Raw genomic sequence first — 72,089 nt, forward strand, 5'->3', positions numbered from 1 at the left:
ACTGCCTAGAAGCATGGATCTTTAAAAACAGTCAACACCACCACGTGGAACAGGTTAGAGACAGTCCGTCCCCAGTAAATGTGCCGCAGTCCTCAAAGAAAGTATTTTTAAAGTTATTTCGTGTATTCAGTTACATTATTCTGTTTTTAATTATGAAATTTTCATTATTTATTCTTAAGAAACTGATGTAATTTAAAAAAAAAAACTAATGTACTCCATCCCTTATAAGAATTTACTCTCTGAGAAGCACATTAAATTCTTATACACTTATATCAAAAAGAAAATCTATTGAGGAAATAAGTTGACTTCACATTGTACTGTTTTACCTAGTAACTGTGGTTAGGAATTTTTCCCAAGCAAAGGATAATTAATTGCATTTGATAAAACGGTTTCTGCCCAATACCTACTGAAAGCGAAAATGCCATTACTAAAGTTAAAGGAGCAATTTCACGACATTTACATAAATTATGTATCAAAGGTAAATAATAATGTCTTAGTAAGTTTTGCTGTGCATACAGTTCTTACAAGTGAAAAATGGGAATTTGAGGTGAGCACTCCAGGCCCGTCATCCACACAACAATAAAGTGCTTTCAGTAGCCTGTAGTAGTTCTTACAGTGTTTCATAATGTTTCCCCAAGAGTGTCAAATTACAGCAGAATCAGCCAAATATTCATCTATTCAAAAAGTCTGACTCTTGCTGCGTCTTGGTGGATTTGAACTCCTGTGGGAACTTGTCTGACTAGTGTGTTCCTGAGAATCTGAAGAGAGACTGTTGGTAAACAGGGCCTGTGCTAGAACAGGGAGGTGGGCTTAGAACCAACAAACTTAGAAATGTCTGGTTTAAGGAAGGTGGGGTGAGCTCTGGCTGTGAGCAGGCTGGTGTGGGCTTGGGGTGGGGGTGGGGGTCTTATCTCTCAGTTCTAAGGGAGTTCTCCTTCCATGCTCAGGAGTGTTCCTGTTTGGGTGAAAAATTATATGTGGTCCAGTAGTAGATAAAGAGCAAGAATTATTGTGCAACCGGTTCACTGGAGACACAGAAATTGCCTTTCCCAGAAAGATTTTAAAATAATTCTATTTCTGGAACAGAGTTAGATCACATTGAAGATGATGTTTTCTCCTCTCATGATAGCAATTTATACTGGGCGTGCTGTGGAGGTGCTCGGCATTTTTGAATACTAATCTTGATTGTGAAAATGAAAGTTGTATTTAAATTTACATTTGACATCTTGACCCATAGATCACTTTGTAAATGACTACATTATATTTGGAAACAAAGTAATCACTAAAGCCAAAGATGGCAGATAGTTTTAATGTTTTCCAATGCTAGAAGACAGTATTATTCACCTGCTGTAATTAGTGTAACTTGGGAAATTGTTTTTAGAAATTTATAATTTATTCTATTTTCTTCACATTTTCATTTGTTTTATTTACCACCACCCTGTTCTCTAGAATATAAGTATTTATAACTATAAAATGATTTGTAATACATATAATGCATTAATTAAAAAGTAACATGGTGCACTTTTGAATAAGACTCTGAAGACCTGTGGGAAGGTATGGAGTTTTTTGGAACGCAGTTGAGGCCTCAGATCTGCAGTCTTCTCCTGCCACCTAGTGTCAAGTGTTCTCAAATTATAAATGTGACTTGTTGAGTAAAAGTCCTACTCCCTTTACACTTTCAACAACCCTTTTGCTCTCTCGATATCTCTCTGTGTCTCTGTCTCTGTGCATGTGTATGTCCACACATGTGTGTACATGCATACATACACATGTGCACATGTACACACACATACACACCAATGCTCAATGTAGAAGGACCTCTAAACAGCTGATTAGGGATAAAAATCAGATTTTCAACAACTCCCAACACAATGGTAAGTGTCTCTTGCCTTCTGACAAGCAAGCTTTCTTTTAAGTATGCAAAGTATTCATTGAAAATAATCTGTCCAAATTTGCGATAATCGCTGATAATATTGCTACCACTTAAAACGTACCTGACCTTTCACAAAGGCTGTATTTCGTGCATATTCTATATCTCGGAGATCCAGCTCTTCAAAAGTTTAATCGCCAGAAAGAAGTTTCTAAATAGTCATCTACTGAGCAGAAACCAATTGATCATAGACCAGGTTAAACATTCAGACAGCAACTAGAATGCAAAATTAGCCAATTGAGACATTCTCTCCTCTTAAGATTTTGCCTAAAACATTGTTATTCTTTGGAATCTTTGAAATGTTTATACATATATCCAACGTAAACTGATCATATCCACCCCACTACACTCCTCTCACTTCATGTCTCCCCTCCCCCTTTCTTTTAATAACTCACTGAGTCTAATTAATGCTGCTCATATGCACATTTATATAAGGGACATCTTTGTGGCATGAGAATCCTTCAGTATCCTCACTCCTAAAGAAAAGTCGCTCTCACCTAACAAGCATCTACAGTCGACAGTGTCTCAACCAGGGGTGGGTGTTAGGGTCTTTTTCTTCCACCATGCTGGAATGTTGACTGGCTTGATCTGGTGCAGGCCTTGTAACACGGTTGCTGTGGTCTCATGTGACAACCACATCATGAGGACAGCATGTCTTCAGGCTTCTCTAGTCCTCTAACTTATTCCATGCTTCCACTCCTCTTCCTTGACATTCCCTGAACTTTGGCCAGTAGTGGGGTGGCGTGTTTGATATATATGTGGAGATGAATTCCTGTATCGTTGATATGGACCACCAGGTTAAGACCCCAATGCTTCAGACCCCCGGGAAGGGCAAAGCCTTTCCCAGGTCACATCCAGGGGATCAGCTTCCCCTAGTGGGTGTGCTGTCATTGTCAGTGTCAATGAAAAGTCTGAGGGAATGTTGAAAAACTATTTCACTGCCTAGTCGTCATCTTCCTGGGGTGTCTCCCCCCACCCACATGGTCAATAGCTGATCATCTTCCAAAGAACATTATAGTGCTTCTCTTGGACTGGGAATCAAAGTGGCTCAAAAATGTGGGAAAATGGAACATCTTTCCCACACACACTGGAGGTCAGAGCCCCCGGGTTTAATAAACATTCGTCCGGGACCATGGCACTTTCTTGGATTTTTTTATTTATGATAAACATATAAAAGGGATTTTGACACAGCATACTATTCAGAACTAATTTCAGTATCTTGCCTTTTTTAGATTCACTATAAAACGAAGGCTGTTAGTGTATGTTAGGAAGCAATGGGGACCGTTTAGTCCCTATTATTCACTTTAACAGAATGATTATAAAATGTGATCACTAAACTTTATATAACTCAGGATTTTGGTACATATCAGATTAGCTGATCTATATTTTGCTGTGAGATTACTCATGAAAATGTTGAATTTCATCAAAATTTATTCATTTATTGAAACTAATGCTTAAACTTTACTTTTTTTCACTATATTAAGTAATGATCAAATATGAACTATTGTTTGGTGAACATCTGCTACACACACACACACACACACACACATACACACACATACACACACACACACTTCTCATTCACCTTTTTTATCCATTTCTTCTCTCTGCCCTGGTATTCTTTTATAAAATAAACTATTAGGAACCACTCTATCCCAGTCCTTCTTTTTCAGTGCTCTGAGTAACGCCATCTAAGAAACTGGTTGGAATCATCCAAGGGCTGCACCTGAGAATCGGGCAGAGAGAGGGATTTTATACTGCAGAGAGAATGCAGGATACACAGGTATGCCTCTGTGTTCAAATCAAGGAGCCTAAGAAAGAATCGGATCTCCAAAGAGCATGAAAATAAATATAAACAACAACTTCATAAAGGTAAGATAAAATAAAAACCACTGGTATAAAAATCGACACCCTCGAAGTAACTGTCTAACTCTGCAACATTTTCTTCTTTCTTCTGATATGGAGATGGACCCAGTAGTACCTGAACAGTTTGAGCTGGAAGAATTTATACAATGTATAGCTTCATAATTTTTATTTAATGTGTTTAGTTTTTTATATAACTGATGCAATTGCTGATGGAAATATAGAAAGTTTAAATTGTTTTAATTTATGTGGACATGTGTATCTCTGTGTGTGTGTGTGTGTGTGTGTGTGTGTGTGTGTGCGCGCGCACGCGCGCGCGCCAAGTGGGTGCAGGTGCCTGTGGAACCCAGAAGAGGGCATCAGAGCACTGGCACTGGAATCACAGATGGCTGTTACCTACCCAGCATAAGTGCTGGGCAATGAATTCATGTCCTATGGAAAAGAAGCGCATACTCTTAACTACCCAATCATCTCTTCTGCCTTTTCGTGGTTTCTTAAGGAATTGTGTTCTATTCTCTTTGACAAATAAGAAAATCATAATGTATGATTGCACGTTCCTAACTGAAAGAGATTATCAACAAGTTCTAAATAAGGAAGCAAACGCAGAGTGACGCAGGGGACAATAAGTAGAACAGTCAAGTTTATTGCTCAGGATACAAGATTTTATTGTTAAAAATAAAATCATTAGAGAAGATTTAGACTGTCAAGGGTATGTAATGTTTGTGATCATAACCGATGAAAATATATCTTCCAGTAGATGGTCACCAATGGAAACAAGAAACTGGTTTGTAGAAGAGTAGAAATCATAGTGAAAACACCTTATAGGAATATTTAGTGAAACTAATGTAAAAATGTCATGTGCTTATATCTTAGCACTAGTGAATGTTTTCGTACATGACTTTCACGAAAGACTTCCTTCTTCTTTGGGTCTTTGCTCTTTTTGAGCTTTTTTTGGAGGAATCTGCAATAAGAACAATAAATGGTAAGATAATAGGAAGATGAAAACACATGGAGTTTAATACCTAAAATGCCCTAAAGCCTTTCATTTGTCTCCACATTTTGTAAAATAATCTATTGAGGTATATATACACATATATTTATTTAATTTATTCACTTGACATCTCAACCACAGTCTCTCCTTCCTCCTTTCTTCCCAGTCCCACCCTAAGAAAGTCATTTTGCATATGTGAGAGTCACTAAAACTGGGTAAGTATGCTACAATTCAGGTAAAAATACATGATCATCTTCATAAAAGGATAGATATGTAGTAAATATGTGGTTATTTGAGTAATATTTTATTTCATTTCTATGTTCCTTTTATTCTATAATATTATCATATTCAGGGGAAACAGAATCAAGAAGTTAAGGTTTTGTGTATTAAAAGAGAACTTTCAACCAGACATGGTGGCTCATGCTTTTATCCCAGCGCTCAAGAGGCAGAGACAGGCAGATCTCTAAGTTTGAGGCCAGTCTGGTCTTCAGAATGAGTTCCAAGACAGCCAGAGCTACAGAGAGAAACCCTGTCTCAAAAAACAGAGTGGCGGGGTGGGGGGGGGGAGGAAAAGAGAGGAAGAGAGAGAGAGAGAGAGAGAGAGAGAGAGAGAGAGATGAGAGACGGACGGATTACAAGAATCTTTTTACATTTCTTAAAAATAAATTCTGAGATCTTAAGCATTTAAGAAAGAAAGCTTGGGGCAGAGAGATGGCTCAGCTTTTAAGAGTGTGCACTGCCCTGGCAGAGGACTGACTTCAGTTCCCAGCATCCACTTTAGCAACCTCACAGACACCTGTAACTCCAGTTCCAGGGTATCTGATGCCTTACTTAGACTCAGCAAACACCTGCACACACAGGACACCCATATACAGATGCACACACGTACGCATAAATAAGAAATAAAATAAAAATATTTTTAAAAAATTAAAATTTGAATCTGTCGTAAATGAATAATTGTTCTGTAATCATGCAGAACAATTATAGCTAGCATGCCTACCAGTATTATCTAAGTTCAGTTGGTGGGAGAATAGTCATAAAGTCATTATATTACTTCTTATAAGTAAGGAAATATTTGTTATTTCATAGGTTAAAGTATTTCATAATTTCAGCAGTTATTCCAAATGTCAGTGATGTAATAGGAAGCAGGCCTTTCATACCTTTTTTACATGCTCTATTACAATCTTGTTTGGTAGTAAAATTATTATTATTTCCCCCACATCCAGTGTAGTTAAATTGACGGCATTTCCCAATGGCTGGATTGTAGTAGAATCTTTTCTCACTGGCTTTACATAATCCACTGTCTGCTGGTTCAAGACACCATGAAGGGCCATCATAGTCTAATAAATAAATAAATAAAAAGATACGTAAATAAATAAACACACTGTAAAAGTCAAGAAAACATGGTGAGTTCTATGCCTAGTAGTTACGAGCCTTCTTATTATGTATTCCTTGCAGATTAGCTTTATGGCATGTCTTCTGAATAAAGCAGAATCCTACGGAGATTAAAACTCTGCAAAGTCTGAGGGTTTCAACTTCCAGGATATGGTTAAACAAATTAAAATGTCCATGATACCATGATATTCCCCCAATGAACAAAACATAGCGCTTTAGAGAAAAGGAGAGCCTGTGGTTAGTATTTACGTGATCAAACTAGTTACACAATTAAAACAAGTCCTACTGAACAACTTCTCTTCTGAAACTTCAACTCTGTATTTGTAAGTACATGTACATGAGTTCGTATGGAATGAATGTCTCATATTTCCATAGTAAATAGGACACTGGTTTGGAGTAGATAGCTTGGTCTGTCAGTGGGACCAGCAAACACTCAAACGCCAAGACCATGCTACGAGGGTAGTTAATAATGACAATAACAGCGGTGATTCTGAGTCTGAGGCGAAAATCGGTGGAGCGTAGTAGCATTTTTTAGGTTTCTTTAGTGATTTCTCTCAGGAAGGACAGGCCAGCACTTCTCGGCCGCACAGCTGTGCTTGACTAGAGTGGAAGGTGAGCATAAGGTGTTGGATGGTGTTGGACTATGGAGGAAAACTTTAGTGGCCTCGGCAGATGGAGTGATGTCATACAGCACATGCAGGGTAAATGTTCACGAGCAAGAAATGTGACTTTGAAGAACCCAATGGCCAACAAAGGCAAGCAGGCTGAGCAGAAAGCAAGCGGCAATCTTTTGGCGCATAAACCCTAAATGGAAAAATACTGTAAAAGAAAAGCAGCAAAATGGAACAGCACGTTAGAAAAGCCTTAGCCTGACAAACGCATTTTTATCACCTCCTGCCTTCTAGATGGGTAAGTAGGAGCCAGAATGTCTGGCTACAGCAACCGACATTCTGAGTAAAAACCTGGAAGATTAGGGAGGACTGGGGATGGTGGAATAACGCATGAGAAAGGGCGTATAAAGGTAGCGCGTGCAAAATGTAAGAGTTATAGTCAGATGGAGAATGTTTAGCTTCATTTAGGTCGTTTGCTAAATACACAGACAGCGCTTCTGGAAGGAACCTTAAGATCTTTAAAGCAGTGTCCACAGAGTGTCTAGTCTACTGGTCCTATGTTCTCTGCTGGGCACCTTTGAACATGACCGAGCTCCACTGTAAACCCAGGTTAAGCGCGTGATGGGAATAGGGTCTAAAGTTCCCACCACATGCCAGCATTTTCTTTCTCAAATAGTCCTAGGAAGTAGTCCTAAAGGTAGGAGAGAAATGTCGCAGTTGGGTCCTTCTATTGTCCGAATAGCTCCAGGGGCACCCTGTGTTTGCTCACCTCTCCCCGGGTTAACAGTGAGCACCTGTGCCACCTCTGATCCTGATCCTCCAAAGCCACCACCCAGGTTCAGAGACAAACGTGGCAGACTAGAAGCAAGTGAAAAAACTGATACACGGAAGAATTTATTGCTTGTTTTATGGTTTTTTTTTCCCAGCAAACATCACATATTTTCATAACAAATTCTATGTAGAACATGTAATGTATACGTTACTTTGACTTTAGTGTTTTCCATACAAGTTGTGTCAGTCCATGGTAAGTCGCAGATGGTGTATGCTAATATGGCGATATCATATTATAACTTATCTATTATCTTATAATCATGATGTTTTGATACCAATGCCCATGCTAAGATCCCTTATGTCGGGACAGAAAGAAATTTTCATCCCGAGTACGACTCCTTCTGCACTTACCATGTGACCTGATGAAAGTTTAGCTTCATAATCCAAATCAAGCATCTTTCAAAGTGGGAAAAAAGCTCATTTGACTATTGTCCCTACACTGGAGGTAAGAAGACGGAATGTTACCAGAAACTAAAAGCTTACATCCCAGGTAAAAACTAGAACCACAACAGTCATTTCTAGGGGAATACAAATTCGGAGGGTATACTACAGGCATAATGGGCACACGGGCTCTTGCTTCTCTCTCTCTTTAACCACCTAGTAACCCAGAAATATTTACAAATGGCCAATGACATAAGTGCAAATGGGTTTAATGCAATGCAGGACAGCGGAGGTCAGGGGTCGTGTGAAAGCAAGCACTTGGGAGCACAGGTGCATCAGGAGAAGCTTCATTACCAACCTAACCATCCAAGACATCACATTTCCGCTCTACGCCATGAGCGCTGCATAAAGGGTCGAGCACAGTTCTGGGAGCTGAGGTCAGAGGGCTCATGCACACCCTAGGCCTCTTGTTATCGCACACGGGCTCCACTTGGAGGCATCTTCCCAAGAACAACCCATGACCACTGTCTGCTTATCTCACTGTTAGTCCTGATACCACCCCCTGTCTACACAGATCCAATACAACATACCTTTGACCCCACCAACAATCATGTTCCTAACATTGGAAAGAATACCATTTTCAGGGTAGACTGCAATTTGAAGTTTATCACGAAGTATTTTGTACTATACAAAGTTAAGTATTAAAAGATACAAAATGATTTTCAATTTGGGATTCTATAAGGTATTTTTCTAGAACATAAACTGTAGATTAAATTGAAACTAATTCATTGTTTTTAAGATTATTTTAGCTCTGACTACCATTTAATTACTTTATCATAATTCATAGGTTAAAAAAGAAGCAGACAGTTTCTGCAGGATGTTTGGAGTCCTTGACTCCAATTAAATTTCAAGAGGTGAGAAAATGGAATATTTTTGTGCCCCATGAAAAGATAAGTTTGCCTGTGTTCAATTAACACATTTATTCTAGACATAGGTAGACACTCACCTATTTAAATTCCAGATATTGATATCTACAATAAAAGAAAATATGTTTTGAAGCAGTTGCATACTGTGATTTTCTGGCCTATATTATGATTAGTGACAGAAATTTAAGATAGAATAAAAAGACACTAACCTGGCTGGTTTCAGCTCATGTTCCAAAGGGACTTTAATAGCCACATGTATTCTATCTTGATCCCGCCATCAAAACCAAGTTGAGTGGATTCCATCTAGAAGGCTTTTTGATAGGTTTTACACCAAACCACCTCCTTTCCCATATTTTTTGCTAGAAAAATCACTGTCTAGTGTGACTGCTAAAATACAGGGTGGTGGCCTGGGGTTCATTCAAGTAAAATGTTTTATGTAGATTAACTCTGTAATCATATAGTAAACTTTATATTTAATGTCTAAAGCTTTATTGCAATACCTTATTCCCACAATATTTCCTGTGCACATTTTCACTGTATTACATGTCAAGACACCGTACATGCACACGTATGGAACCACAAACATAAAAACGAAAATGCCCTGTTATTCATTGGACAAAGTACTAAGAGACTACATTATAAACGATCTCTGTAAATATAGTCCTATCGGGTTGTAAGCTGAGAAGTTTGCTAGGCTAAAGTTCTGCAGAGTATGTTTGTGTTGAGCATATCATATGCTTTTGGACTCCTTCAGCAGAAACTTACAGTCTTTTAAGTCATTTGCTATATGATAATTTTAAGTAAAATGCATTGACAACTCACTGGGTTTTTTTTTTTCCTGTATGACAGGATTATGGTCAATTTTTTCTGCTGTTCCCTTTTTTCTGTATGTTTAATGTTCCTAAACTCTAATGCTTGTTACACAATAAAAAGAATTGGCTAGATTATTAATGACTAATAAGTCCAGTTCCTTAAAGTGATCAAAGAAAAAAGCCAGGAGCAGACAGAAACCTGCTCTGGTTGGTAATGGGCAGTAAGGCCTCTGTCCCCTCTGCTTTACAGAGGACACACATGGGCTCAGTGAACGTGTGAACCAAGGAGAGTGATCGCTGAACCAGCAGGGACCGACACTCCATTGGACGTTGGAAGGGGGCAAGGGCTGCCGGGCAGTACTTGGAGGATTATTTTCCTTCCCTGTGTGTACTGGGCTGCTTAGCAGAGGGTGAAGTGTGGAGGCTGTGCCGCCAGGGAACCTGAGATTGCAAGGTCATAGAACAGACTGAAGAAATCTTCCCTGGACAGGAAAGCCCACAGATTAATGGGGAGAGAGGACCTAAGTGGCTGTTTGCTTGCGTATGTCTAGATGCTGACCAATCCATAACAAGAGCTCCCTAAGGCAGCTGTACTCAGGGATTTTTCTTAACAAAAATGGCTTTAGACAACGGCAACTATGAGGTTTTCCTGAACATAGTTTTTTTTTTTTTTCAATTAAGTGCCTTATTAGAAAATATATGTTTGGGGGAAATATACTTACAGTCAGTACCACCACTCGAGTGCTAGCATTTTCATCTTAAAATATTGTGCAGACAGGGTCTGGAGAGATGGCTCAGCAGTTAAGGAGACCTGCTGCTCTTGCAGGGGACACACATGGCCATTCGTCTGAACTCCCAGGAACGGCTGCCGGCCGCCTCAGGCAGTGCACGCAGAGATGCGCAGACATGCGTGATGCAAAACTCCCATACAACATACGACAAAATAAATCGGTCTAAAAACACCCGATTGAGACAGACGCTGTTCAGGAAAGGCTGCATGGCTCGTGACTGCTGACGTGTGTACCTTGTCCTCTGCATCAAGACCAATCATCGATCTTTTTAGACTACTGATGTAACTTTTTTCAAGATAGTTTGGGGTTTGAATACATTTGAAGCAACTCATTATGCATTGAAATTAAAATATTGGATTTAAGCAAGATGAAAATTCAATGTTTATTTAATATGTTGGTCAGCTTTAATCAAAGAATAGGATTCTAACAATCAGAGAAGCAGCAGGCTGTGGAAAGAGAGTGTTTCCAGTTTATCTGAGGGAGCTTTTTAGAAAATCTAGACTAGCTAGAGAACAGAACACAACAAAGAGGATGTGGACTGCAAATCTGGGAAAACAGATTTAGAATATACACAAAAAGTGACAGACAACAGAGGGAAGCTGGCAGTAGGAAGAGCGGCCCCCAGGGAAAACTTGGCAGCAAGTACCTTCACCCTGCGACCTGGGACACTGGTACTCACATTTCAAATTTCAACTTAGTTTGCTCTGACTCTGTCCTGTCAAACCGTCTGTAAGGTCTCATGACTGAAGCCATGTATTTACCTGAATCCTTCTCCTATCTGGCAATCACATCTAAAAAAAAGATCCTATTTTTATTCTTCCATTTCCAGGTTCTATTACAATTCCCATTAGCCAGATCATCGATTTTTGATAAAGCTCACTTAAGTTAAAAAGTACATAAATTGGGGTTGGGGATTTAGCTCAGTGGTAGAGCGCTTGCCTAGCAAGCGCAAGGCCCTGGGTTCGGTCCCCAGCTCCAAAAAAAAAAGGAAAAAAAAAAAAAGAACATAAATTTATGCCTCAGGTCCTAAAGGCAGATAGACAAGTGACTTATGCCTCCAATAATCATAAATAAAATCCAAAGACACAAAAGACGAAGTTTTATTTAGTTAATTATGCTTGAATTTTGCAAGCACTGCACATTAATTCAGGTAACTATAATGAATTAAGATTCCTCAATCTAAGGTTACAACATTAACCTTAAAGTTGTATTAGGACTATAATAAAATATGCATTTACAATATCTTTGAGCCACTTCTTTTATGCCTACAAACCTAAGGTGAGTCAGGATTACCATCATCACCACAAAAAATCTTAAAATCGATAATCTTGTTAATGGCCACACGGAAGGAAGTATTACGTGCCGTTGTGGTGTTTTAAATACTTTATGACATACTAGATTCTACGTGCAGCAAAGAAAGGACTGGAAGCTGGGAGAAAAACACGTGCTTTTTTCCCCAAGAGTACAAAACAAGTCGGGAAATTAAAGAAGTGGAATTAAGCTCAAATTCCATTCATAAAGCCAATGTTCTTGCTCAGTATGTGACATCACTCCAAAGCTAAGGAAGAAATCCTTCTAGACTAACTGGGCAAATATTTGGTCAGATAAAGTTTGGGAGGTTTCCTTATTTCTCCTCTCCGAAGCCCTTCTTCCCTTACTCTCCAATCAAAAGGACCTGACTGTACCTCACGCTCTGTCACACGCAAGGATTGGTGCTCATCAGGTCTGAACAGGGAGAGACCTCACTGAAACAGAAGGCCTAAGGAGCAGCCTCGGGGGCAACAGAGGTGAGCCAAAGAGCTCGCCAGCATCCGAAGGCAAGGGTCCTTTGATCGGACGGTCAACCCGGCCTCCTTCTAGAAATCACAGGCCCCAGACCAGGCCTTTGTCTCTGGGATCAGATGCACACCAGTGAGCACACAACTGGCATCCACACAACTGGGAAGTCGGAACAGAGCCCTGTGGCGCTGTTAAGAGTTAGAGTTGGGGGCTCCGTATTGAGTGGTCCTCACCTCACTCCTGCAGAGCTCCTCTGAACTCTTTAGAGAAAAGCGACACTCAGAGATTTATGACTTAGCATAGCATAGATTTTTACTAAACTAATTCCTACTCCTAGTCTGTCTCTTTTGTTGTTGTTGTTGTCAATACCAAATTCATACTCCAATATGGATTTTCCTGATGTCTTAAGAAAAAGAAATCTTAAACAGACTAAAAGTATTAATTAGTCCTTCGGTCTGTGCTAATATGCAAGTGAGTTTTTGCTGTAGCTTTATAATTGTCACAAACTTAAATTTCTATTATTTTATTCAATACAAATGTCGTTTACAATAATTGGTTGACACAATGAAGTTGTCCATTTCATCTCTTGTAAAAGGATCTGTTCATGTCTGAGGAGCATTTCTCTGGAGGGCTCTGCTGTCTGGGACAACAATTATCTTTGACTAGACTCAAGATTGTCTGAGAAGGGCTTTACTAGGTAGGTAGGGTGCTGTCCGTGATTTTGGCAGAGGAAGTGTCACATTCTTGTTTCTTGCCAGTATTCTTGACAGGAAGTAGAAGGCCTGATATGAGCTCTGCTAAAGCTGTCTATTTACGGAAAGCCAAGTTGTCAGGATGTCGGCACAAGCTATCAGATTTACTAGGCAGGGATACGTAGATTATGAGATAGATCCTATGCTTCTCAGTTAGAATACATTTGAAGGCCACCATGCTTGTTTCAAACCTGTGTGCTTGCTGATGAAATGATGCTGACAGCACTGCCCACAGCACTCGTGACTTTTCCAGGGGATGCATCTAAGTTGGTAATTCCTTAGTTGGTGGGGAATATTTTCTTCCCAGAAAACTTAAATGATTGTGAAATTCCTCTGCCTGTAATCAGTATCTTCCCAGAGAACGTATAGGTGAAAGCATTCTATTGCAGATCTCTAACATGAACACATCGGCGATGACATTTGATTATTGAGTAGTTCCTCTGCCAACATCACTCCTCTTCCAGAAGGTCAATGTGTGTATATAATTACATGTGTTCACTTCTTTCTCACAATTTTCTATGTATGTGGAGTTTGGCCCTAGGTCATATGTTGGATAGAGTTAGGAAAGAGTTTCAAGTGGCCACAGGGTCTTCTTTATTACATCTAGTCATTTCCCCTGGACCTGGAGGCCGGCAGGAAGCAATATGGCCCTGGCTCAGTAATTAGGTGCTTCTTTTCTCATTCAAAGAGCAAGTGCTGAAGACTGGGTTAGCAGTAGGCTTTGGAAGTCTAACCAAAGATGAGCTTTTTCAAAATATCATAAAGGTGATATAATCCCAAGGCAGCTGTTAAGAGATGATGTATAGAAGCAAAGTGGGCTATGAGACTTTAGAAAATAATTAACTTTCTTTCCAAGAATGATCAGGTAGGTCTACCCGCAAAGACCCTAAACCAATATGATAGGTCTTTCTTTCCTAGTTGTACCAGTTAGACATATTAAAAGATTATGTTAACTATTAATGTTAATATTAAAACTTAACCAATAGTAAGTATAAAGATATCAGGTACTATTTAAATATTATTAAATAAGACCAAAGGCAACAAATAACAGAATATGCATAGAATGCTATCCAATCCTAAAGACAAAAAACGTGAGAACATGAATGTAGAAGGAACTCAGAGAGCCTTGGTAAGTACAATCAGCATTCTTCCAACCACCATTTGTTTCTTCTTTTGTAACTGCAGATCACAAAATTAATAAATAAAAAATATAAGTCATCTACTATATGTTTAACATTGAGATAAATCCTGGAGCACAGGCAGGCTATAAACTGTCATACTCAAAACCTTGTAGCATAGTCTCTTAAGCAAAGCAAACACACCAAATGATAGCCATATTAAAGGAATCTGGTTGGGTAGCCAGAGTAAAGGCAGAGGAAGGAGATCTCTATACACTAGTGAACCCATAGATATGGTGAGTGGGCCAGTAAATACCAGTTTTGGGGGGGAAAACACATAGAATATTCTGTGGAATGAACATGGCTAACATGATTATGAATAATTTCAATGGTAAGAAAGTCTAATATTTAAAAGCTACTTTCTAAAAATCTGGGATAGGAAAAAGCTAACTGAAAAGGTTGACAAATTCAAACTAAGAAATAAGGCTAAATTAAAACAAAGAAATACACTTAAGTACACATTTTGTACATGCTACCTACACAGAAATCCTACTGCAAAACATATTCTAAAAGACACTTTAAAAAATGATACTTTTATGAGATTAAATGCCTTAAATTCATCAAATGTCTATAACTTAACATGTCCCCAAATAATAAAAATCATTAATTAAAAAAATTAATCCTAACACACACACACACACACACACACACACACCTTCTCTTGTTATCATAATATATTAGTAAAGTAATAATAATAATAAAAATAAGATCCTTACCCCATTGGCTGGGCGCTTTGGTAGCCTGAGGAATCACCACGTTATTTACAGTAGTGCGATCAGTTATAGTAATTTGATCAGTTATGTAGTCACCGTTCTGTACCTCATTCACTAGGGGGGCGGGGGGGGAAGCCATAAGGAATTACTGTCTGACAACACAACTGGATTTCATATCTTCAAAGACAAGCAAATGAAACTGTTGTGTTAAAAACAGCAAAGTCCTTGCAATTGAGTTCCCCTGCTGCTCTAGGCAAGCAAACAAGGATTTTAAATACATGTGCAAGGTAAGAGTCCCACTAGTAATTCTGTAGCTAGTGACCAAAATCCTGCAACAGTTAATACACACGATCTTCTTTTTCTTATTCTTATGAGTAATTATTAACCCTCATCTTTTATAAGAGATTTCAGCACTCCTACCACTTTGTTGAACATACTCTGCAGAACTCTGAGGAAAGTTAAGTACTTTTTCTGAAAACATTGTGAAATTTAGAATAACTATATAGATGTGTTAACTCTGTTTGCTTCTGTTTGTTTGCTTGCTTGCTTATTTGTTTAAATACAATAGTGAATCTCTTTCAAACCTAATTTCTGTTTGCCCAGCCTAACCCGAGCAATGCCTGCAAATAGCAAAGGAGAAGAGAAGGGAGGAAGGTACCTGGCGCCTCACCTGGATCCTCACAGGTGTTCCTGCACTCCTCCAAGGTCTCAAAGTTGTTGCTGTTACCCAGGCAACCGCCGTACTTGAATTGTTCACACTGCTTCGACTGGTTGTTATAAAAATACCTGGTCATGAAACCTCGGCAGATTCCAGGATCCTCTTCCAAGAAGCAGAAATCTGGCTTTTCTAGAAATTGCAAAGTATGTCGGAAAGAAGTATTTTCGTTTTGTAAATCATTTTGTTGTTTTAATGAAATTCATAATTAACTTACTTAGAAAAATCAGTTTTAAAAGTTTAAAGACTAAACCAGAAGACATTTCATATCTCAGTAAAAGGAAATAAAATGACTTTATTAAAAACTGAATCATTATCTATCTAGCCATTTTGGTGATGAAAGTATATCTTACATTTTTTTTTTCAATCTGGTATTTTAGCTCTAAGTTTCTTATATTAGATTACCGGGAATTTTATCAACATTTTCATGAACTAATAAAATAAAGATACTGGATTATTTGATAATGCACTGACCTTGCTATAGAAGAACAAAAGATTACGGTAAGTTTTGCTTTAATTATTTCTGTTTATTAAGAAACAGTCTACTAAAGTGTTGGGAATCACTAGGGAAGGAATACTGTGTTACTTCATTAAGAATGTTGTAGAGGCTTTAAACTTTGGAAAGGATCTTAGAGGTACGGAAGCTGCCCTGGCTATTCTTGGAAGTTCCTGAATTCTTATGCTGAAATTAATATCTGAGCCCAGGATGGCATCCTCCGCTGTAAGGCCTCTCCCTCCTTCCCACCCTCTCTTTTCTTCTTCTTCCAAGCACAGGTCTGAACCAACAATGTAGAGGCAGAAAGGAAATACACGTTCAGGGATTAGAACAGCTTTTGCAAAGTCTAGAACACTTTCTTTGATCATGTTCCAAAGCAGGCTAAACATAGCTGTCACAAAACTTGCAATGTTATGACCTACATTATAATCTCTGTCTGCATGTGTACTATTTGGAAAGTTGTGTTAGTGTTCCAATGTATTTCAATCAACAGTCTTACCACACTTGAGTATTTTAAACAAAGTTGCAATTCCTCCATCCTCTCCTGTAAATGTATCTCTGTGGTAAGTAAAATGAACTATAATACCCTACCCTGTCTTAAAGCATCTTGTTTTCTATATCAGAAAGTCATTGCTCACAAAAAAAAAAAAAAAAAAAAAAAAAAAAAAAAAGCATGTATTCCGTGCACTTCAGATGCAAAGCCCAGAATCCACTGAGCTGGAAATAACCCAAAAGCGCCCTCCCTGAGGACTAGTTTTCATAGTGCCAGAAGTTATTCAAGCTTCCAAAGGAGGGAGGTGACCAACAGTCCTGGCCAGCTATATCACCTATGAACAGCAATAACCATCATGACACAGTAACCCTAGGAAAGCAGCAGCGGCACACAGATCTTGATGGTAACCAACAACTCTATAATTAGACGTAACAGCTAAACAAGAGAGAAACCCTATCTTCCCGAAACCTTGCCAAATACCCAGGGAGGAGAAGAGGAGAGGGGATAATGAGAGAGGGGGTTTGTGAGGGTGGGACTGGGAGGGGAGGAGGGAGGGGGCTGCAGCAATACAATATGAATAAGGGAATAAATAAATGAAAAAAGAATGTCTCTTAGGAGAGTCAGAAGCTACTCTGATCAAGTCTCACCAACGTGAGTCCCTGAACACGAGCTGAACAAGAGTAATGACAACAGACATGCTAAACACGGACTCAGGGAGGGGCACGAGTCCTCATCACTACACAAAGAACTACAGCAACTGAAGAAAGCTGAGAGTGGGAGGAAATAGTCTCCAGGGAGGAATACACCAATTAGTTATTCAATGTGGTGTGTGTGTATGTGTATATGTGTGTGTGTGTGTGTGTGGTGTGTCTGTGTATGTGTGTCTGTGTGTGTGTGTCTGTGTGTCTGTGTGGTGTGTGTGTGTAGTGTGTCTGTGTATGTGTGTCTGTGTGTATGTGTGTGTTACATTAGAGCATATATTATATGTTTAGGAACATATATATATGTGTGTTTGTGTGTGTGGTGTGTGTGTGTGTTACATTATACAAATTGATCAAATTGTACTTAAATGTTTAGAAATATATGTTATGTATTTAGGGCATATATTATATGTTTAGATATATATATATGTTTGTGTGTATGCGCATATTTGTAAGATTGTAAGAGTTTGCTATGAGATTATATCTCCTAAAAAAGTCAGAAGTTACACTAATAACGTGTCAGCAACATGACTGATATAAGTGTATATCAGCAATTAATGGAAAAAGAGCCATGAATTTGAAGGAGACCAAGTAAGAATATATGGGAGGGTTTGGGAGGAGGAGAGGGAAAGGGGAAAGGTGTGGTTATATTATAATCTCAACAAATAAAGAAATAAAACAAGAGCATGTGCTCAACAAAGTTAGTGATAGACACAACAGTTGCAGATCTGAAGATAAATCCTCAATCTAAAAGCTTATATTAAAATACCATTTTAGTAAAGAATAAAAATTTATTTTCTATAAGCTTCTCAAAATGCAAACTGAAAGTTAACTTTGTATATCATTGACTCTTAAAGTGAATGTCAGTACAATTCTTAGGTTTTCCTTTTTCAAATTTAAGTGAACTTACTGTGTTCAAAATGATGGCTTCAAGCATAAACATTATGGAATGGTTAAATCTGGATAGTTAATAGAGCATCACTGTAACACATTTAGGCCGAGAATACACGTATCGTCCACTCTCTCCGCTTTCAGAGTTAAATACATGACATGTTAATGTTATAGGACTCTGATCCTCATGCTCTATGACAGACAGAACTTTGAATGTTCCTCCTACCCACTGACTGTCTCCTCAGTCATCCTGTTAGATCACCTTTTTAAGACTTCATGACTGAGATCGTGCTGGGTATTACATTCAGTTTGGTGTTCAGCAAGTCCAGCCGTGCTGTTGTAAATAGCAGGATTCCCTTCTTTTCCACAGCTGAATAGCTTTTCATTGTGTGGAATGTTTTCCTTATTAATTTATCCGTGGACTGAAGCTTCAGTTCATCCCATTTCTTTGCTATTGTAGAATATTTCGATGGACGGGATGTGTAACCTGTTGATTTTCCTTCCTTTTGAATGCCTGAGTGATGGCATTGATTGCTACTCTCAATGGAGGTTCTATTTTTAATTTAAAACTCTGATGAAGAGCTTCATATTGCTTTCCCTGATTGCTATGTAAATTTATAATTCATAGTTATAACTTTATTAATTATAAATTTATAATTTTATAATTTATAAATGCTTTTCTCTCCTGGTAACAACCATTAGTATCCATTAGCACAGGAGTTTGAGTTGGTATTTCTATTTCTTTGATAATTAATGTTGTGTAATCATTTCCTACCATATTCTTGTCCTTTAACATGAGTGTTGTTATAATATGTAACATTTGGGAATCTCACATATGTGATATTTGAGGGAAAAAGTTTTGTAAATTTTAATATTTTAAGGGAAAAAATACATTTCATTGTCATTTGAATTCGTTTTAGTATATAGCTTTTCATGGAATTTTAAATAATCTTTAAACTGTACAAAATTTATGAATAAAATTTAATGAAGTACATTGCATATTAAAAGCAAAAAATAATAATTTATGCTAATGATCACCATTAATAAATTCTATGTGGAAGCTTTTTTACCTGAGACACCATCAAATTATAAGAATTTATTTTACAGGAAAGCTGAGAATGCATAGATGTTATATAGTTCTTAGGTCACTATTTAGGATAGGATTAAAAAATAAAACAGGATTATAAATAAATTAGCTCTCCATATTTGCTACAGTTTCATTCTTTTGGACTGGTATACACATTTGTGGTAAGTGGCACTCTGTTGTAACTGACAAAGAATGCTGATGCAATGGTGTGGTGGCACAGACCTTTAATCCCAGCATGAGGGAGGCAGAAACAGGCGGATCTCCGTGAGTTCAAGGTCAGCCTGGTCTACAAAGCAAGTACAAGACAGCCAGGGCTGTCACAAAGAAACTCTGTCTTGAAAAACCAGAAAAATAAATAAAAGTTGATGCCACAGAAGTCATAATGTCAATTTCTGTGCACGCCTACACATCAGGAAATTGCTTAAAACTAGTTTTCCCCCCCTGAGGGAATAAAACAAAAAATTCAAGAGAGACCAGAAAACAAGTATTTTTGCAAACTGCTATAAATGATCAGAAACCAAAGCTATAAATGGCACAAAAATTGAAGATTTAGTAGACACAGGAGCAGATATGACAATAACTTCGCCAAAATCTTGCCATTCAGATTGGCCTCTTCAGGAAGTAAATATTCAGCTTCTAGGAATTGGATCTTTATCTTGGGTGAAACAAAGTGCAAGATGGATCCAGTGTGTAGGTCCAGAGGGAAAATTAAAGCCATATGTGGCTAATATAGGCATAAATGTATAGGGATATGATTTGTTGCAAAAATGGAAGACAAATTACATTATTCCAATCTCAGAAACAAACCATAAGATAAGGAGTGCTTCTGAGAAAAATTTCAAAAGTTTATCAAGAACAGTCACAGACCGTTCAGGTTGTACACAAGCAAGACCCAACAGCTGTTGGTCTGTCAAAGGTACCAAGTACTCTCTATCTTTAAAATAGTTAGCTGACAAACCTATGTGGATGGAACAATAGCCTTTGACGTCAGAAAATTATGGTAATTTACCAAAGGCACACTTGCCTTATTGGCAAAAAATGAAAAATAGGTTTTCTTAAATCATGTATCTTCATTTCATGTTAGAATGTTAGACTGTAGATTTTCACATGGCCCACACCATCTTGGACATTAGCTTTTGAGTTTTCTTCTTAAAAGGATATTTTTGCTGTTTGTGTTTTTAATAAAACACAGTTAAGAGATTTAAAATGTTTTAAGTAGAAGCAAAAGGTTACTACAGTTCCAACTTTTGAATATCTAAGGAAGGGTTGGAGTGATTTGAGGCTAAGATAAAATATTTTATCCCAGCGGATCTCTATAAATTAGTTGTTTTCTAAACCATAAGTTTCAGTGAATGAGGTGGTGGTGGAACAAGCCTTTAATCTCATCATCCAAGGGCAAAACTCAGATGAAGCTCCTAATTGGTATATTTAAACACTAAAGAAATCACATACCATATAATATATTATTATTATTATCATTATTACTATATTATTATTATCACTATTATTACTAAAAAAAAAAAAACCCTCCATAGGGTTACTAGAAAGGCATCCAGTTTCCAATGGGGACCGGAACAAAGAGCAGCTTTTGTGATATCCAATAAGCTCATCTCCATGCATACAACCCTGACCAATACTGAACCAGGTGATACCCTATTTATGGCTATCATACTTATGGGTAAATTGGCAACTGGGGACTCTTCATAAACGGGAGCCCACCAACATTTGCCTGTTGGCTCCTTTCCATATTCAGAGAACAAATATCCTCTCTTTGAGAAACAAATCTGGACCTTCTGTGAGGCATGGAGAACCTTATACTCAGTCACTGCCAACCACCCTGTGACCATAAGAGTGCCCCTTACAATGATTGGACAGCCTATAGATTGGATCTGTTCAAAGGCAGAGTCCTTCACAGGCTTAACCAGGAAGGAAAGGTTTACAGTGGAACTAGTACCTATATGAATTCCTTCATGATTAACACACGGTTTACTGATGGTTCATCAACCACTGATGGAACCAAAGCTAATGGAAAGTGGCAGCCTACAGACCGAGGGATGGAATGGCCACTACTGAGGAAAGAACTACAAAGTCAGTGCAGCAGTATTGGCTATAAGACACACAACTAGGACAGCAAAAGGGAACTCTCTGTCTTCTCCAATTCATGGTGTGTGTGCAATGGTACAGCTACATGGTCATCAAAATGGAAAGCCAGATGAATGGCCAAGATGGCTGGTCCTGGGAGGCATGAATGGAAATGGCGAAACCTAGCAAACCTTAGCAAAGACACCAAACTTTATGTAGCACAAACAGGCAAGACAGATAAAACCTCTGAAAATAATGAAATAGCAGACAAACTGGCATCCTGTTTAATTAAGACTAGAATATTAAAATTTGCCAGGGAACAAATTCAAACTAAACCAGAAAGAATGGTAGATTACACATCTGGAAGAACTTGAAAGTTTACCCCAACACTAAAAAGTAAAGAGAACTGGAGAACCAAATTAAACCAGAACAACCCTATGAGAATTCCGATTATAAGGAATCCATAGTCAGGTAGTGGTTCACTGCTTTAATCCCAGAATTTGGAAGGTACACACCTTTAATCCCAAAACTTGAGAGGCAAAGGCGGTCACTTAAGAATTATAGTGATTTAAATGTAAAAGCTGCTTGCAAAAGGCAGGCTGAAATTCAAAGTGAATGTCCTTTGTGATATAAAAATAAATGCAGGGGGCTAGAGAGATGGCTCAGTGGTTAAGAGCACAGCTCTTCCTGAGGTCCTGAGTTCAAATCCCAGCAACCACATGGTGGCTCACAACCATCTGTAATGAGGGCAACCATCTGATGCCCTCTTCTGGTGTGTCTGAAGGCAGCTACAGTGTACTCATACAATAAAATAAAATCTTTAAAAAAAAATAAATGCACTTAAACCTTGAATTTATATATTAAGAGAAAAGGGAATATAGGCATTTTTATCCACACATACTAAGGTATATTTAGTTTCAAATTTTCAAAAGAATTTTTTTTTATTTCAATTGAAAGATAATACTTTCTCTGTTGCCAAAAACACTTTGCCCTGGGAAGGATATAACCGGCCAGAAAAAGAAACCCCCAGAGTTAGGGTTGGGGTAGGGTTTTGTTTTTATCTTTCCAGAAGAATAAAAGCATCCAACTAAGGAAGCTGGAGACCACTGAACAAGTGAAATAGCTCAAGAAAAAGGAGAGATCATCAACAGAAAAGGACCCAAGAAAAAGAGTAAACTGGCCAAGTGGTTTGGCCCACCTCTAGCTGACCAGCCTGAAATCCCCGCTAGGAGTCCTGGACTATTGCGGGCACCCATGCCACCATCTTGCCGGAGCAGCCAGGGGTGGGAACAGCCTGGGTGGGCACTCCCTTCCTGCCATGCTTAAATATTGTAAACAAGAGTAAATGACGTCAACCATACATTAAATGGCGGAGCAAGCAACCAGTTGACAGGAAGTGAACATAGGATTGAAAAAAAAACCATAGAGAGTAAATGGGAGTCGGGAGGATGGATAGAGTGTCGCACCGGAAGTATGCAGAACAGAGGGACATTCCGTTTGAGGGAGATTTTTTTCATGAGAGAAAAAGGTATTCCTTCTGGAACATCCGGCTGAGGAGGAAGCTCAGCTGGGTGCTTTCTCTGCCTCTCTGCTCAAGCAGGCTTTCACCCCAGCATCTGGCTCCCAATCCTTCATAGGTAAAATCGATTGAGATTTTGTTTAAAAAAACCACAAGCTGGCCTCGAACTCAGAGATCCACCTCTGTCTCCCGAGTGCTGGGATTAAAGGCGTATGCCACCACCACCTGGCTATTTTAGGCGTTTTAAAGTTGAATTCTGGCAAGTCATGTCTGAAGATTTCCGATTAGTGAAAGGTATTTTCAACTGCTTCCAGAGGGGTGGGTTAAAACGTGTAAAATGTAAGTGTACCTTAGATTCTGCATCTTCACCTCCTTTAAATGACTTAATCTTTTCAGGGTTTTTCAGGTTTTTTAATTAAACAGCCCGATCTTTGGGATATTTTTCTATCCAGTTCAAATATCATAAATGGTGACTGGATTAAATCTATTTGTAGACCTCTATTCAAAGCAAGTTGAACATGGTGATTGGACTATGCCAAAGAGGCCAGTACTGCGAGGCTCGACCATAAACACAAAACTGAGAACAGGCAGAAAGAGAAAAAGGAGCTTGGATTTCTTAACACATTGATAGTGTTATTATTATAATAAGTCCTTTGAAAGAGTTAGATCTAATAAAAAAATTCCTCATTCAAAAGAATGTGTGCAAACTAAACAATGGCGGACGCAAATATTAACTTATCTATGCTCGCTTCTGCATACAGAGCTGTTAACAACTCAAGGCATGCATCTTTTCAATGACATTTACTAAAGTCACACAGGGCCGAGATGAGCAATCGCTCAATAAATGAGGAAATGAGGGGCTAAATCATTATCTGCATGTTACTAAACTAGCCTGGGTGGTTCCAGGGCAGTGGTTCTCATCTTCCTGATGCTGACCCTGATGACAGTTCCTCATACTGTGGAGAACTCCAACCATAAAATCATTTCATCGCTTCGTCGTAACTGTTATGCTTTGCCACTGTTATGAATTGTCATGTAAGTATCTGATATGTATGATATCTGGTATGTGACAGCTGTGAAAGGGGCTTTGACCCCTCTGAAGGGTCATGATCCACAGATTGAGAACCAGTGCTCCAGAGACTGTGAGGCAAAGGTCACGGCCCATGGAGCCTTCTCTGTGGTTTAAGTTTTCACTGTATCCAGTTAAGAAAACATTATGTCTGATGTCATGTAGAATTTAAAGTCAACCCCCAACAGGTATACAAGAACCATCTTAGATAAATGCTACTAACTTATATAAGTGAACGTTTACCTGCTCCAGATGTTGTCTTTATAGTTGTCTTTTTATAACCTGCAAAAGGAAGGATGTGAAAGTCATGGCCATCATTGACAATCGGATATGAACTTGACACTCAACTAGCACAATTACATAATCCCATTAACACTATCCTCATACAGAATGTCTTAATGAATCAAGTTTTATAGGGAGAGATTATTATAGGGAGTCATTTTTGTTTCTTTATTTTATTTTTGTTATTATTTGTGGTGTTAGTGTATATCAAATGCAGGGCCTTATAATGCTATGCAAAATGTCTACCACTGAACTGAACCTCCAAGTCCCATGTCCTTGTTTTAAACTTATATATGTTTATAGCTGATATATGAAAATGTAGAATTATACATAATAGTAGGATGTTATGTCATATTTCAGTACACTGTGTGCGGAGTAGTGTTTAAGTGAGGCTAGATATATCTACATATATATATACATATATATATATATCAATTTTTTGTTGAAACCTTTTAAAACTTTTCCATGCAGTTCTTGGAACCCATAATGTTGCATTGCCCATAGACCCCTCACTATGCATTAACATCAGGTAAAATTACAAACGTTAAGACTTAAAACCATTGTTAAAATATTATAAAATTACAATGTGACTGACAGTAAAAACACCAATAAAATTTAATAACACATTAAATGCTTTATAGAGATAAATTCAACACCAAAGCTAGCCCAGGTAAAGATTACATGGAAGGGATAAAATATTGATGTTTCTTTGTAGTATTACAAAATTCCAATATAAATGACTCATTTCTAGGTCAGTCTTAGAAGCACTAAGCTTACTCAAATAATAGGAATGTATATATGTTAATACGTTTATCTTTGGAGCTTAGCGGTCAGTTCTCTGATTCATTATCTTCAGAGAAAAGTGCTGGTAGAGTATGCTGTTTCTAAAGATGCAGCCAAGCCTATATGAAACAACGGTTTTCCTGCCAACCCAGCTCCCAGGTAGGTAAGCTGCGTCCATTTCGTCTCCTATGAAGCTCTTCCATGGGCTTATGGGCTTCTTTCCTTCTCACTGTAGAGAAGGTAATAAATGAAGCTTCTTAATCTCAGGATAACTGATAGGAAGAAATCAAGAAACAACAGTGGGCTAGAAACCTAGAAAGGTAAACAACAGGCTTTCTTGGGAAATCACACTGCTCTTCTAAAGCTACTGACTCTGCACTGAGACCTCCTACCATACCAGCTCTGAGGTCTCGGGCTTGTGGGAAACCTACCTGGTATGCATGTTCTCCTACACTCTTCCAGAGTATCAAATCGGTTCTTGTTTCCTCTGCATCCCCCGTATATAAATTCTTCACACTGATGACTGTTCATATTGAAATAATAACTCCGTATCATTGCTTTGCAGGGTCCGTCTTCCGCCTTCATTGCACAGAATGTATGCAACGGTTTCATTGGCCGCAGCTCGGAATCTACAAGGTAAACATTAAAACATCGCGTGTAACTCTCTCCCGGCAGTATGATAATGTCCTTGCTGTTGTCTTGTCAAATATACAATTCTCACCACCAATTTTCAAATAAGAAAATTAAAACTGAAAAGTCAGGTTATTGTGGGCTCAATGCAAGTAATGACCTGACTGAGCGAGTATATATGTTCCACCTATTTGATAACTTAGATATGATCTGTAAAGAAAGGGCCCGAAGCTTTAAATGGCATAAACTAATTTGTCCTCTAGAGGGCAGCAGTGCTCAGTTAAGTTGCAAGCTACCCGCACAACTGTAAAACAGCTTCATTCACCATAAAATTATTTTAAATACTAGAATACGGATGGATAGCACTTCAATGTTTTCATATAAAATTTATTTTAAAACAAAGTATAAATTGTAGATAGATAATAATCTAGTAGTAAATACGTTTTTTAAAATTCCCTACAATTTTAAAATGTGAATTTTTGAAAAATATTTATATACATTTGATCTAGGCTACTTTCAGCTATCTTCTTCCATTAGCAGTTTATTATTATATTTAAATATTAAATTAGTATCTTCTAGCCACATTTTAATAAAGTTAAGATTCTAACAAGGAAATTGGAATGTTCCCATTTATTTCTTCTTCCCTTTTTACTCCTTCCCTTGTTTGCGAGCATACCTGTAGCTATGCATGAGTGGAGGGTACACATACCCCTGCCGTCTCTCTTCAATTACTGTCCCTCACTACCCTGGAACTCGAAAGGTAGGCTAGGCTGCCTGGCTTACTCCGGGGACTCGGGGCCCCAGGATCTGCCTTTCTCTGGCTTCCCACTCCTGGACTTGCAAACATGCACCATCAAGGTCCAGCGTATTTTTACCTATGTTCTGGAATAAAACTCAGATCCTGGTCTTGCAAGACGAGCTCATGACTGCCTCCTCAGCACCAGTCATTTACAGGACTAGTAAAATCACAGTTAGGCATCTGTGGTGGCCAGTGTCAGACATCGAGTCACCTGAGCGATTTCTAAGCAGGCCTGGGTGGGGAAACAATGGCAGGTTCCCTGACTGGGACTGAATGATGATTAGCTCCATTGGCCATACCTGGCTCCCACTCTCTGGGCTGGGAACTAGACAGGGTGCCGGAAGGAGAGCTGAATACAGACTTTGTTTTTCTGCTCTCTGGATAACTTATGTAAGATCTGGCTTACTGAAATCTCGTGTGTGCGTGTGTGTGTGTGTGTCTGTGTGTGTGTGTGTGTGTACACTTGTGCACAGGAAGACACAGAGGTCAACCTGCTAGTTCATAGTTTTGCCACAAGAGGGGGGCAGTGTCCCACAAAGAGAGTTGATTGTTTCTTCCACGTTGTTGATGTAGTTACAGTAATAACAGGCAGATTTCCTTCTGAGTAATTACTATCTCGTGGAACTTTGTTATAAAAGCATCTAAGATCTCCCAGTGGTGATGCTAGACGCCTTTAATCCCAGCACTCAGGAGGCGGAGGCAGGCAGATCTCAGGGTTGGGGGTCAGCCTGGTCTACAGAGTGAGTTCCAGGACAGCTATGGCTACACAGAGGAATGCTGTTTCAAAAAAAAAAAAAAACAAAAAAAAAAAAATCAAAACCAGCAGATCATCCACTTTTGTAGATGATCCTTATGATGCAGGTTTTATCAAGTTGCTCAGACTTAGACACCAGCAAATGACAGAACTGACCCTCATATGCTATTATACCAGGTATGATTCACATAAGAGAAAAGACTGTCACAAACTTGTATGACTGAGATTCCCAAGATGGTATTTGGATTAAATAATTCAACTTAATAATGTAATTTCTACTCAGTAGCATTCTACTTGCTTTATAAAGTTGGAAATCATTTTCGATGAAAATCTGGTGCTAAATTCATAGCGACTGCTTAGAGACAAAAACAGTATCAACTTTCGTTTTGTTATTAGCTTATTCTTCTTTAGGACTCCCATATTAATGAAGTTACCATAATTTCATATCAGCATTTTCTATGCACTGAGCTTGTTACTACTCACACCTGAGCAGGAGGTCCCTGACGATGAGGAGAGCTCACGTTAAGTCTGGCAGACCCAGCCATCCGCTCTAGGAAAGGTGTATGCATGTCTTGGTTTTCATTTATTGCGATAACCTTTTTGATTATTAAAATTGTGTCCTGAATACATATCTATCAAGTACTGGGTTGTTATTGTAGAGACAACAATACACAGACCCTTTTCATGAAGCTTTCGATCACTATAATGATTACAATAATAATCATTTATTGAAGAGTTTATTAAAGAGCGAACAGCAGAATAGCTCATGGAAGGAGTAAGGATAATTTTTTCTTACACTTGGAAGAGTTGAGGATAATGTTTTAAAAAATAAGAAATATCCCTTTGTACCCATGAAACTAGAAAATTTGCAGAATAATATAACAAGAATCTGATCTGCTGTAACCAGAAAACAGAATTATAATTTATATTTAAATATTTGTAATTGAGTGTTTATATTTTGTATCTCCTAGTCTAAGGGTAACAATCTGGTTTCCTTCCCTGTGTCTTGGGATGTCAAATAAAAATCTCAGTAAAATATGGAATGCTCAAGCTCATGGGATGCCTGGCTTAGAATACCACTCGCCTGGAGATTGTATATGAATCTAGGGCCTACAGGTAACTTATTGTCTAAGAGTCCACATGCTGTGTGCCTCCAGGTATTGTAAAATTAATTAAAAATGAAACGAAAATAAAACAAACCTAGATAAGACTGTGCAATTAATTGATCAAAAGAGCTACAAATCTATAATATTAAATCAAGCTGTAGCTGGCTGCAGGACTCCAGCCTCCGATCCTAGCCCTCTGAGATGGAAGCAAAAGCTGGTGTGGTGCGTGTAAGGTCAACCTGGACGGTGCAGTTGAGAACCCTCCATGAAGCTGTGAGGGTTTAAGACTCTCTTCTCAGCCACCAGTATCCCTCTCTCCCACCAACTATATAGTATCAGGCTCACAGGAGGGATTTACCCAACCTTTGTTACCGGGGAATACATGGGACAAACTCACTAGAGATGAGAATGAATACATGTGTGAAACTGGGACTCGGGTCCACCCCAGTCCCTTTGAGGTCTTACTCAACCATATCCCTACATTAGACCCATCTCAGACATTGCTATTTTGAAACTGCTGGTAAGAAGTAGAGGGTGGTTGACGCTCACGTATATAGTCCTTTTCCTTTTCTTACTTTTGGATAATCTAAAACTAACATACTCAATACAAGAATTGTCTTAAGACAAAATACCACTTTGGGGGTTTTTTTGGTTTTTTTTTTTTTTTTTTTTTTTTGTTTGTTTTTTAAAATCTAATGCAGCTAAGAGCACTTGCTGCTCTTCCACAGGACCCGGGTTCAATTCCCAACACACAGAATTATAATTTTGAGTATTAAAATTGTGTCATTTATCTATCAAGGACTGGGTCGTAACAGGCTTTAACTCCAGTTTCAAGAGACTCAGTGTTTCTTCTGGGGACACTACACACACATGGCACATAGTCACAAAGGAAGGCAGAACACAGGTACACATAAAATAATAAAACGAAAATTTAAAAAATAAACATTCTAGCTCAATGAATTTTATACTAAATTGAGAGTTTTAACAAGCTAAAAAAAAAATCAATCTTTGCAGTATTTACCTGTGTTTATTGTATCATCGTCTTCCTCGGGCAGAGCATTAAGAAGCTCAGGAACAACGCTAAGCAGCAGACACACAGCCGCCCAGAAGGCGTGGTCTTTCTTCAGTTTGTTAGTCATTTCTGAAATACAGAACACAAGTGTGCTTAGTACGTAATCGGCGTGGCTGTCTCTGTAGGCCAACGGCAATCTCATAGACTTCCGAGCGAGTTTAATACGTCACGTTTAATACATTCTTGCGTGCTGCTGTCAATGCATTGTAAAGCTCACCTTTAAAAATATGTACATGATGCATTTACAGTTACAAATACATCTGAACATTTAAGAGTATGCAACAGGAGGCCATCTTTTAGCCTTGAAAACACAAGGTCCACGGGAAATGTTGGAGACATGTGTAAATTCGGGTTAATATGAATTAATGCTGTCTCTCATATGTGGGATATAAATTTACATACCAGTGGGGAGGATATGACAGAATGATGGTTTGATGCTTTAAATGCAACCTCAAATGAACTAATAAAAAAACTGCACTTTCCCTGACACTTGGCACCTCTGCTTTCTTAGTCAGAACTAACTCTTATTCTATTTTCCAACTTTTTGTTGTTGTTGATGTTGTTAGCATTTTTAAGGCAACTTTCAACTTTGTCTTACTCCTTCCTCTTGCTTTGGTCCCTCCTTCAGAAGCAAGCGTTTGCACAAATCCCCTCCTAGTCTCTTGGGGCATTTGTTTTAGAACTCATTTCCTAAGCAGGTTTTCTGCGAGATAAGCATGTGGTAGCTGCACACAATGGACGCACCTTTCACCCCAGCCACTCGCTCTCTGCAGATCCTCCAGTCACCTTTCCCCAGTTTCTGGAGTTGTCTGTCTTAAAGACAGAGAAGTGATGAGCCAGCCCTTTTGCACCCCCGACCCCGACCCCCGAGGGAAATGGATTCCCAAAGGAAGCGTGACATTTCCTGATTCAGAATGATGTAAAGATTAGATCTGAAAAGGAAAAGAAGTTGAAAACCATGTAGCTTTAAACAAAAGACAGAAAAAGCGACTTCCCCTTTGTACTCAAAGATGAAATGATGACCCGGGGACATTGCAAGGTCTACAGCTACCCCTTCAAGTGCCCACGGTTATATTATACATGTAATTTCTTGGATTTTTACTTCTATAACAGTAACTAAGACTGCATAACTTTTAAAGTATAGAAATTTCTGTCATAAATCTGGAGTCAAGAACCTGTCAAATCAGAATACTGACAGAGAAAATAAATAAATAAAAAGGCACGGGTGGATTCAAATACATTGCTTGTAAAGTAATAAGCGCCATTTTACATTCAGCATCACTAAAATCACTGATAAACTATACAGTCGATTTCTCTCGGCCCACTGAAAACGCTAGAACATAGCTGAATTTTAGTCACCAGCAATGTTACAAATTCATAGTTCATACAACATAGCCCATGCCATTATGAGATTCCGATACACCCATGTGGTTATAAGGATTATGTCTACTAAACGTCTGGGTTGTCATTTATTTTTTTCAAATACTTTCAGAGACTCTCTGATTCCACTCGATTCCACAGGAAGTCCACTGCAGCTGTATTTTTAATGTACTGTGAAGTAGGATTTTTGTCTGTCTGGTTCAGAATGACGGCTTAGGCAGGGTGCCTGTTAAAAACTCAAGGATAGAGACTCTTAATCTATCAAGTTATCCTATTTAAAAGCTGCAGCTTAAAACCTTGCTTATTTAGTCATTTAGTCTTTGCTGGTTCCAAGTAGTCAAAACCAGCTTAGATGAATTAGATCAAAACGTCACTAACCACATTCCAGAAAATATGGAACTACCTAGGCCTAGAAGGGCTGATTTATATTAATCTCAGAAACAACTAGAACCCAGGGACTGAACACCATCAGGTCTCTAATTGCTTGATTCTCTGTCTCGGTAAAGCCTCTCCCTTTTTTTCCCTCCACATAGCACAGAATAGGATCCTCACCATTCCTGGATTCTGGGCCATCACAGTAGTTTGGCTACTTTCTTTATACATCAGGTCCAAAGAGCTAGTAAATAACGCTGGCGATTTCAGTTTGTAAAAAGTGGAACCTTTCATTAGAGTTCCTTTAAAATGGAGCATACTGGAGACCAGAACGGACTTCATGAACTCCAGACCTGACTGAAATGATGCTAAAACTGGGAGGGATCTGGCATAAGCAAAGGCAACATCCAAGTCGTGATGGATCTTTTTTATGAGAACATAGGTATTTGTGTCTGTAGTAGCAGGGTGGGGTCAGAGTGGCAGGAAAGAATTGGGGGAGCTCATGGAGCTGGAGTCACAGGGGGTTGTCAGTAGCCTGATGTGGGTGCTGAGAGGGCATCAATGGCTCCTTACAGCTAGGTCATCTCAGTGGCCCCAAACAAACATGGACGGGCTTCAAATAAATGTCTGTGTTTGTTGGCAAAGAGTCCCCAGAAGGATAGGATTACTTTGTAAATTGACCCATTATCAGATGCATAGTTTACAGATATGCCCTTGGTTTCTTTCTTGAGGTGAAGTGAATCGTTTTGTTCCACCAAATCCCCGTGATGTGCTGCTTTTCTCCAAACAATACAACTAACTTGTTGCTACAGTCTCTAAAAAGACAATGTTAACAGTTTGGATATCTGTCACCAAGAGGATAAATTCTTGTGATCACATGGATGGCCAGAGGACTCGGAGATAATAATCCTCCGGTGCTTCAGTCGTGAGACTGTGACTGGGATGAATGACACCATCTGAGTATGAGCCATCAGACAGATCTGTACAAGCCCCTGAAGACACGACACCTCTCCATGACCAGAGTTGTTGCTCTCATCTTTAAGACCTCGAAAGAACATTAAATATACCCATCCCACGACTGTGACCTCAACATCACCCTTGAATTCACGTTCAGGATGTTATCAGTCTTATTATGACAGATGTTGACAAAAAATGCCTCACTGAAGCTCTGGCTATGCTTATAATCACACATAATTAAAATTATGACAGAAATACCTGCAAACACTTTCATAGAAAAAGAAAGCACATAGAGCCCCAGCCTCTTCCTTCTTCTCTCCCTTGACTTTCCCTCTCCAGAAATAACTTACCATTGGAACACATCAGTGCATCTACAACTTGTGTACGCTGTTACACATGTATACACCGTAATACTCGGCACATGTAAATAGGAATGATATGTATTGTGTATAGCTTTAAATGTGCCGCTTCATTGAAGAAACCTTCTCTCAGAATATTATATGATAAGTACTCAGAAATCCTCACAAAACCAACATCCCTAACTGTCACACATAATAAGGCTCGCCAAGAATGTAGGGGGAGTGACATTCTTTTGATTCATATTCCTCTGTATTATCAACACCCTCCCGTCTAAATCCATTTTACCAGACAGCAGAGTGAGAGAAAACGTGAGACCTGCCAGTGTCTGAGCTAGTATTCAGAGATGTGTATTTAACCTAGTAAAAATAGAGACGAATTCAAGACCTAAATTGGTTAAAAATATATCCATCTGTCCCCAAAACAAAAATTTTACTATTAAGATGGCAATGTTCCTCAATTATCTACATATTTCATGTAACCTCTATACAATCCCCGGGTACATTATTTTTGTCAACATTAACAAGGAAATCTTAAAATTCACATGGAGACTCTAGCTATTTACCACAGTTAAAGCAATCATACAGAAAAGCAAGCTTGAAAGACTCATACTTCCTGATATATGTGGGTGCCTTTGTCATATGAACAGACAAAGAAACTATGTCACGAGGCAGGAAAGATGGCTCAATGGATAAGAACACTGTGTGCTCTTCTAGACCCAGGATTGATTCCCAGCACCCACTCGGTGGCACACAACTGTCTGTAACTCCAGTTACAGGGGATCCGACACAGACACACATCAATGTGCAAGCAAACACCAATGCACATAAAATTTTAAAAAAGAGAGAGAGAAAAACAAAGAAGAAAATATGCCACGTATGCATAATGGAGTTTTATTCATCAACAAAGAATGAAATCAAGTCAGTCCCCAGAAAATGGATACACGAGAAAACCATTGTGTTAAGTAAACTAAGCCAAACGAATGCATAGAAAACAGCAAGGGTGGTCTGGGAGCAGGATTAACAAACAAGGAAAGGGGAGGAAAGAGTAAGGAGAGGATAGAACGTTGTGAGGAGGGTGGGTCTGAATAAATGCTGACATATGTATGTATGAAAATGACAAAGAAAATTCCACTCATTGGTCTACTCAATGTGAGCTAATCGTAGGCAAAATCCGAAAACAACTCAAAGCTACAGTAATTGATGTATTTTGGCGCTGTATGGATTCGTGGAGAACTGAGAATAATTAATCTATGTCTACAATCAAATGACAATGTCAAATAGTTCAAGACTACTCAGTAGGGAAATGTTTATCTTTTCACCAAAAAGATCCTGGCACATTTGGCTACCCATGTTCAAAACAGTGAGAGAGCTGGGCATGGGGATGCACGCCCTGAGTCCCACAACTCGAAAGTCAGAGGCAGGGGGATCTCTGGTCTAAAAAGTGGATTCTAGGTCAACCAGGAATACACAGAGAAAAACTGTCTTGAAACTGCCCCTCCCCCAAAAGAAACAGACTAGACTCTGACCTGGTATAATACACAAAACTTCACTAAAAATAGGTCAGTGGCCTAAATAAGAGAACTAAAACATGTAATATTTTACAATATGACTAAATCTTTATGCTCATGTGTTGAGCAAAATCTCTCAAGACATGAAATCAAAAGCAAAATAACAAATGAGAAAAAAATTGCTTTCGGTTAATATTAGAAACGTATCCTACAAGACAGTTAATGAAAAAATCTGACATGGGACTTGTGACTAGCCAGTGAAGTCCTCACGAACCCTTCCCCCATCCGTGCTGAGCTTTTGGCTGGCTTGCGTGAAACATAACTTTGCCTGATACAGTTAGCTGGGCCTTCCTAGCAAGGTCATAAGGCTCGGAGGTGAACTTAATTGCTGCTATTCTGCTAAACAGACAAAATATTAAACCGATTCCTAACGGCTTATCGCTGTACCCAGAGATCTTAGCATCTCTTAGTCCTGTCAGTGAAGCTTCTTTTTGCAGTAGGTGATGACCAGGAGATGCGTCCATAATTGATACAAAGAACAAGACCGTAGAGTGCTTAGCTCTAAGTGAGATATCTATACTGAGGCCCTCCCAAGACTAAGGGATCCCCATGGAAGTGGGAGGGGGATCTGAGGAATACTCTCTCTAGTACAGTCCTCGTGAAAAGGCGCCATACAACTAGTAGACACTCACTGGTCTAGTCCAACATCTCCTCAGTTAAATAGTGTACCCATTGTCATCTGTAAGTTATCTAGAAAATTCATATATTACTTTTACACATGAGCCAGTGTGTCGGTGCACATGTTTAATCCCAGCACTCAGAAGGCAGAGACAGGCACATCTCTGTGAGTTCAAGGCCAGTCTAGTGTACAGATCGAGTTCCAGGACAATCAATAACACACAGAAAAATCCTGTCTTGGGGGTAGGGGTGGGGATAGCACATGTATCGCAAGCTGCTGCTAATAAATTTGAACTTCCTAATACAGATTTACTTTACACTTGTTGTTGATCTTTAAAAAAAAAAAAACCACCTACGGGCTGAACAGACATGGTGGCAAATGCCTTTAATCCCAGCCGCAGAGGCAGGCAGATCTCTATGGACAGCCTGCTCTACATAGTGATCTCCTGGGCAGCCAGACTTGCATAGTGAGACCCTATCTCAAAAACAAACGAGAAAGTTTCGTGATGAACATATGTCAGTGAGGCCTTTCCTATATCCAGAAGAGAAATTTTACTTTGGCTAGTTTTTTCACTTATGGTCTACCAATGGAAGGCATGAGAGACAACCTTACTTGGTTTTCTCATGTGTATCTTGCACGTGTTAAGGGGGCAGAAATCCTTTACTATTAGGAAAAAGGAAACATTTTGGAGAAACGTCTAATGGGTTCACACAATTTTCTCAACAGCAGGGGAAATGCTGCTTCCTCTGTGTCTGTTACTCTGTCCACGCAATCTGGCTGAGCCCGGGGCTCATACCCACTAGACCATGGTACTTTGCTTTCTTAAACCGTGTGCCTTTTCATTGGCTGCTCCTCAGTTTTGGCGAGTTAGCAGCGCACTAATGCCAAGGAAAATGAAGAAAAGAAATGAGCACAAAACTACAGTGCGTGAAGGGAGACAGGTTATATAGCTATGGTCATAATTGTCTCGGTTTCTTTTCTCTATGATTTTGGGCGGGGAGGGGTGTTGTATGGTTTTTTTGTTGTTGTTGTTGCTGCTGCTGTTGCAGACAGGCTGCCTTGACAAATCTTTTATACATTTTGAAGTTATTTGAAGTTAAGCAGTATTCTCAACTGAAAATTCTAGAACATGTGTAATGACTAGGTGAGGTAAATGAATTGTCGGCAATATTTTTTTTCTGAGATCGTCAAACCACACTCCCTAGTGTAGGAATGACTTGACTCAGGAAGAGGTCTGTGAACCAGGTTTGTATTCTCAGGAAAAGAGTATTTTCTGAAAAAATATACTGTAGGAATGCAAACGTTTGGGTAATTCTCCAGGGGAGAGCATGACTGAGAGGCTGCACGTTTACCACATACTACAGAGTGATGAGTCCACACAGGGCCTCGTTTATCTCCTTCTAACTTCCCTGAGAGCCACATTCCTAGTGCACATGGTCATTTCTTAAAGCAAGATGTGAGCATCAGGCTTCTTTAGGACAAAAAATTTAAATTAAGCCAAATGGAACTCTGGCTATGAGCTATAAACATTAACTTTAAAAATGATATTAGATAAAACACTGTACATTTTTGTAATGTTTTCAGAGAGGTTTCCAACCTGATAGGTTGCTGTATCTTGACCATAGTGCTGTGCAGCTAACCAAGCAGGCCTGCTGAGCTGACGTTTGCTCTGCATTATTTACATTCCGCTGTCAGATGCCTAGATGACTAGGAAGACGAGGAAGGGATTCTGAGCTGCATTTGCCTGGGGCACTCTTAGAAGAACTAAGATGTACGGAACAGATACCAAATTTTAACACAGGAAAATATAAAACTAATGTATTATTTATGTCTCTATTTATTTCTCTTGAAGTATTATCTTAAACTGCCTGTTGCAAAAGAAGCTTAGGCAGTATCTGTTACAACAGGATAAATCTAGTTTCTCTGATATGTTAATCCTGTAAGTAAAATGTATTAAATAATATGATTGTTATATTTTTTAAACTGAGGAAATGTTTTATTCTTCTAATTTAAACTCTATGCTTTAGTAATGACTACATTTATTAATAAAAAATATTTCCCATCACTCTATCCACATATATACAGAAAATCAAGTTTCAGCCCAACTCAAAGAAAATCTGTGAATTCCTCGCCTACTTTCATGGAAATGGTGTAGAAGTTTGCCCAGTGATAAACCTGATTAAACAGACAAGACTAAGCCTGATCCAGAAAAAAAATGTCTTTAAGAGACTAAAAAATGTGCCAAGTATCATATTTTCTTTTTTCTCTAAACTTTGGTGGGAAGAAAAACCATAAATTTACACATTAAGGAATCAGCTTAAGAGAAGAGCTGGAAAGAGAAAATCCTATTGGGTTTGAACCTGTTTTATGCCCCTACCTTTTATCAGCGTTTGCCTTGTCTGGCTTTAACCTTGTGTTGTATGAAAAGCTTGTTTAGATGTTCTCCTGGGGACTCACTTCTTAATCATGAGGTGCTAAAGACACAGCTTGTCAATTAAAACAAAAGTGACACAAATAACAAGTTCCGAGACATTGGCATCACCTTGGTTTTCTCATGTGTATCTTGCATGTGTTAAGGGGAGAAAATCATCTTATCACTGTTTTATACAGGAAACAAATATTCGTTCAAAATAATGAAATGAATTGTCAAAAACAAAAAATCCCCCGACTATAACAGAACTGTCTAAAACCAGTACTTTATACAGTAAAATATACTCTGGCTTCTCTTCAGCTAGTGTAGATCTTTCACCTTTTACTATACAGTCAGATAGTCAAACATACAACACTGGTGAAATTAGAAAATACCCTTATATGTATGTTTGCAAATTAATGGATTTGTTTTAGTGAAAGTGCCAAAATAAAAATCTAGAAAGAGGAGAAAAGATCTATAGAAGGGCAGTCATAATCTTCCAATGGAATTGTATTTCAAACCAAGTTACAGGAGTTTTTTTATTATGGATAAATTTATATTGGTGGGTGTAAGGTAAAACAGAGCATGGCACCTTCAGTACTTCAGATACACAACGTTGATGATTTAGTCCGTGGCCAGTGGGAATCAGGCCAGTTCGGGGAAGCTTTCCTGATATTATTCTAAAGCACATAGCAAAGCTTAAAATTCATCTTCATAGGTAAAGACGAAGGGATTTTATGGCTAAAGCCGCAGGAGCTGGTCTAGTACTCTACGGCCGTCAAATCAAAATACCACACAGTGGGTAGCTTAAACCGCAGAGAAATGTAACACTGTAGGCTGCTGGATCCTGTATTAATACTGATCCATTCGCTTCCTGGAGAGGGTCCTCTCTGGCTGGCAAACAGCCACTCCCTTTTCCCAAGTCCCCATTTGGGATCTTTGTGTGCGCACAGAGAAAACAACCCCATGGGATGAGAAGCATAGCCTTCTATTTCATTTCAATTAACTCTTAAAACATGTGTCCTCAAATATTGTCACACTTGAGGCGGGGCTCCAACACACAGCTCTCAGGAGAACACAGGTCAGTCTATGGTGAGAATTTGTGTCAGAAGTGAGAGCCACTGATCCATATCAGTTGCCTGGAGCCAGCAATACCATATTCTGTTTTCTCAAACTTACTCTGGCATTATGAAACCTGGGCATGGCTGACCATAGTTCATCATATGCTTACTAGGATTAGAAGACCCAGGTACAAGGAGTATAAGTTCTTTCTAGTTTGCCCATGCTATCTCCACTCTCCACCTCCCTGCCCCGGCCTTTTCTATTTCTTCTTGCTGTATACTATATATTTACTAAGGACATGTTTCCAACTAAAATAAAGAGAAACTGTTGGTCAATCCCCCTGCCTAGGTCTCATTGCCTCCTGGAATCTAGTCCTGACTTAATCTTTTGAACAGTCAGGAAACACTGCTTCATAGTCAAATTTCTCTTCAAATGTTGCCTTCTGAGAATTGTTTGAACACAGAAGACAAAATAACTGCATGTGTATATCTAGGTCGTTTTCATGCATGTATACATGTCCATATGTATGTGAGTGTCCTGTGGGGGGAGTTATAGGTTTATGTATAGAAGCGTGGGGGTAATGTTGGGTGTTTCCTCAATCTCTCTCCACCTTCAGGGTCCAGGAAGGGTCTCTCACTGAACCCAGAAGCTCACTGCTTAGCTAGTCGAAGCAGCTTGCCACAGGATGTGCTTCCCACAGGATGAAACTGCAGACAGGCCTCTATGACCATCCAGTGTTTATACGAGTATGGGAGATTCAAACTTCTTTTTGCCTACAAAAGCTTTACCTCCCGAACTAGCTTTCCAGTTTTTTTACATGCAGCTGTGGGCGAAACGTCACCAACAGTCTTACCTAGATGCTTTATGAGACACGATAGTGATTAGCCTGGCAAGAGGTGTCTATCTGTGCAATAGTCATGAATCCTAGGGCGGTAACCAGCAGCTTTCTCGTTGGACTTTTCTGGCTCACTCCACAGGACGAGCCTCATGCCCGTACTGTAAATCTTTCCCAGAACATGTGGCTGAGGAGGTCGGGCATAGGCTCTGTGGAGAACTCACTGCTATTGATTTGCTAAACATCAAACTACCTTCTAAATACCTATTCTTACAAACGTAGATTAGTGCAGCTTTACACACGGGCGCGTGCACACACACACACACACACACACACACACATGAGCAGATTCTCTGTGCTGTTCTTAGAAAGAGTCACAGCTGGTAAAGTACAGAAAGCAATTGATTGTGGAGTGCTCATGCTTAGATGAGACATCTACCTCACAGCCAGCGCTCAAGCTCCAGCCCAACTCATGGAGTGGAAAGACCTTAAGAGCCAGCACTCAGGGAAGGCTCCTGAAAAATAGTCTTCTGGACTTAACAAGGCTTTTACACTCAAAAATCTCAGAGTTAACTGTAGTTGCCTGCATAAGGCCTGTACAAGATCAAGCCAACCTAGCACGGTTAAGGAGAGAACTCACGAGGCCCCCACCTCAGCCTGAAAGGTATTGTTATTCAGGTAGCTGAAGGCGGTAACCAACTCTTTCCATAGGTTTGGCTAATGATAGTGTGAGGGCGGACACTGTTTACAGGATAAATTTACTGTGCTTGGCCTGTTAAAAACAAACAAAAGTGTTTTAGCTTGTATAAGCCATGAGGAAGTTGCTCCTACCTTGAATGTACCCTACCAGCTGGCCCAAGATAGAGCAATTCCTGGTAGAGTGGGACTATTTTTTTAAAAAATTGTTGATTGTTGCAAAATATTTCACTGCCTCAGCTATTCCTACAAGGTAATGGGTCACAAAACTACAAGGCTATACAGGCTAACTGTTAAGTTCTGCTTTTCAATGAAATGCGTGCTTGCTTGCTGCTTGCCTGCCTGCCTGCCTGCCTGCCTGCCTGCCCGCCTGCCTGCCTGCCTGCTTGCTGCTTGCCTGGATGGATGAGGCACTGGCTGGACATGTGTTACAAAACCAAGCCTTGCCAGCACCCAAACAGGATATGAGTTAATTTGGCTCCCCAAAATTTTTACTTTATCGTTTTTGCCTTTATAATCCTTGTGCTAACAATATCTGGAGCCTTATGTAGAAAATGTTCTCCAGTTGGGTCCTGGCCAGTCTCTTTTTATGATAATAATAATAATTGTCTCCACATCAAACCAGACACACTCAAACTAATAGAAGAAAAACTAGGGAAGCATCTGGAAACATGGGCACTGGAAAAATTTCCTGAACAAAACACCAATGGCTTATGCTCTAAGATCAAGAATCGACAAATGGGATCTCATAAAACTGCAAAGCTTCTGTAAGGCAAAGGACACTGTGGTTAGGGACAAACGGCAACCAACAGATTGGGAAAAGATCTTTACCAATCCTACAACAGATAGAGGCCTTATATCCAAAATATACAAAGAACTCAAGAAGTTAGACCAAGAGGAAGACAAATAACCCTATTAAAAAATGGGGTTCAGAGCTAAAACAAACAATTCACAGCTGAGGAATGCCGAATGGCTGAGAAACACCTAAAGAAATGTTCAACATCTTTAGTCATAAGGGAAATGCAAATCAAAACAACCCTGAGATTTCACCTCACACCAGTGAGAATGGCTAAGATCAAAACTCAGGTGACAGCAAATGCTGGCGAGGATGCGGAGAAAGAGGAACATTCCTCCATTGTTGGTGGGATTGCAGATCGGTACAACCATTCTGGGAATCAGTCTGGAGGTTCCTCAGAAAATTGGACATTGAACTGCCTGAGGATCCAGTTATACCTCTCTTGGCATAAACCCAAAAGATTCCCCAACATATAACAAAGACACATGCTCCACTATGTTCATAGCAGCCTTATTTATAATAGCTAGAAGCTGGAAAGAACCCAGATGCCCTTCAACAGAGGAATGGATACAGAAAATGTGGTACATCTACACAATGGAATATTACTCAGCTATCAAAAACAATGACTTCATGAAATTCATAGGCAAATGGATGGAACTGGAAAATATCATCTTGAGTGAGGTAACCCAATCACAGAAAAACACACATGATATGCACTCATTGATAAGTGGATATTAGCCCAAATTCTCGAATGACCCTAGATGCACAGAACACATGAAACTCAAGAAGGATGACCAAAATGCGAATGCTTCACTCCTTCTTTAAAAGGGGAACAAGAATACCCTTGGCAGGGAAGAGAGAGGCAAAGTTTAGAACAGAGGCAGAAGGAACACCCATTCAGAGCCTGCCCCACATGTGGCCCATACATATACAGGCACCCAATTAGATAATATGGATGAAGCAAAGAAGTGCAGGCCGACAGGAACCGGATGTAGATCTCTCCTGAGAGACACAGCCAGAATGCAGCAAATACACAGGCGAATGCCATCATTAAACCACTGAACTGAGAACGGGACCCCGGTTGAAGGAATCAGAGAAAGAACTGGAAGAGCTTGAAGGAGTTCGAGACCCCATATGAACAACAATGCCAACCAACCAGAGCTTCCAGGGACTAAGCCACTACCCAAAGACTATACATGGACTGACCCTGGGTTCCAACCTCATAGGTAGCAATGAATAGCCTAGTAAGAGCACAGTGGAAGGGGAAGCCCTTGGTCCTGCCAAGACTGAACCCCCAGTGAACGTGATTGTTGGGGGGAGGGTGGTAATGGGGGGAGGATGGGGAGGGGAACACTCATAGAGAAGGGGAAGGGAAGGGGTTAGGGGGATGTTGGCTGGGAAACCAGGAAGGGGAATAACAGTCGAAATGTAAATAAGAAATACTCAAGTTAATAAAGATGGGAAAAAAAGAACATTTAAATTAGGAAATTGAAAAACATTTGATGTAGGAATACCCCTCTAACCTGAGAACTGTTTACTAAACACTAGCCAACTCTAGCTAAGCAAACTAGCAAAGCTGTTAATAACCCCAAGTTGAGCTCCTGCTGTCTATCACATGCTAATGGAAATTTCCATTGTTTGTAGCAGTGAGAAAATGATTAATCTGATTAAGTTCAACTTGCCAAATGTTAAGGAAAGGAAACATTAAGAAGGATGAGTTTGGGATTGTCATCTCCTGTATGTGGAGGGAGTGTCTTCCATTACCTTGACTTGTTCCCTATCCCTCTCACTAGCCTTATGACTAAAGAGGTGAGGAGGAGCTTACGACCTTGTATTAGTTCAACCTGAAATCACCAAAGACCTAATAAAATATTTTCACTCATCTTCCATTTACTCTATAAGAGTTGGCTTCTATTTTAAATTCAAGTTATTTATGTACCCAGAGATATTTTGGTTTTAAAATTGGTATTTCAAGAATATACTGATGATATTTTCTAGTTCTTATGGGCTTGCAACCCCATAAGAACAACAGTGCCAACCAACCAGAACTTCCGGGGTCTAAACCACTACCCAAAGACTATACATGGACTGACCCTGGGCTCCAACTGCATATGTAGCAGAGGATGGCCTCGTTAGGCACCAGTGGAAGGAGAAGCCTTTGGTCCTGCCAAGGTTGGACCCCCAGTGTAGGGATTTGCGGGTGTCAGGGGGTTAAGGGGTGTGGATGGGGAGGGAACACCTTATAGAAAAAGGGGGGGGGATGGGGGTCAGGAAACTGGAAAGGGAATATCATTTGAAATGTAAATAAAAATATTCAATAAAAAAGAATATATCAAAAAAAAGAAATACTGCAATTCTTTTTTTTAAAAAAATCCAAAATTATACTAATGAATTAAATATTACAAAAATTATCAGATATTCATTCATATTTATTTTATAGCAAAAGAAAATGATATCATATACTTAAGCAATGTATATATTCAAGCTTGTAGGAATTACTAAATATACTGACACTTTCATTCACTACATGCGATATCCTTGAAGCTGATTGGTAATGACCGCAAGTAGGTGATTATGCGGAGGGAAAAAGCAAGACAACATTTATTTTGAAAGCTCTTAACATTCACAACAAAATGTGTATTTGAAGATTACGGGTGGGGAAGAAGGGAATGATGCTCAGGAGAGATACACGGTTTAACAAGAGAAGATACAAAAGTTTTGTAAGAATGTAGACATATTTTTGTCATTCTTTAAATTTTTAAATATTATTCTGGTCATCTTCTTTGTCGGTTATTGAAGCAGTGATTAATTGACACTCTCCACAATCATTATGATCGTAGATCATCTCACCAAGGCTAGCCTATGCCTATCCAAAGAACGAATCTTCAATCTACACTTATCCATCATGGTGATTGGTGATTGATTTAGATGTCAGTATATGATAATCTCTGTCTAGGGAGGTGGTTCTCAACCTTCCTAATGCTGTGGCCCATTAATAAGTCTCCTCGTGATATAGCAGTCGCCAACCATAGATTATTTCATTGCTACTTCATAACTAATTTTGCTACTGTTATGAATCATAATATGTAGTATGCGACCCCAGGATCATGGTCCACAGATTGAGAAACACTGGTCTAGGGGGAATCTGTGTGTATTTATTTTATCTTGCTGGGTTGAAGATAGGGTGTTTTTTTAAAAAAAAAAAAAAAAAAATCCTTCATCCAAGTGCACTATCTGATGTCATACCTGTGACTCAAACAGCTGCCATATGATATTAAGAAAGATGGCTCTAAGTAATTTGATTTGCTGTAAATGATGAGAATGTTCTGGAAAGAGCCTGAACTCATGCTGAGGTAACCAGTCTTGAAATATCCTGCCTCTGTGTTTTGAGTACTGGGGGCTAATAACTGGCCCCATTAATTTAAGCTTCTACCGAGTATGGTTATTTTTTTCCTCTGGGGAACAAAATATAACTGGGCAATTGTTTTTGCTTTCATAAACAAGCTATTAACCAATTGTAAAAAAGCATGTTTAGTTAGATGATGTTTAAGGCAATGAAACAATTAATACCATATAGCTTACAAAGCCTAGAGGAGTCTTCTTTAACTGTGTTGCAAGCCACTGAGATAACACAGCTGTAAAGGCCCTTGTTACACAAATACTGCAGTCTAAATTAATCCACTGAACTTAGGCAAAGGAGGAACGAGAGACTAAACTCCATAAGTTGACCTGTTTTACTTTTTGTTGTTTTCCGAGGCAAGGTTTCTCTGTGTAGCCTGGCTGTCCTGGAACTCCATACACCAGACGAACCTTGAACTCAGAGATCTGGCCACACCCAGTTGATCATATTTTTAAAGATTCCTCAGACCAAAAATTAAGTATGGGGAGCAATGGAACAAACCATTTTGGAGCATTTGAATATTAGAACACAGAGTGGTTTTTAAATAAAACAGAAATTAAAGCACACATGACCTTCCCAGCATGACTCCTGACTCTGGCCCATCTACTTACTGAGAGATTGACCAGACCAACAGTGACTCTTGTCTTGAATTTGGCTCTAGTTACAGAGGGTGTAATTTTTCAATATAAAATTCCCTGATTTCATAATATATCCATATTCAAAACTGTAACCATTTTAATGAATAATTTTTTTTCTTGTAGGTGCAAAAGTAATTGACACCAATGGTTTTATAAAACAAATAAAGCTCCTCATGGAATATAGACGCTAAAATCTTTAGATTGTGTGGCTCTAACCCCTTATTCATAATATAAAAAGTAAAGAATGGACCAGGCAGTGGTGGCCGCAGACTTTTAATCCAAGCACTTGGGGAGGCAGAGGCAAGAGGATCTCTGAGTTCAAAGCCAGCTTGGTCTGCAGATCGAGTTCCAGGACAGCCAGGGCTACACAGAGAGAAACCCTGTCTCGAAAAACAAAAGCAAGACACAAAGTAAAAATGGGAATCACCTCGTGGGGAGAAAAAATACTCTTATGTTACTGCAAAACAACATTTACAAAACAAAGATGTTAAAAAGATTAAAAACTTTAATGAAGGTATGGTCATTCAGTGCGTACTCCTAGAGATGAAGGAATTCATAAGCATCTAAAATATTATGGCATATTTTAGAGGTAAACCAAGCCTTAGAAGACTTAGAAACCAATTCGGGGGTGGGAGGGAGTATCTGGACCACAGCGACTCTTATCCGCGGCTGGTCTCACGATAGACCAGGCTGACTGAAACTCGCAGATCCTCCTCCCTCTGCCTCAGAGGGCTAGGATTACAGGAGCGCCACTGCATCTGGACTTCTGTTTGAGGTTGTGATGCGAGCAAGGGATGGATAACAGCTCCCCGAGGGTGAGCAGGCACGGTAAATGGCCCTGTGAGAACGTCCCTGCAGGGCGCCAGGACTGCCTATGCAGAGGTCTGCTTCCTGCTTCTGTGCCACCTCCTGAATGAGCCACTTCTGCCTGGAAGCTCCAGTAACTGTGTGACCGACACTGAGCCACGCACCTGGACACGTTGCGGTTGGGCCACCTGGACTCGCCAGCGCAGCACCGCCATCTCCCTTGGATTTCTTACCTTGATGAGTCAGTCGTCCTCAAAAGAGATCTGGAGATGAGATCCCAAAATTATACCGTCTTCAGAAGAAATCCGGAGACAGGTCCGAAAATGATACAGTCTAAAAAATAATAGAATTTAGGGGTCTTAATTGGGTTCAGTTTCTCTGGCGGTAAATAAAAGGCAGGAAAAGTCAGAGGGTTAATAGGTATCAAAGAGAAATCTCGAGCACCGCGGACGGAACCAGCAGTTACAGGAAAGCGTCTGCTTAGGGTGAGGAACACACTCAGGCATCGGACACACCGAGAAAAGGATCCTCTGTAAAGCAGAGAGGGTGCTCGTCGGGAAGCCGAAAACCCCAGTCTCTTCTCTCGAGTCCTGAGGTTTTAAAGCATCTGAAGAGCCTTCCTCCCCCACTTTAGGGCTGGTCACTTTGAGGTTGATTGGTCCAAAACTACGAAACTATGAAACTATGTGACCTGTCCTCAACAGGCCTTGAACTTGTTGAGCCAGTTCCCGGTAGGGATTCTCCCCTTGAGGCTTTCGTCTCAAAGTCAGTAGGTGAAGAAGCTAGCCACGGCCCCTCTCCCTGTCTGGTGCCTACCAGGAAGTCTGCACAACTTTTACCCTAATAGACAACAATACCAGCTTCTGGTAACAGGAAAGAAGATGAACCGCCACGGACGCCACCTGGAGCTTCAAGTGTGGCAGAGGACTGCCCCAAGGCTCACCCCAGGCCTGGGTCCTGCCCAACTGTGGGGTTGACTGCCCTACTCTGTCTCTCCAAGGTAGTTTTCCCAAGTCCCACGGGAAAATCTCTTAGAACTTCTGGGTCTGGTGGCTGAGGGCTGATTGCTGCCCATTGTGGTAACTGAAGACTTAACACTGCCCTGTATGGCTGCAAAACTCTGTTAACCTCTGCCCACAACAAAGCCATCAAGATCGCTCTACTGGCTGTCCAGGTAGCTGGTAAATCTGTCATTCTTAATTGACACAGGCCATTTGGTTTACACTTCCTGCTCAGATTTATCCTCAGGTCTCTGTGGTGATGTTGACTACGTGCTTTATCAGTTTAGGAGCAGCACAGTAGCCTTAGTCAGCCTCTCCCCTCACGGATATAGCCGCCTAGTCAGACCATTTCCTACTTCAAATAAGGCCTGGCCTTTCCCAGAGCTTAGGCCTCCCGCTGAGAAAGCCAAGCTCCCAGCCACGTTTACCTTGCTGACAGGCTTCCGGCTGAGAAAGATAAACTCACAAAAACAGATTTCAGCATAAAAGCAAACTCTAGCTGTCCGTGCTATTGCCCAAAACTTGCTTTTTACTATTCCTTTATTCAAAAGAGCTTGCCTTTCAATGACTTTGTTTAGTAATCAAACACCTATGCCTCATAGTATTAGATATTTCCAGATAAAAAGAAAAGGTTTAAAGTTTATGGAGTTACGAAGGCCTGAGGAAGGGATTCAAAGTATGTGAAAATGGTTTAAAGTATGTGAAAAACAAGACTTAAAGATGGCATCCGATGTGAAACATCAAGGTTTGCTCGGTGGAGTTCTGATATGTTCATCTAGCCCTGGTAAAACACTGGCTACTAAACTTTTTAAAAACATTATCAAAGTCACAGGCTCAAAAATTTTTAATTTCCTTCGTTTGTTTTCTAAATACAGTCTTAAAGGGGCTTCTTGTTGTGCTAAAAATCATCTCCGTCCCTTTTTCTTCCCTGCCAAGAAATCTCTGTCTTATTACAGGTAAATAAATGTCCGTGCTTCTTTTATACCAGTAACTTTGCAAGCCTTGCTTTGCTTTGGCTCTAAGGTCTATTCCCGCTGTCTGTAGACATTTGTTAACTGCTTTTCTACAATGAGTACTTCAGTGCAGAATACAGACAGTAGCCGTGCTGTCTAAAACGTAAACCTCTTTCTATGCTAATACAATTCATGTAAACTTCAGGGGTTCCATCTGTCACTGGCCAAAAATACTAGCGGACCCCTTGCCATTGGTAAGCCAATGTAATTGTTCCCTCAGCAAACAAGGTCCTGTCCCCCACCCCCCCACCCCAGCCCCATCGCACCCTTCAACTCGGAATTCCAGCCTTCCTACACTGCTAGGACGACCCTCCTCATCTAAGAAGCAGCTACAGAAGACAGACACCGCATCACCCTTTATCATCAACAAAAGGCTGGAATGTTAGTTCTCTCAGCTGTCCAAATATACAGAAATGAGCTCAAGCTGGACTATAGAAAGATTTCTGGAGGATAAATAAAAGGCACCATTCCTCGGGAACTTTGAAAGCAGTTCCCATCTGCCAAATGTAGTCCTTTCCCTTACCTCTGGCAGAAGCGACATATATATGTCCCTTATCTCTGGCAGAAGTGACACATAGCTCCACTGACATATACCTATGGCGGCATATCAAAGCCTATACAGGCCTCCAAACTCCCCCAGTCCCTATTCACAAGTACTTGTTATGCATTTCAAAACCCCCAGACCAGTCTCTCTCCCTCTCTGCCGCTCCCTCCCCCCCTCCAGTCTCCATCTCCCACTGTCTCCACTTATCTCTCCTACTCTCCAAATTCCTTAGCCCTGGCCATGTCAAGTCTGCTGGCCATGTTTGATCCACTTCTTTCTCTCTGCTGTGAACTCCTCCAGATGCCTCTAGCTGTTCTCCCTCTCTCTCTCTCATACCTACAATAAAAACCCAACCATATTATGGAACAATCATGTCAGCAGTTTCTTTGCCGCATCCCTCCACATACAAGAATGAAATACATGAACCTTTGGAAACATGCTCAAAACACATGCTCAAAGCACATGCAAACTGTTAGATTATGTTAGGTTATCTAAGGCAGCTGTAGAGAGATGGGAGAAGGAGAGAAAGACAGGCTTGCTCTGACCTTAGGTGGGACCATGTTTATTCACAGCGAGGAAGGGCCTTACCACTCACGTGTGCAGATGGCCAAAATGCCTTCAGAAGAAGATAGGATGAGGCCCCTCATAGGGGCGGAAATGACTTCCATTGTCCACAAGGGAAGCTGGGAACTGTAGTCTTTCAGCAGGAAACTATCATTGCAAACTGAGAGGGAATGAAAAATGCAGGGCAGGGGTGTTATAGCTGTTTTATGGCTGAGGAGGGTGTCTGTCAGAGTGGTCGGTTCAAGGTCCATTGAAGAGAGGACTCTCTGGTCAGCTCCAATGGAACATTTGAATGTCATCCTGCGTTCCTGAAGAGACTTGAAAAATTATTGTTAGAGGCCTGTAAACAGATTATTTTGGTTACGGAGTAAAACTGGGAGGTTTTCTAGGAAGATTGAGAAGGGAGGAGCTGAGGTGAGAGAGACAGGGTGGACCAGTGAGAGAAAGTGACTGTAGAGTGGGTTCAGGGTGACAGTCAGGGTCCCATTGTCAGGACTGTTGCACCAAAATGAGCGACTGAGAATCAAAGCAAGGGGACAGGAGAAAATAGCAGACGAATGAAGGGGATTGTGTCCGGCCCAGGATGAAAGGGATGAAGGTCTCTTTTACTTAGAGTTTCTCCACAGCACACAAAAGGTCTTTTTGTTTCTGTATCAGAAGCGGATGGAGCTGTTGTAGGGTGAGAACTCTTGGGGAAACTTACGTGGGACATTTTGTTAGGGCAAAGTTCAGTAAATATAACATTTAAAGGGCAAGGTAAAAACAAAAGTGTGAGGAGAATAAAGAGGAAAGCAGAGATCCAGTGAAGGGCTAGAGGGCAGGGAGCCAGAGCCCACACACGGAAGGCCTGAGCTTGAATTGTTTCTGGTCGTCCATAGGCCCCATCTCAAACCAATCAGGATTTATTGGCCTGAGGGCAGCGTGGGCACAAAAGAGAGCACAAATCCCACCCCAGTAGTCACATCTAGTCCTCTTCAGTTTTGGAGCACGGCAGCAGTCAAGGAGTCAAGCTGGTCCTGAAAGACATTAAGCTAATCTGAGCTGGTGAGACACAGAGGTTAGTTGACACAGGAGGCTTCGATCCAGCTGTTTTAGTTCTGAGCCCAAAACGCAACATCCAGAGTGGCAAAAAGGAAGGGTGACTTGGATGATCCGTGGCCCATTAGTCCCCTTTTCAAGGTCACCTAAAGTGCTTTGAGGGGTTTGAGGGCAACGATCTCTTAGTAACTGCTTCAAGGCTGACAGAAGAGCAAAGAGGGGAGAAGCTAGCACAGTGCCTTAAAAGAAGGTCCATCCAAGGGGCCATGATCGAACTTAACAGCTGGCAAAGATCCAGAACATAAGTCAGGAGGTAAAACTGTACAACTTTGTGGGGAACATTAGCAAGCAAAGTTATATGAGGGAAACTTTTACATCAAGATTACCAGGAGTTAAACAATGTTAAGTACAAAGTTAACACAAGGTTAAATGCAGTTGTATGACAGCCGGACCATGTACCCGTGTTCTGTAGAAGGAAAAGGTAACTGTAAGTAGCTGTTTGTTACATCAGACTCCCGCACACTGAGCAAGCACCTGGAAACACTGTAAAAGAGGTCAGTGAACATGGAACGAATTGTTAATTTATTTAAAAAAATGCAGCTGCTAAAGTGGTAGCTCACTGAACTAATCTCTTACTTCCTTATCAATTATTTATCCTTCCCCTCATTACCTACTGAGATTACACATCAATTTTATAGAAATTTTATACCTGACTTAATTATCTGAGACTATTTGTATATAACTCCTTATTTACAAGATAATGATGGGAAGGAGTGTCTTAAACAACTTACTGGTAAAGAACCTATAGAAACTATAGTGCCACAAAATCAAATGCAGGGTGAGTGTTTGTTTCATGCTGACAGTAGCTGGCAGGCAGCATTAGCATGTTACACAGGACTGGTAGACAGTCATTATCCCGAAGATCACCTTTTAAGATCTTTTCCTTAAACCACGCGTATTACCTGAAATTATACATCTAGTAATCTTATAGAGATTTCTTATTAATGCTTTCATAGATGGCTCTTCAAAAGGACAAGGAGGACATGTTTTATATACGAATTCTATGTCATCCCAAAAAAAAAAAAAAAAAAAAGATTGTACCCATCACTGCCTATCCCTTAACAGTCTGAACTTGCCATAGTCAATCAGCCTTTATTAGACGCTTCTTGGCCACTAAATATATTAACTGGCTCTGCAGGTTACGTTTCTCTTTTAGAAACTGCAAAGCTTAACCCCACTACAAATGTCATTTCACTTGCTCCAGATATGTATACAACAATAAGCCCAACCTTTCTTCACAACACACATTCGTGCTCATTGTAATCTCCCAGGTGTGGTAACATCTGCCAGGTTCAAGCCGAGGTTAAGATGGCCTCCTCCTTGATCCTAAAACTTTCTTTTCAGGCTGCCCCAGAAATCTCTTAACTTCTTCTACACCACCACTGCCATCTGCTGGTGGAATTTATGAAGTAAGCCTCAAAGGTAAAACCTAATGCCATTTGGCAAACATATTTCTCATACCTCAAAATTTTGACATCGAAAATATGTTAGGGTAACAGTTGAAATACTGATTGTTTTTTGCCTCTGGTCACCGGATGAACCAGTGCCATTAATCATTTATTATACACCTTCTTCTTTTAGGACTCCCATTACAACTAAAATCTTATAATAGTCCTGCCTATGCTAATACGTTAAGGGATTTTGCAATTTATGGGCTATTAATCATGTTACTGGATTTCCATACAATCTACAGGGTCAAGATATCATGGAAGGACACTACCAAATACTTAAATGGCAAATTTTTTTAAATAAAAAAGGGTATAAAAGACCCATCTAGATCTCCACATACTATGCTATACTTAGCTATGCTAACTTTAATAATTTTTTACTTTAAAGAATAATGCTATTTCTGATTCCCAAAAGCATTTTTCCCTAAAGAAGTAGCAGCCTAAATATGCTAAATGGTGAGGTCTAGAAATTACTCAGTGGGAAGTGCCTGATAATCTTCTCAAGGTTATACTTGTATCTTTCCAGAAAATAAACGAAGTTCCAGATAGCTCCCACTCTGAAACACCTGACCAGGACAGCATCCCGGAGACCACTGGACAGATAAAGCATCTGAAGATACCCAACAAAGCCACCCGGAAGAGATGCCCCAGGAAGAACAAGTCAATAACGTGGGGAAGCAACAAAGTCTCAATACCACTGAACAAAACCGAGGCTGCTCTGCTTAAGGACAACATTACAAGCTAATTCTCAATTTGTCAATGCAGAATCCAAATGCCTTTGTCAGAGGGGGAATGGGGAAGGCACACCCGTATTAGGAGACACTGTGATGCTCTCTTGCCATGCTGAGGAGTGTTTTTGCTTGGTTGCTTAGTTGGTTGGCTGTTTTGTTTTGTTTCGTTTTGGAGTCAGGGTTTCTCCATGTAGCCTTGTCTACCCTGGAACTCACTCTGTAGACCAGGCTGGCCTCAAACTCAGAGATCTGCCTGCCTCTTCCTCCCAAGTGCTGGGATTAAAGACATGCACTACCACCACCAGGTTGAGGACTGCTTTTATGCTTTTTTAATTACTAGTCCCAGGAGTGATTACTGAACTACAAAGAGAGAGTTCAAAAGTAGCTTGTATGATTACTAAAACTATTAAGATACACACACACACACACACACACACACACACACACACACACATTTTAGCAGAAATCAATCAAGAGGTGGGTTAAGCTGAGAGCCAGAGTTTTACAAAACAGAACTATAACAGATATTTTGTTGCTCAAGTATAATTTTAGTTGTCAACAATTGCCCAGAATACACTGCTTTAATGTCCGTCTCTAAGCTTCCATATAAACTGCATTTGTATTTGGTGTGACTAACTATTAACGTGTGTATCTTAGTCATCTATAACAGTTTACAATAAGAGAGCAACTCTTTTATCAGACCAGGATTTTGTAATCGGATCCCTGGTTAAATTTGACCCTTAAAATTGTAATTCTTAAATTAAAGATCTTTTAGTATCAAAGACAACTTTAAAACATAAATTCAGCCCACAGAGACTGGGAACTTCATTTTCCTAATCTTTAATTATACTTTTTACAGAATACTAGGGTGGTTTTTTTTTTAATATGATGCACATAAAATGGCTAAAGCGTGACAAAGACATAGCCATCACAGTTCTTATATGATCCAGTTTTACAGCAAAGCGTTTTTGAATCCTGATATTGCTTTTTAGCCTAAAAACAGAATACAGTGCTAAGCAGAGGAATACCTCCTTAATCACCTTAACCAAGATGGTGCTCCCATCTTGATGAGGTCATCAGTCGAGATGGTGACAAGCTACATAGTTGCTAGGTCATTGTTAAGTTTCAAGCCAGGGATCAGCAGTGGAGGTGTCTATTTAACATATCAAAGCATACCCGGCCTCCAGGATCTCCCAGCATCTCTGAGTCCCTACCTGTCATAGGGTATGGCTGGAATATCCTGCCTTCTACCCTGAACTCTCCAGTCCAGGAGCTGAGCTGCCTTCCCTCCAGAGGTTCTTCCCTATATAATCCAAACATTGGTTATCTCTTTTGCTCCTCCTGTACTTTTGGCCTCCTGGCAACTGCACTTGGTTCCCCTCTCTCCCTTCCCCTCCACTTCTCACCGACATGGTTCAAGGTCAAGACCACTCTGGACTCTCCCAGATGTGTCTGCCTCTGCCTATGCTCTCCCACATACCTATAATAAACTTTCCATACCATCATACCTAGGAGCAGACATGACCTTCCATTTCCTCTTTATTTCTTTTTTTTTTTTATTCAGTCATCAGCCAAGATGGCTACAGCCATAATGGTTGTTATTTACTCCAAGGTGAACCTAAGTCATCAGCCAAGATGGAAGGCAGGCATGTAAGTCTTTAACGTGTTTGTAAGCCAGAGCCTTGAGGAAGATTAAAGTGAACCGTATGTTTTATGAGTGAGGTGCCTCAAACCACGATAGCATTCTGTCTTGTGGCATTATCTAAATCAGTTTAGGTATTAGAAATCGAAAGACTTTGGGCCAGCAGGAGCCATTTGTCCGGTGAATATTGAGGCCAAATTTGGACTGTGAGTTTAACAAATGAGCTTGGTATGAGGTTTACCAAATGGAGCCTTTTGGATTAGCCTGTAGTGAGGCTGAGGGTGGGTACTTTGGAATGGAGAAACCCATAGCAGGGTCCAGGGCACCCCCCAAAATCCTGAGTATCGTTAGGCCCTAACGCTCATTCTCTCAGTGAAAAGAACACTTCTTATGAAAGAGATCCCATGTACTTGCATCCTGCATCAATAGAATCTATCCTCGTGATTATTACAAATCCTTCATCCCCAGACCCCTTACCCTGAGCACAGCTATCAGTCAACAGAACTCATTCTTATTGTGAAGGTCACAGGTGCTTTGCTACTTTGCAAGGGAGTTTCCAAGTAGCCATCCCTGAAGCTTTGTCGTGATAATTGTCACGTGGAGATTTTTCCCAAAGTTTTACTGTGTTTAAATGTGTAAGAAAAATATATCACGAGATCGGACCCTGGAACTTTCCGAGCTAGAGCATGCTAAAACGATACTGACCCGGTTTCCATTCAGATCAGTTTCCTGCCGGCAGTGACGCAAGCAGGGACCCCCGACAGGAAATGACTTCTGCAGTCCACAAGGGAAGCTGGGAAGTGTAGTTTCTTAGGAACCTATCACAACCAGACCACTCAGTTTTGCTGTTGTAACTTTAAACACTTCTCAAAACCAAGACACTAAACCAATTGTGCTTTAGTGTCTGAAATGGGAGAGAGAGGGGCAGAACCAGAAAGAACTTCATAAACAACGTAGCACCCGGAATGTCTGAAAGAAGGCAGGCACTGTATAACCTGGTTTTATATAGGTCAGAGACATAGCTTTGCATCTTGCTTGCTACCAAGCCTTACGTCCAATACCCAGGACCCTCAAGGTATAAGAAACAACTCCTGCAAGTTGTCCTTTGACCTCCACTCTCAGTGTCTGTGACGTGTGTGTGTGTGTGTGTGTGTGTGTGTGTGTGTGTGTGTGTGTGTGTGTGTCACACGCGCACGCGCACACAGGCACACAGGAACACACAATTTAAAAATAAATTATGTTATAAAATTTTTTAAAAGAGAAAAATTATTACAAACAATAATTCTGGGTTCAAACCACAGATACACATCTTACTGTTAAATGTAAACCTTAATTCTATCTCAGCATCTAGTGAGGTGTTTGACTGGAATAAATCTTCTTCAGCATGTAAAATGTAATGTAAATAAAATGTAAAGGAGGCTTGACAGCTCTTTGTTAAGGAGTTGTCCTGAGTCACCCACGGAACTACAGAAATACATTGAGAAGCATTGCTTAGACTGCTCTAAACACTCCCATCAGAGCAGTCACTCTTAAATATTAATCTATTAGAATATTTTCTAGTCCCTACTATTTGCTCAGTGCTCTGGAATGTGGCAGGGGGTGAGTCTGCCGAGAAGTGTAGAGTCCATTTAAATTTTAAAACTTCCAAAAGAGAAAGCACTGCTTTTGAGTTAGCTTTTCACATGATCACATCTACAGAAAGAAGTAGAGAGGGGGCAGCAGAGAGCTTTGGGGCAAAAAAAGTCTTCAAGTCTGACAAGCCAGAATCCAACATCCCCAAGAGAACATCCTTGCCTCCCTAGTTTGCTTTGTCACCGAGACAAGGTATGTCATCTCTCTAGTCTGTGGCCCCCCCAAACTTAAAAATGAGGATAGTCGGACCAGCTCTCAAAGCCGTGGTAAAGTTTTGCTTGGCTTTGTCTTGTTTTGTTTTGTTTTGTTTTGTTTTGTTTTGTTTTGTTTTGTTTTGTTTTCTTCAGCGTTCAGAATTCAGAGCTGCTGAATTCTGCAGCAAGACTACCTCAGGGCAGAAGTGAAAACTGAACGAACCATAACTCTGAAGCAGGAAGATGGGAGAGAAAATTGGGAAATTGTGTGATAAGATTGGTTTAAATTACAAACCCTCTGTTGTGACCAAAATGAGGATATAATTTCGTGATGGTGTGTTTATTCTCTCTGAGACTCACAGAGTGTCACCTGGAGGATGAGTCAAAGACCATACATCCTGCCCTCTAGATCCTGTTCATTTTCCTGCTTCCTCTCTACAGGGAAGACTGACTCATAATGAAGTGTGAGAGATAGACGTCTCTTCCAGCCTGAAGCATTGAAAGTCCTGTGGGTTGAGCCCCCTTTGGGGGTCACATATCAGACATTTACATTACCATTCACATCAGTAGTAAAATTACAGTTATGGAGTAGCAACTAAGTAACTTTATGGTTGGGGGGCACCACAACATGAGGAGCCGTACTAAAGGGTCTCGGCATTAGGAAGGTCGGGAATGGGTTGGGGATTTAGCTCAGTGGTAGAGCGCTTGCCTAGCAAGCGCAAGGCCCTGGGTTCAGTCCCCAGCTCCGAAAAAAAAGAAAAGAAAAGAAAAGGAAGGTCGGGAATTACTACAGCTAGGGCGGTCCTTCAGCCTCACCCTTGTCTGTCAGAGCATTGATTAGCCCAAATCCCTCCACAGATACACATGAATGAGAAACAGAATGTTGCTGTGTAAAGAAAGAATGAAGGTCTGAGTGTTATTACAGCACAGCTGAAACTGTCTCAATATGGCAACAGAAAAGAAATCAAAGAGAAAACACGTTTGATGATAATAATCTAATGTGATGGGATTTATAGCCCAAGAAGGATATTAAGTTTTACAATATCATGTTATACTCACTAAAGGTTTGCTCCATCAAAATGAGGTATCGTGCATGACATGAATTTAAGTGTTCAACTCAAATTTTTATTAAGAAACCTGTTTTAAAATAGAGAGATGACTCAGTCAGCAAAACGCTAGCTATATCAGCACAAGAGCTGAGTTCAGTGCTTGGAACCATACAGAAAAAGCCAAACATGGTGGCCCATGCTGATCCCAGTACTGAGGAGGTAAAGACAGGACCTCCCTGGCTCTCATGGTCAGTCCACCTAGACTACTGGATAAACACCAGGCCAGAGATCTCGTCAAAAAAAAAATTTTTAAAGCACATGACACCTGAAGACCACCGCTCAATGTTGACCTCTTGGCTTCTATACAAGTGGTCATATAGCCATACATCCATGTACATATTCATAAATATATACAAAAAATAAGGAAGAAATGAAACCACATGAGAAGTCAAGGGGTTTGAGCAGAAAAAAAAAGATGAATTTTTTATGTTTTTATTCTTTGAAAGTTTCATACAGATTAACTGTATTTTATTCATCTTCATTTCCGTTACCCTCTCTCATACCCCTCCCTCTTCTGCTGGAACCCTTCATCACAAGAAGAGCTCGTTTAACCTTTACATCTTTTTATGTGGCCCACTGAATTTCATTATGTCTGCTCACATAAGCTTGTAGGGTGATATCTACTAGGTAGAGCATGGGCTACGTTTCAATGGGTACACCACTAAGAAAAGTGACGCCCGCTTCCACCTAGCAACCATGGACTGACTTCCTCAGGAATAGGCAGGGTCTCGAGCATCGTGACCCAACCACTATGAAGTGTTGACAGGCCCAGTCACACCAGATGCAGTGTGGGGGAGGGGATGGAGAGGAAGCACAGCTGCCGATCTGTGAACACAGTCTCCATTTTACATTCTGGGGACACCTTTTTGTGCCACCACCTCCTTTTTTTCTGTCTCTCGCACTGTTTCCATCCTTTTGTCCGTGTTCCTGGAGCCTGGGAGTGGGTGGTACAGATGTCCTATTTAGAGTCGATCACTGCAGAATCCACTTCTTTTTGGTACTTTGACCAGTCATCTGCATTAGCCTCTAATGAAACTCGAAGAGACTCCTCTGACTGTGGCTATGAGAAGTACTAATCTAGTGTTGTCTGTTTATCATGCCCATTTAGCCAAAACTGGTAATAAGTTCTCCTATAGGGCACATCACCTCCTCAGCCTTAACCAAACTGACAGTACCAGGTTCTTAACTGGGTTTATAGTACCAGACATGAATTCCCTCTGATAGAACAGGCCTCAAATTAAACCAGAAAGCAGTTGGTTACCCTCATAAGCAGCGTAGTGACTTGAAGCTATGAAAGCTGTCCAGCAGGGAGGAGGTCTCCCATTCTGATACAGCTTGATCTTTCTGTGTTCTGTGTGCAAAGCGTGTGATTGATATCTTCCGCAATAGAGTCCTATAATCAAGTGCTTGGGACCACAGTAATGTTTTGGGGAACCTCTGGAGCTTCCATGACCAACAACTTGTAAGAATATATGCCACACTTGGCATTGGGATTTTCATTCAACAACCCATAGCTACATGGAGGAGCATTCGCATGGGAGATTTTTTAAACGGTCACTGTCTATTGAATTTTATTTTAAGTAGACTTCAAAGGGGCATTTGCAAAAGCTGAAGTGATGGCTCAGGAGTTAAGAACACTGGTTGCTCTCCCAAAGGACCTGGGTTCCCAGCACCCACATGGCAGCTCACAAAGGTTCATATTGGAATCGGTGACATCTTGTAGCTTCTGTGAGGCATGTGATACACAGGCATGTGATACACAGACATATACTCAGGCAAATACTTATACCCATAAAATAAATAAATAAGATATCAAACAAAGTTTGAAGGCACATACAAGAAAACTGGTTTGGGGGCTATTGCAATGGCAGCTTAAGAGCCACCGTGGCTTAGACTAGGAATGATAGGTAGTCAGGTCCCAAAAGAGATTATTACCTGACTGTGGAATGTGAGGAGAAAGAAGAAAGAAGAGCGATGAGAAGAACAGCAAAATCTGGCTGATCCTTAGGAGGGGGGGAATAGCCAGACACTCATCGGAGAAAAGTCTCCAAAAGAACTGATTTGCTGGGCAGAGCAATGGTGTCTCTATAGATCTGATCTCCTCTGGGACACATCTAAGTAAAAGATCAAGGCTGATAAGGTTGAAGTTCTCAGGGGAAAAAAACTAGAATGAAGATAGAAATTTAGATTCCATCAGTTTATTGATTGTATTTAAGGCTGGAAGGTGATCTGAGTCCCTGAAGTAAGAAATCCTAAACAGAAAAGAGATCCAGTATCTGCACTCTGACACTCTGCATTGAAATGAGAGAGGTCAGAAGAAATTCACGCGAGCGGCTGAAAGAGCAGTGAAATTAAGGGGGGAAAGGTAGGAAGGTGTGCTCTTTGGGTGACCAGTGGGAAAGCTGTCCTAGAAGATCTAATCCAACTGTATCAAATGCTGCTGGTGCATTCAGCAAGATTTTAAAATAATAGTAACTGAAGAAAACTGAACTCTGATTAGAAAAGGTTTTAGGAAGATGCGGGTTTTGTAAGGTGGTGGGAATGAAAGCTTATTGGAGTAGGTTCAGAGATAGAAGAGGAAAAATATAGAGACAATACACATGAGAAGCCATAGAGGAATGTGACTGCAGCTTCGTGCAGATGGCACAGGCTCGGTAGCAAGCACAAGGATTTGAGTTTGATCCCCAGAACCCACATTAAAGGGGTGATAAAATAGCTGATGGCTCCTGGTGTAAGGGAGTCTGTTGTCTTTAATGGTGTGGCCCTTGGATCCAGGGATGACCTTACAACTGGGAGCACAGGGACAACATCAATTGGGCTCCACGTATAGAGAGAGAGAGAGAGAGAGAGAGAGAGAGAGAACGAGAACATGAAGTTGATGGAATGGAGATGCAGAGGTAGACCCAGAGTTATGAACTCAGCAAAGAGTATGATCAAAACATGTGAAATTATCAAATTATTAAAATAGCATATTAGAAAATAATAATATAAAAAGATGCACAAGCTCTTGTACCAGAGGTAGAGAGATGGAAATGGGTCCCTGGGTCCCCTAGCAGGCAGCTCCAAGCTAGTCAGAGATGCTGTGTCCTAAAACAAAGTAAATAGGGCCAGAAAGAAGACTCACTGGGTAAAGATGATTGCTACCAAGGCTAACAGCTTAAGGGCAAGGCCTGGAACCCACATGGTAGAAGCAGGAACTCAGACCACAGCATGCATGTGTATACCCATATGCACATATGCACATGAACACAATACACACACACACACACACACACACACACACACACACACACACACACACCATACATAGATAGGATAAAGAACACCTAGAATGAGCACCTAGAAACGAGACATAAGGTTTTCCTCTGGTCTCCTTGTGCACACACAACTGTCTTCACCTTTTACCCCCACTTCACCCATTGCCTCTGTGTACGTGTGGTGTGTGTGTGTGTGTGTGTGTGTGTGTGTGTGTGTGTGTTGTGTGTCCAGTGAGAGAGAGGATGCAATGTGTGTGAGCATTTGCATATTTGTTGATACTCAAGTGGACAGTGGAGAGTCCTGGTTCCCAGACTCTGCTCCGTCAGAGATAGCATGACGAGCTTGTGACTGCTTCAAAGAACAAACCACAATCCATCTGACAAAGCCTGCAGCCCCTAAGCCAGCCCCTGTGAAGCCAACTGATTACAGAAGTGGCTTATGACACCACCACCTCACCACCACACTGTTTTATATTTAGCTAATTTTTGCTGTCAAAGACTTCATTATGCAGTCTGAAGAGCTGAGCAATACCATGGGGTTTAAAACAAGAATCCTCCCCAGCCCACTCCTCCCTCAGCCCAGACACCATCCCCACAGTGACTTTCAAATCTCCCATTTGTTTCTCTTCTTCCTTCTCATATTTCTAGGTCACATGCTCACAGGTTTCCTGAGCAGTACCCCAGGATTTTAATTTTTGACTTTAGAAAAACAAAGATTTGCCTGTACTAATCTACACATCACACTATAATCACTGTATCCCTCTCTGTATTCTCAATAAAGTCATAGCAAGATCGTTGTTAATATTTAATGTTGTACTGCTAGCAATAATAATGTGTTTTACAGCTAAGGCATTTGGTGTGTTATAATTATATATCTTTTTTGAATCATTTTTTCCTAATTGCTTTGGCTCACATTTGCTTAGCGTTGTATGTACCTGCAATTAGTGCGTAATCTCCAAACAGAACTAAAAGTTCCATCTCCACACAAATGCTCCCTTCAGTGTTAGCTGCCAGCTACGTACCCACTACGGCCCTGTTACTCTGCCTCTTGTCAGGACTGGACCCTCCGGATGAGAATTCCTTCTATTTCCTCTTTGAATCCTTTCCGTCATATCTAAGATCTTCCTCTTAGTTTATTTCTCTGCAGTGTTCTGAGACAGGATGCCTAAAAAGTACATTTTTATGACCTAGTACCTGGATGGGGGGATTTTTTTTAGTTTGGCTTTGTTTGTTTGTTTGTATGTTTGTTTTGTTTCCCTGTGTAGTCCTGATTGTCCTAGAACTTGCTCTGTAGAACAGGCTGGTCTCAAACTCTGCCTGCCTCTGCCTCTCAAGTTCTGGGAGTAAAGCATGTACCACCACTGCCTAGCAAAATTCTTTTTTTAATATGGTATTTTTTATCAATTTTTGAGACTATCATGCATACATGCAGGATATTTCACCCACATATTCCTAATCCCTCTCATATCTACCCTCACTCCCATTCCAACTTAATGTCCACATAGAAACATGATAGATGGTGATAGATAGGTAGGTAGGTAGATAGATAGATAGATAGATAGATAGATAGATAGATAGATAGATAGATAGGTAGATAGATTTAGAGATATAAAGCTTACAGAGTCTAATATATGCTTCCTGTATACCATTGAAGTGGAGATTTCTGTTTGTGTCATGACATGTTTTGATGAAGCAAACCTGTGAAAGGACTGGGAGTGTTTAGAGAGAGTATAAGTAGGACCCAACAGACAGTAACAGGGCGCTTGCATTGCTAGCCATGCAATACTTTGTTGATTTCACGTCTTTGCTGATCTTTACTTCATTGAGAGAGCCATGGGAGAGAAGTTGTCCTTGAATTTTGGCTGGTTCTTATTCCAGCTGACTTGTGCCAATTTGGCGGAGGCCTAGCTGTTTCTGCTGGATTGTGCCACCGCTGCTGATTCATTTTTTGGTGAACTGGACTGTTGGTATTTTGACACTATCAAACTGGACTGCTGGTATCCTGACAATGGAGATTGGAATCACCCCCCAAAATACTACTTCTAAACAGGTCCACATCCCCTTGTCCTATTTACCATCTTTTCTCCCCTACCTTTAGACAGTGGGCTAGAAAGAGGAGGTTGGAGTATTTGAGAACACTTATTAAATTAGGTTTTGAAAAATCTAAGCCCACATACCATGGCATGGGCCCATACCCTGGAGCATGGTACACCTACCAGGAGCCATACCCTTAAAGAAGATTGACTCTCCTTCCCCTAGAAGCTACCAATTGCCTCTGGGACTAAATTAGGAGCAGGAAGGAAGGAAAAGCACAGTATTTCCTTTATCTCATTAGAGGGATAATTATTCCTCCCATCTTTTCAGCATTCTACCCAGAATTCCCACTATTCTGATGTTAAACCTCTTTGCCTGATCTGCTCATTCATTCTCTTCTGCTTTCTTTATCCTCTTCCATTTTTTATCACATGTTTTAAGAATATATTCCTGGTTTTATTCTGCAACTCTACTAATGTTATCAATTTTTGTATCACATTACTAAGACTCCAGTGTCTTTCCTGCTCTTTTTGAATTGTGTCTTATTCCTTATTATGAGTAGAGTATTTATCTAGCCAATCAACTATATTTACTAGCAGACTCACTATACTAGTCAAGAGTCCTGGGACTAGAAAAATAAACAAGCCCTTGCCCTCACACAGCCCACATTCACAAGTGACAGAAAGTAATAAATAGCTAATGTATATTATATTATACACATATAATATACAATGTGTCAATGTGTCAGTGGTCTTAACCTTCCTAATGCTGTGACCCTTTAATACAATTCCTCACGTTGTGGTGACCCCAACCATAAAATTATTTTCACTGTTACTTCATTGTACTTGATGTCTATATGCAAGTGAAGGCAGGCACAAGATAAGGCAAGGCCTGTGATCAGGCAGTGAAAAAGTAAGGTGGGCACAGAGTTTTGTAGGGAGGAGAGAGAGAGGAGAAAGAAGAAGAACCAAGGAGGAGGAGGAGAAGGACGACCCAGATCTGTGTGGACTTATGAATATTTCATAAGGGATGGAATTTTATAGGACAATTTGCTTATCTAGGTGGGCAGTTATATCATTATCAATTGGTTGTGAGTTTATTCTGTGGACATTTTGTGGAATGAGAATTTAGGATGTAAATCTGATTGCTAAATTACAAGCTTATTGAGTTTTGATTTTAGCAGGTTCCTGGGAGTTGGGACTATAACCACAGGAGATGAATGTGAGCAGAGTCCGCAGCAAGAGAGTTGCAAGTGGGCGGCGGCTGCTGGGCTCAGAGGCGGCAGCATGGGATGGAGATTGGGAGCTTAGCGGTTGAAATAGATGCTTTGCTGATTGAGATGAAAATGCCCTGCAGATGCCATGTGGCCCAACAGAGCTGACACCAGCACAGGATGGTAGATTCAATTTTTAATATTTACTGCTACACTTCATAACTATAATTTTGCTACTGTTATGAATCATAATGTAAATATCTGTGTTTTCTGATGATAAGACCCCTGTGAAAGGGTCATTTGCCCTACAAAGGGATTGGGACCCACAGGTTGAGAACTCCTGTTATAGCATTTTAAATTTGCATGTTTTTGTTTGTTGACTTGGCTTTGTGTTTTATTGTATCTACTTTCCCCACAAAGAGGTATTGGCTCTGTGCTCATCTGTAAGAGCAGAAGCACAGTTAGGCATACCTCAGCAGGACTTCTCTGGCTTGTATGAACAAAGACAGCTAAGGGGTTTCCCCGCCTTTGGGCGTGCAGTCTATCAACGGTTTCCTTCCACTAGTGGGTGATGTCCCTAGGGCGGATTCCACACTCTGCCTTGACAGTTGTAGGCCTGGCTGCAACCATCCCAGGTATGCAGCTTAGGATAGCATCTTTTGCAATTTCATTGATCCCCATTATCAGTCTAGCATGTGATTTCTGCTATCAACTGTGTTTGACATCCTAAGTCCAAAGGTCTGTAGTTCATCCCTTTCAGAGATAAAACTCTTGCTCCGAGAATTTTCTGTGGTCGGAAGAAGCACCTAGGTAGGGTACAATTTCAGTCAATTTTCTGCCTGTCTTTTGGAGTGGCCTAATTCTGCCACTACCACTATCTCAGCACCTGAGTCATTTGGTGTTCTGAATGGAGCCCTAACTAAAACCTTGCTGGTTTCTCTCTGTTCTATAAAGACTAAAGAATTAGCATTCTCCATGCTCTTTGTCCTTGTGGTTGGTTATTGACTGGGTTTGTTCGTTGTTTTTTCTTTTGCTAATATTTCCATAGAGTTGTTCAATGTAACAGGTATAAATTCACATACTCAGTCTCCCACATTTAACTGGAATAATTAATTGCCTTGTGACAGCTACTCCAAATTGATGTGGCTAAAGTAAAAGTAACGATTCTGAACAACTGTGTTAGTCTGTGTTACTGATATCTGATCCCACAAAGCGATATGGCCCTGTGGGATGTGGTTTTTTTTTTTTCAAAGATAACTTGCCGTTGAGGTGGGCATGGTGATACGTGGCTGTGTGTTGACTGCCATCACTCCAGAAGCTAAAGCAGCAATATAAAAGCCAGCCTGATCTGCATCATCTAACAACTGATGGGAACAGATGCGGAGACCCACAGTCAAACACTAGGCAGTGAGCAGAACAACACAGAAGAGGGAGAGGAATGGTTATAGGAGTCAGAGGGGTCAAGGACACCATGAGAACACTTCCCGTAGGTTCAACTAAGCAAGGCTCATAGGGGCTCGCAGAGACTGAAGCAACAATTATGGACCCTGTATGGGTCTGAGCTATGTCCTCTGCATATACATTGTGATTATGTAATTTGGTGTTCCTGTGGGTCTCCTCCCACTGAGTCTTTTGCCTGCACTTGCGACCCTTTCCCCCTTACTTGGGTTGCCCTATACAGCCTTGACATGAGAGCTTGTGCCTGGTTTTATTGTAATGTGTTATGCCATGTTTGGTTGATATCCCTGAGAGTCCTGTTCTCTCTCTCTCTCTCTCTCTCTCTCTCTCTTCCCACCCTCCTTTCTTTCTTTCTTCCTTCCTTTCTTTCTTCCTTCCTTCCTTTCTTTCTTTCTTTCTTTCTTTCTTTCTTTTCTCTCTCTCTTTGTTGTTTTAAGGGAAATGGAGGAGGAGAGGATCTGGGGAAAAGGGAAGGTGGTGGGGACAGGGAAGAGTGAAAGGAGGGGAAACTGCAGAAGAGATGTAATGTTTGAGAAAAGAATTTTTAAAAAAGCAAGCCTGAGCTTCCAGGGACTAAGCCACTACCTAAAGACTATACATGGACTGACCCTGGACTCTGACCTCATAGGTAGCAATGAATATCCTAGTAAGAGCACCAGTGGAAGGGGAAGCCCTGGGTCCTGCTAAGACTGAACCCCAGTGAACTAGACTGTCGGGGGAGGGGTGGCAATGGGGGGGAGGGTGGGGAGGGAAACCCCCATAAGGAAGGGGGGGAGGGAAGGGGATGTTTGCCCGGAAACCGAGAAAGGGAATAACACTCGAAATGTACATAAGAAATACTCAAGTTAATAAAAAAAAAAAAAAAGCAAGCCTGACCTACCTCTAATTAATTCTAATTAATTAATTAAAAATCCATTGACTTAATAAAAAATGGTTCAGAGACATTTAGTCTAGACCCTGAGGGTTTATCACTTACAAGTAAGCTGGCTTCACAGGGGTATACCATTGCCCAAAAAAGCATGGTGCTCAGTTAGATCCACTATCACTCTCTGGAATCTCTCTTTCTCTCTCTTCTCTTTCTTTCTGTTTATGTGTGTATATGTGCATATGCTCATGTGTGTGCATGTGCTGTATATGTGGGTTTATGCAGATGTTCATTCACATGTATACATATGTACACACATGTAGGCAGAAGCTACTGGTCAATGCCAGGTATCTTAGTTCACCTTTTTTCTTAAGATAGGGAGTTTCACTGAAGCCTACTGCTCACAGACTCAGCTAGACTCGCTGGCTAGTAAACCCCAGGGATTCTCCTGCCTCTGTCTCCTCAGTGCTGGTGTAACAGGCACATATGGCACACCTTATTTTTTATAATTTTTTTGATGTGAGTACTGGGGATCCTAATTCAGGTCCTCGTGCTTATGCAAGAATCACTCCACCAACTACATCCCAGCCCTGTTGACATTCTTAATAATGTTTAAACAAGAGTTGCACAAATTACGTATCAGGTTCTAAGAGCACATAAGTGACAGAAACCCTGGAAAGACCATCTGGTCTACCAAGAAAGACAAAAGGAAGACATATATAGGCAAAAACCAGAACATTCAAAAGAAGAGTCTGACTGGCTTAAACAAGCCATTGCTTTGTCAGTTAAGAATTAACAAAAATACCAGACAGTGATGACACATGCCCTTAATCTTAGCACTTGGGAGGCAGAGCCAGACAGATCTCTGTGTGTTTGAAGCCAGTCTTGTTTACAGAGTGAGTTCTAGGACAGCCAGGGCTGCACAGAGAAACCCTGTCTCAAATAAAGAAAGAGTGGAGTTCATCTCAAACTAATCACTGAACCCCCAAATAGTTTTTATGAATAGTTTAAAACTGTGGTCAGTGCTGGAGCCCTAGGATAAATGATAAGCCATCTGAGTCACAGACAGCAAGCAGTCAGCAGTTCACCGCCAGACTATTTCTCTGCTGATTCCTATCAGTTTCTGAGAAATGGTTGCTCTAGTTTCTTTTTCTGTGGCCTTGACATTACTGTCTTGCAATCTTTTTTTTTTTTTTTTTTTTTCTTTTTTTTCGGAGCTGGGGACCGAACCCAGGGCCTTGCACTTGCTAGGCAAGTGCTCTACCGCTGAGCTAAATTCCCAACCCTGTCTTGCAATCTCTTACACCTTCCAGGCTTGGTCTCTTTCATGGGCAAGCCTGTCTGGATGGACCCAAGACCCATCCAGTTTCCTTCATTGCCATTCAATATTCACTCCTCTTTCCTTACTTGTGGGTAACCCTTTGTGTGTGTGTGTGTGTGTGTGTGAGAGAGAGAGAGAGACAGAGAGAGAGAGAGAGAGAGAGAGAGAGAGAGAGAGACAGAGAGAGAGAGAGAGAGACAGAGAGAGACAGAGAGAGAGAGACACAGAGAGAGAGCATCAATTTAATGAGAGGAAAACATTATGTTCTCACCTTTCTTATAGGTGGCCCTACATTATGACCAACTCGTCTCAGGAGGAAGTTGTCAAGAATAAAACATAGTTCCTTAAATGTTGGTTCTTGACATTTTGGGCTAGAAGTGGTGGGGGCCACCCTGAACACTGCAATATGTACAGTACTATCCCAGGGCTCTGCCTATATCACATGAGTAACAGCATCCTTCTATCCCAAGACATGTCAATCAATAATGTTTCCTTGGAGATGAAGGTATGGCTTAGCCATTAGAAGGCACTGGATGCCCTTTAGAAAACCAGGTTTAAGTCCAAGCTCCTACATGATAGCTCATCATTGTCTATAACTCCAGTTCCAGGGGATTTGACACCCTCTTCAGATCTTCAGGGACAGTAGACACACATGTGGTACACGGATACACCTGAATAGAAAACATCCATACACATAAGTATTTTTTTAACGTCACCATGGGAACACAAGAGATAAATCAAGTATCCACAAAGCACATGATCTTAGACAGCCAACCTCCAGACTTGTGTATAAGTTTCTGTTACTTAAGGTATTGCAGATTGTGGTACTATTGTTGTAGAAGACCTAGCTAACGAATATACATCCTACAAACTCCATAAAGGCAGAGATTATAATTTTACCTAAAGACTTTGCACAAGAATTGAGAATGCTACATGTCAGTTACTATATTAGACACTCTGCTATATAACCCAATGCTTTCCCCAATTATGCTATCACGTTTAGGTGTTATTATTTCCATTTTATTGCCTAGGAAAGCAAGGTTTGAGAAGACAATGATAACCTACTCTGATGTGTCTTCAAAAAGAATCCAGAGCACTGTCTATGCCACAAAATAAAAAAGTCTGTGAATTGTGGTGCTTACTTTAATTGTTAACTTGACAGGATCTGGAAGAAATTGTTGAGCCTCTGGTCACACCTGAAAAGAGTAGGTAAATTGGGTTAATTGAGGTGGGAAGACCAATACTAAAAACAGAAAACACCATTCCCTTGCTTGAGTACTAGATTATCCAAAAAGGAGAAAACGAGCCAAGTATTTCATTTGTCATCTCTGCTTATGATTATAGGTGTGGGGTGAGCAGCTGCTTCAAGCTTCTGCTGCCTTTACTCACCCAGACGATGGACTGTCCCCAGGAATTATGAGGCAAAATAAACCCTATCTCCTTCAAGTTGATTTTGGTAGTCATTTTATCGGAAAAAAAGAAACTAAGACACTAATGTTCCCTAAGATAAAATCATTTCCCCTGCATGAGAATTCTCTGGTACATGCTATGCAATGAAACCAATTTAAACCTGGAAAACTAATCTGGAAAAAACTAATTACCTCCTCCGTTATGAAACAATCTAATAGAAATACCTTACCTCTGAGTAACAAGCCAGCCTCCAGTTATCTCAGCTTTCTGAGGCCTCATGGCTACTTGTCACTGCTGGTGACAATCCCAACATTCAGGAAGTCAGTCTTAGTTGCTAAGTAAAAGTTGGGTGTTATTGTTCCAAGCCTACTCTTCCCATCTCCAAATCCTTGGCTATCAGAGCTTTGTTAGTCTGTTTAGACTATTCCAATAGAATACACTAAGTTGGGTGCCTTATAAAAATAGAGATGTGGGGTTGGGGATTTGGCTCAGTGGTAGAGCGCTTGCCTAGGAAGCGCAAGGTCCTGGGTTCGGTCCCCAGCTCCGGAAAAAAAAAAAAAAAGAAAAATAGAGATGTATTTCTCATGGCTCTTGAAGCTAGAAGATTAAAGATCACATGCAACTGTGCCATGCTGTCCTTTGGATCACAGAATACTCACGTGTCATTGGGTGCTTACATGGTAGAAGGAACAAGTCAACTCCCCAGTGTTCTCTTTTACAAGGGCAATAACTCTATATATGAGGACTCAGTTCTGGTGACCTAAGCAGCTCAAAAATATCTTGACCTCTGGATTTAAGGTTTCATCATACAAATAGGGGAGATAGGGACACAGATGTTCAGACTGTAAAACAGCCCAAGTGAAAGTCAGGGTATTTCCTTTAAAGCACAATAAAAGTTATTTGTTGAAAGAGACAAGACTTTCTTCTAAAATTCTAGCAAGCCACATTGCCTCCGGTTTTGCTGGACACCTGCTGAGTTCTAAAGATCCTAAAAGAAGAGTGGGCTGAGCCTTTGCCCCTGAGGAGCCTCTCTTCTAGCCCAGCACTAGCAGTAATCAACCCCCATGGCTTTCACATCACCCAGTAAATAGGTCAAATAGATTCCAAATTTTATTCCTACAGATTTACCAACACCTCCGCTAGGATAAACAGTGTGATGTGTGTGGATAAACTAATTTTTATTCCCTTAAGGCTGTCTAATTACATAAGAAAAATAGAAACAACTTTATTTGAAGATGTTAGGGTTTAAGAGATATGATTTATCTGAGAACTGCCATGATAGTAAGTGACCCAGGCTAGATTAGCTGATGAATGCTAGAGGTGATATTCAGTCTCAGAATAACATCGATTTTTTTTTAATTGCAAAAATTCTAAATAATTATCTTTCTTAACCATGAGACCCAAGATGTCAGTTTTCCCCATTCCTGGTTCTACTTATTTATTTGTTAGGTTCACATCTGTCATCTTTGTCATTATTAGACAAATAAAAAAGAGAATGTCTAATAGTGATGAAACTGACAGGCTCCAACCTAACCAATTAACAAGTACACTCCTTGGTTGGTGGGTTAGACTTTGGAAGAACTGGGTGGTCAGGCCAGTTCCTCATTCCCCCTGCTAACTATTTTTGTTCAATTTCCTGACCCTCTATACCACTCTCACATTTCCTCCAGATCCTGATGTTGCCACCCTTATTTCCTCCCCCTTCTTTCACCCTCCCCTGCCCCACTCTCCCTCCACCTCCCACTATCATCCTGTTCCCAATGCAAGACTGAAGCATCCAACCCCCTGGTCTTCCTTCTACGCTCCATATGGTCTGTAGGTTTTATCATGGGTATTAGTGAGCACATACCATGAGTGTTCTTTTGTGTCTGGGTTACCTCACTCAGGATGATATTGTCTAGCTCTATTCATTTGCTTGTGAATTTCATGAAGTCATTGTTTTTAATAACTGAGTAGTACTCCATCATGTATACGTACCACATTTTCTGTATCCATTCTTCTGTTGAGGTACATCTGGGTTCTTTCCAGCTTCTGGCTATTATAAATAAGGCTGTTATGAACATAGTGGAGCATGTGTTCTTGTTATATGATAGAGCACCTTTAGGATATATGCCCAGGAGTGGTATAGCTGGGTCTTCAGGTAGAACTATTTCCAATTTTCTCAGGAACTCCCAGACTGATTTCCAAAGTGGTTGTACCAGCTTGCAGTCCCACCAGCAATGGAGGAGTGATCCTCTTTCTCCACATCCTTGCCAATGTCACCTACATTTTTGAGTAAATAATTTCTACTACACAAAGTGCAGCATATCAACCTTCCAGGCAAAATGTATGCGAGTACAACAGTAGCTTGACTATTATAGTGAGAACCAACCACTTTACAATTGGATAAGAGAGACAGGCTCCACAGGAGAAAACCGTGCCTGGTGCTGTGAACCTAATCTAGAACCTAATCTAGAGTCCTAGCAACATGACCATTTAACAAATCAACTAGAGTAGATCTTCCTAGGGCCCACGGACTGCAGCCTCCGGTGGGTTCATGCTCTCGTGCATGGGCAGAGAGCCACGCTAATAGACTCAGTTGGTCATTTTAAAAGGAAAGAGCTGGGGGGATGACATTGAGAGGAGACATGTTGGGGGTGGTTTGGGGAAAGCTGGAGTGGGCAAACAGTAGGTAGATATGATTTAAATGATCACCATCATGTCAGCTGGTGGCAGCAGTGTGCCAACTGTGGAAGGTGGGCCTTGCAAGCCCAAAGAGGCACGCAATGATGTAACAGAGGGTGGACGAGAGAACTACGGAATAGTCTTACAGCGTGATGTCACGTGTGCCGTATCCATGTATTAAAACATAAAAGAATAAATGAAAATGTTACTTAAAAATTGTAAATGAAGCCAGACAGTAGTGATGCACACCTTTAATGCCAGCACTTGGGAGGCAGAAGAAGGCAGATCTCTGAGTTCCAGGACAGCCAGGGCTGCAAGAGAGAAAGCCTATCTCAAAACAACAACAAAAAAATAAATAAGAAACAAACTAATAAAAATATGATCTACATAAAATGAAATACTCTGAAACCTTTAAAAAGAAAAGAATTCTGTCACATGCTACAGTGTGGATGAATGTCTGGGGCATTAGGCTGAGTAAATAAGCCATTCACTAAAGACAAATGCTGCACGAGCCCCCCTCACACCAACAGAAACAGCACAGAAAGGTAAGTTGCCAGAGCTGAGGAAAAGAGAAAGCCAGGATTTCTACTCAATGGGTTGTATCATTTTTGCAAAATGAAGAAGACTAGAGATCTGCTACAGATAATGTGAACATACAGAACATTGTTGAACCATATGCTTTACGGTGGTTAAGATGAGCAGGGGCTATAAATCGCATGGTACAGTACTTGCCTGGCATGCGACAAGTTCCTAGATTCAATTCCTGATCTCATCAAAAATTAAATAAAATTACGACAGTTGTGGTACCACACACCTGTTATCCCAGCACTCTGGAGACCAAGGCAAGAAGATCACAAGTTCAAGTTTGAGCTACACAGGCTGATCTCATAAAAGAAAAAAGAAAAAGGAATTGGGTTAAGAAACATCTAGCAGGAGAGGAACTAACTCAGTGGGTAAAGTATGAGCAGGACACATACCAAATGTCACCTGCTGGCCTCCACACATATGCATATGCACGCACATATGTGCCCACACGTGAACAGAGAGAGAGAGAGAGAGAGAGAGAGAGAGAGAGAGAGAGAGAGAGAGTCACGTATAAAAAGAAGGATGGCAGGCCAGCCAGGGCTGCATAGTTAGACCACGACTCAAAATAAAATAAAATTCAACAAAAGAGACAAGAAATTCCTTGGGCATTAATGAGACAGTCCTTTGGTTGTATCTGTACAGAAGTTTTCAGAGAAATTAAACCGAGGGTGTGGAATTATTCTAAATATAGATGGCATCATCCTGTGAGTTGGATTCGTAAGCTGAATAAAAATGGAAAGATGAGAAAAGCCAGATGAAGACCAGCAGCATCCTCGCCCTCTCTGCCTCTCTCCCAAGTAGCTGTAGGTACAAAGAGATGGCAAGTTACTTCCTACGGCTTGCCTGGCCGCCATGATAGGCCAGGCTCTTTCAAACTGTGAGCCAAGACAAACCTCCCTTGAGTTGTTTCATCAGGTGTTTGTAACGGTGTTGAGAAAAGTAACTGATGAAAGCTAGTCAACACTGTGCTTGCTA

The 72,089-nt window shown here is 40.5% G+C and overlaps 1 protein-coding gene across 6 annotated transcripts; it reads right to left on the reverse strand.

The window, feature by feature from the left end:
* Window positions 1-4,433: 4,433 nt before the first annotated feature.
* Window positions 4,434-54,117, reverse strand: Tfpi (tissue factor pathway inhibitor). Of its 6 annotated transcripts, none has more exons than XM_032903578.1 (9): window positions 54,078-54,117; window positions 45,565-45,664; window positions 29,382-29,501; window positions 25,503-25,700; window positions 24,250-24,288; window positions 15,624-15,800; window positions 14,957-15,067; window positions 5,945-6,124; window positions 4,434-4,754 (listed from the first exon to the last, which is right to left on the reverse strand). In XM_032903578.1, exons 3-9 carry the CDS (start codon window positions 29,497-29,499, stop codon window positions 4,669-4,671), a joined length of 909 nt encoding a protein of 302 aa, XP_032759469.1. In that variant the 5' UTR covers window positions 29,500-29,501; window positions 45,565-45,664; window positions 54,078-54,117; the 3' UTR covers window positions 4,434-4,668. The 6 variants fall into 6 exon arrangements, with proteins under 6 accessions (XP_032759469.1, XP_032759470.1, XP_032759468.1 ...); XM_032903579.1 differs by lacking the exon at window positions 54,078-54,117 and adding an exon at window positions 48,485-48,561; XM_032903577.1 differs by lacking the exon at window positions 54,078-54,117 and adding an exon at window positions 48,435-48,539.
* Between the last annotated feature and the right edge of the window lie 17,972 nt (window positions 54,118-72,089).

The sequence above is a fragment of the Rattus rattus genome, chromosome 5, assembly GCF_011064425.1.
Source record: "Rattus rattus isolate New Zealand chromosome 5, Rrattus_CSIRO_v1, whole genome shotgun sequence".
In the NCBI taxonomy this organism is placed as follows: domain Eukaryota; kingdom Metazoa; phylum Chordata; class Mammalia; order Rodentia; family Muridae; genus Rattus; species Rattus rattus.

What these genes read in the sequence shown, in the direction of transcription:
- Tfpi (XM_032903578.1), bottom strand. Translation starts at nt 29,499, where the DNA reads ATGACTAACAAACTGAAGAAAGACCACGCCTTCTGGGCGGCTGTGTGT. An exon ending in AAAGACAACATCTGGAGCAG is followed by an intron (nt 15,801 to 24,249) that starts GTAAACGTTCAC and finishes TGCAATTTCTAG; the next exon opens with AAAAGCCAGATTTCTGCTTC. An exon ending in CAAAGCGCCCAGCCAATGGG is followed by an intron (nt 6,125 to 14,956) that starts GTAAGGATCTTA and finishes TTTATTTATTAG; the next exon opens with ACTATGATGGCCCTTCATGG.